Source organism: Globicephala melas, chromosome 5 (genome assembly GCF_963455315.2).
Source record: "Globicephala melas chromosome 5, mGloMel1.2, whole genome shotgun sequence".
NCBI classification, from domain to species: domain Eukaryota; kingdom Metazoa; phylum Chordata; class Mammalia; order Artiodactyla; family Delphinidae; genus Globicephala; species Globicephala melas.
Genome location: NC_083318.1, coordinates 20,035,523 through 20,107,611, shown reverse-complemented (window position 1 = coordinate 20,107,611; position 72,089 = coordinate 20,035,523). Strand labels below are relative to the sequence as shown.

General features: G+C 38.4%; 1 protein-coding gene across 1 annotated transcript; it reads right to left on the bottom strand.

Annotated features, from left to right (window-relative positions):
- Nucleotides 1–15,634: 15,634 nt before the first annotated feature.
- Nucleotides 15,635–39,263, bottom strand: QRFPR (pyroglutamylated RFamide peptide receptor). The gene is given in 3 exon segments (XM_060299453.1): nucleotides 15,635–15,880; nucleotides 19,698–19,822; nucleotides 38,927–39,263. Coding segments are annotated over 3 exon segments (708 nt in total).
- Between the last annotated feature and the right edge of the window lie 32,826 nt (nucleotides 39,264–72,089).

Here is a 72,089-nt window from a genome sequence, read left to right as displayed (position 1 = left end):
GTCTTTACTTCCTAATGACATGCTTTCTTCTTCCACTTCTAAACTTTCATCTAACTCCATTTTCCAAATTTGAAAATACATTTTTTATCTACCTCACTATCACCCACTTTTTAAATACCAGATTAATTTTTCCCCTAAACACTTCTGCCTCACCCTCCCTCCACTGCCTTGAATACGGAGTCAGGAGAATTGAGTTTTAACATCAGTTCTGCTGCTGCCTAGCAATGCGACAGCTTTGGATAACTTCCTAACCTTGTGTGGTCTCATTAGCCCAATCTGTCAAAGAAGGGGACCTGCATCACTGGTCTCTAGGCTCTTTTCTGGGTCTATGATCTCATGGTTTCATGAATTTTCCTAGAAAAGTCCCAGAAGCTTTGTTAATGTTTTTTCAGTCATTCTTTGAAGTCCCTAAGCACATTTTCCTCTCTTTCTTTGGGTAAAACTTGCAAACACAGAACCACATGGATCTCTATGACCCTTAATCTTTTGGGGATGTTGGTGCCCCAGAGCTAAAAAAGAGGAATGAGGGGTTTCCTAGATATTTTCAGACACACGGAAATATTCAGTACTGAAGTCTATGCTTTTTTTCACGGTCATACTTACTGCCATTCTCTCTGGCATTTTCTTTCTTTTTTTTTTTTAACATCTTTATTGGAGTATAATTGCTTTACAGTGGTGTGTTAGTTTCTGCTTTATAACAAAGTGAATCAGTTATACATATACATATGTCCCCACATCTCTTCCCTCTTGCATCTTCCTCCCACCCTCCCTATCCCACCCCTCCAGGCGGTCACAAAGTACCGAGCTGATCTCCCTGTGCTATGCAGCTGCTTCGCACTAGCTATCTATTTTACGTTTGGTAGTGTATATATGCCCATGCCACTCTCTTACTTCGTCCCAGCTTACCCTTCCCCCTCATGTTTTGTTTGCAAAAGAACACAACGATGTCGTGAAAGATATGGCCATGTATTGTATCGGAAAAAGCATTGCCATCATATTGATAATGATAATAATAAAGCTAAAATTGATTAAGTTTCCTGAGTGCAGGGCATCACACTAAGCACTTTATGTGTAGTACTTCAATTAATCCCACTGCAGCCCTGCATCAGATGTGCTAGAGGGACCTTGTAGGATCATATTTGTGGGAGGTCTCAATCTATCTACCAATGATACATTCTAATGATTTTTTCATGAATTTTCCAGTGATATACTTGAATGAGTCTCTGTTTCAGTGCTAGAAAATATTCTCATGAGTGTGGATTACTGTATGTGGAAATTATAAATTATTGGTATCAGTCAGAAGGTAGATAGATGGAGTGATAATAGGTAGGATATATTAAAGACTCTCTCTATAAACCCTGAAAGATAAAGAGGAAAGGTTGCTAATTAAAAATGTTGTGAATCTTAATCTGATGACTGAAATATCAATCAGAGGAAAACTGTGTATAGTGTTAAATGAGAATTATATGTCAAGGCAGGGAACCAGAGTTTAAGAAGGTGAGTGGGTATTACTGGAAACCATTGGAAAAATCCCCTACATGGGTCTGAGGCCCTCTTGGCACTACCGTGTCCAATTTTTCCTTCTAAAGTAACAAGTTGGTTTCAAAAGGCTATGACTTTATCTATTATTAAACGAGTTGTGCCAAAGGTATCCATATTATTTCAAGAGCAAAGCTAAACCACACCAACCTTCTTTTATTACATATAAGTTTTATATTTATATAATATATTTTTCCCTGTGTAGTCCAAATATGACAGAAAAAAATTGCTTGGCTATCACTGTGGGTTCACAACATGGCAAAGGTAATCAAGAGGGTTAGAAGACTACCATCTCCAACCATGTGTAAGAACAGATCCTTGGGACTTCCCTGGTGGTGCAGTGGTTGGGAATCTGCCTGCCAATGCAGGGGACATGAGTTCGAGCCCTGGTCTGGGAAGATCCCACATGCTGCGGAGCAACTAAGCCCGTGTGCCACAGCTACTGAGCCTGCGCTCTAGAGCCCATGAGCCACAACTACTGAGCCTGTGTGCCACAACCACTGAAGCCCGTGTGCCTAGAGGCCATGCTCTGCAGCAAGAGAAGCCACTACAATGAGAAGCCCACGTACCACAACTAGAGAAAGCCTGCGCGCAGCAACAAAAACCCAACCTAACCAAAAATAAATGAATGAATTAATTTTTTTAAAAAAAAGAACAGATCCCCAGTTATCCTCACAGTGGATTGGCCTCAGTCTGTATTAGGGTGAAGGACCCATCTAGGTTCACACCTACTGACAAGTGAGTGATGCCACCTGAGGGCCTAGAAATGTTAGCATCAAAAAAGAATCCTCTCCATTTGTATGGCATTACATACAAAGGAGTAATGTAGGAATAAAAGGAAAATGAAACCTTTTTTTTTTTAAAGATTTTTTTTGATGTGGACAATTTTAAAAATCTTTATTGAATTTGTTACAATATTGCTTCCGTTTTACGTTTTGGTTTTTTGGCTGCGAGGTGTGTGGGATCTTAGCTCCCCAACCAGGGATTGAACCTGCATCCCCTGCATTGGAAGGTGAAGTCTTAACCACTGGACCACCAGGGAAGTCCCAAGAATCAAACCTTTTAACGAACCCCTTGGTATCTTACATTTTCTAAAATATGGCAATTAAAAAGATCGACAGCCAATATAGCCCATAGGGTAGAGGCATCCTTAATTTTGACAGTCTCTAAAACCGTGGGGCAGCTCCACAGCCCAGACAGAAGGTAAGACCCATCCTAGCCTAAGAGTCTAACACCTGGGATACAAGGTAGATACTATAAGCTACCACTATTTGACAATCTGACTGCACCCAATTGCGAGGCTAAATGTTTTGTGCAACACTTCACAATGGAAGAGTCCAATTACAACTTTTATCCTGAAATCCCAAGAATTTTCTCTGTCATCTTCTTATTCATGGAGCTCAGAGATGGCCATAGACTCATTTCTCACCAAAGCATAAATGAGTATATATAGCCCTCTCCCTCCTCTATACCTTTGGTTCTCTGGGTTCAAATGGACACCGAAGGAATAGGAAGAGGATATAATCAAGTCACTTAGAAATGAAAAACCCCAGTCCATTTTTCTTTTAGGTTTTCACCTTGACTAAGTTCTAGGTACAAATCAAAATTAAGGAGGAATTCTAGGGAAATGTAATAAATACTGGTAGCTTAAAGTATCTACCTTGTATCCCAGGCGTTAGACTCGGGCTAGGATGGGTCCTACCTTCTGTCGGGGCTGTGGAACTGCCCCACTGTTTTACAGACTGCCAAAACTAAGGATGCCTCCACCCTATGGGCTATATTGGCTGTTGATCTTCAGTTGACTAAAGCTCTATTCAAATTCAATGTAAAAAAAGATTATCACTCCTATTTTAGTTATGAGAAATCTGAAGCTTATAATTAAATTAATTTGCTAATCCAGACTTTAACCAAGGGTCTGTATTTATTCTCAAGTGAGTCCTCCAAACCACCCAAATTTTTGGCTCTTTTAGGGTGTATTTATCGCTTCAGCCTTGATGGTGATTTTGGCACAGAGTAAACATGGCAAATCGCTCTTTCATGGCCTCATCTACAGAACCGGGATAACACTCCATGTACAAGCTAAAGGCTGGGATTTGGCAAGTCCTTTTCTTGAGCACAAAGGCTAATACCACGAAGGATACCTTTTCCAGTACTTAGCTCCTAGATGCTAATCATCTAAAAGGCTCATAATCGAAAGCAAATTTATATTAGTACATATAACCTAAAAGGGCTATAAAGAAAAAATAAATCTGGGGTTATCATCTCCCGGAAGTTGAAAAGAATACTTATAGAAGAGAGGGTGCCTGTATAGTGAAGGCATATTCCTTTATGAGTCATTCCTAATAGTAAAGGTTTCATAAAATATGATGGAAACAAAGAAAATGAATTGATTTTAAAATGTATGAGGCTGGTTTAAAATGGGTTCCAGTATTGCACTCTCTTGAATACTTTAGATTTATCTCCCTTTCCGCCCTAGAATTAAGATCGCCTCAGTGTTTGATTGAGGCCCTTCAAGTACAAAGCACATGTAACATATTCCTGTTTCCGAAGGAAATTCAGCTCATAGCTAAATAAGCGTTCTGGCATCAGCCTATAAATAAATAATATTGGTGTATCTCATATGGCTATGAAGTAGTTAAATAATAAAAAGTTATACTTGCAACAGAAGAAGTGGAGTTGATAAATTTGGGAAGAAAAGTATTCTATGTGAGCTATAATTTTTTGAGAGAAAATTAGAATCCTTTTCATGTTGGAACAAATCTAGAAGCTTTTCTTCCCTTTTTTGAAAGTACACAGTAAAATAAATACTCTTCTTGCCACTAGTAATAATAATGTCACAGAGGGAAATGTAGGCATGGATAAATGAAGCTACTCCTGACTAATAAGCTGCAGACAGCATTTGCAGGATATATTAAGCAAGAACAATCCTTAGATTCCAGCATTTCATCTTCCATGCAGTGGCCAGACACAGAAATACAGTGTCTTAAAACACTATTCTTAAGGTGTGACTTTTCGTCAACTTTCTAATACAAAGAACTTAGAATTCTCTGCAATTGGTATTGAAAGCTATGTTACAAAAAAAAGTTTTCTTCCAACACAGACCTCATAAGAAACGAACGGTATAGGAAGCCAAAGAGAACCCAAAATACTATAAAAACACAAAATAAAGTGGTGGATCCAAAAGAGACATGAGATAAAGTAGCCAGTAGACACAAGCTTTAAAATAATCCAGAGGTTGTAGTTAGCAGGTAAAACTTTAAGTAAATATGCTTAATAAGTTAAAAAACAGAATGTAGAGGGAAATATGAACAAAATGGATGAAAAGATGGAGGGTTACAATAGAGAATTAGAATCCATGAAAAACAATAAAAAAAATTCTAGAAATGCAAAATACAGAGCAGGCTGAACATAGAAGACAGTATTTATACTGTCAAAATGGGTCAATAGAAAATATTCAAGAAGCACAGACAGAAGAAAGAAGGAAGGAACAAAATAAAACATATAGGAGATATGAGACATGATTAAAATGCCTAACTGACATATAACTGGAGTCTCAAAAGGAGAGGAGAGAGATTGGGACAAAGGAACTACTTGAAGACATTTTGGCTGAAAGCTTTTCAAATCTGACGAAAAATTACCCACAGATTCAAGAAATTCAGTGGACTCCAAGCAAGATAAAGACAAAGAAAACTTCAGCTCTTATTATTTTAAAAAATAATAATGAGAAAATCTTTAAAACATAGGAAAAAACACACCACCATCAGAAAAATAACAGTAAGAAATACCACTGATCAAATCTAAATACTAGAAGGTTTTATTAAAGAACTGAAAACCTAAACAAAATAATGCCTTCTAACCCAGGATTCTACACAGAGTGAAAACATCCTTCAAAAAAATGAAGAAGAAACTTTTTCAGATAACCAAAACTGAGAGAATCGTTGCTAGTAGATCTACAATAGAAGAAATACTGAAGAACATTTTTGATGTCGAAGGATAATGGTCCCAGATAATGGAATAGATGTTCAAGTGTTTATGACTTGGGTAGAAGAAAAAATGTGACAGCAATAGCAAAAAATGATAGTAAGGGGATGAAAGGAGTTAAACTATTATAATCTCCATGTAGTATTTAGGAAATAGTAAAAGTAGCCTGCAGTCATGGTTGCATTTTGTAATTGCAGGGTAATCTCTAAAATAGTGTTACAAAAATGCATAGCAAAAAAAGCTAATAAAGAAGATAAAATTCAATAATAAAATGTAATTTATTAATGCAGAAAGTAGTATCCTTAGTCAGGAAAGAATGAAAGAATCATATGACTCTGACTTTTTTAAAATACAAGATTGAACTATTTGAACTAAGAGCTTCCGCTTTGGATGTTTTTATGTTATTTTAATACTGTTAGAAGCAACACTTACTTATTGCAGTGTTTATTTTCTGTCCCACTCCACATCAGTATGCACACAACCTGGGACTATTGTTCTCTTTCAGTCAGTTTAAATTATACACTCATGTGCATTTAGCTTCCACCACCTTCTCAATTCACTTGACACTTTATGTATTACCTAGTTTACAATACCAAGATGCATGAGATAAGTATGCGGCACCTCCAATAGCCAAAGAGACAAGCTTATAAAGAATCTGGCCAGCACAAAATTTACTATTTGTTTTACCAAAATTATATCCTATTCCTCTACTAGATATCTTCAGAAGGTGAGTATTATTCCTCTCTTAATATATTAGAAAGAACTTGAGGAAGTAATGTTGATCGAGGGACCATCGGAAAGCAGTAAAAGGATTTAAATTCCAGAGCTTTGAAATCCAAATCTCTACTTCTCACCCTAGCTCTTCCTTTTATTCATTTCCAAGTTTGTAAATGCAGAGGTTTTTAAATTGTATCCTAAATACTGGGAGTGTAGCCATGCTCTTTCTGGTTTCTAGCATCAATTTTCTTATTCCTTTTGTACAGGCCAAGACTTACCGAATTCTTGGAGGGATTTATAGAGCATTTATGAATATAGATTTTCAAGTCTTGTCTCAGAGCTAACTGCATCATAATCTTTGTGGGTGTGTTCAGTAATTTTTGTTTTGAGATACAGAAATCACTCTTTCAGGCTATGTTGTTTTTTAAAAAAAACACAAACAAGCAAATGTTTCTACCTACTGAAAATGTACTTGTGCTGTACAAACAATTTTCTTTGAAGCACATAGCAGATCATACTGTTGGAAAGACAATAGACTTCCGGCCCATAGAGTCATCACTGGGTGAATCTCTACTAAGCGTGTCTGTTTGATAGGCCCAGTTATCTATCTATCTGAGTATGTTATTAAGGTGACTGCATACTTTCACAAATATGTGACTCAAACTGATTTCTAAGTTACTGGGGTTTTCTAGGAATTACTATTCTTGTACCTATTTTCAAATTTGCTGGAGGATTTGAAGAGTTGAAAGGAATGCAGTTACATTGTCTGGCTTTCTGAATAGGTCAACGAGTCTCAGAATTTATCTTTATTTGGGCTTTATTGCTCACATTCATAATCGAATTTTTCTTCCAAAAATAAAGTTTGGAGGGAATAATTTATTCCATGAAGCAAAAGTCAGAAAGAGACACAATGTTTTGTTACTAAGGTGAGAAAGGTCATCTGGGGCTTCCCTGGTGGCGCAGTGGTTGAGAGTCTGCCTGCTCATGCAGGGGACGCGGGTTCGTGCCCTGGTCCGGGAAGATCCCACATGCCGCGGAACGGCTGGGCCCGTGAGCCATGGCCACTGAGCCGGCGCGTCCGGAGCCTGTGCTCCGCAACGGGAGAGGCCACAACAGTGAGAGGCCCGCGTACCGCAAAAAAAAAAAAAAAAAAAAAAAAGGAAAAGAAAGGTCATCTGGACAAGAGGAAGAAAGATGATGAGTTTTTATGAAAATGAAAAACATCTCCTTCACTGTCAAGTCTTCCTTTCTCAGGCAGCTGTCCTCGCCCACCTTCCCACAGGTGAAGATAGACTCTTGAGTAGGGTGGCATGTTTTTATACCAGCCCAGGTGAGACCTGAAAGGAGTGAAACAAGACATGAACTGGGCTGTCACGAGTATCCCACTGAACTGCACCGTGTCTCTTGCTAACAAATCCACTTGTGGATCGTGACCTCCAAGCTTGTTTTAACCTTTACTTCCCAGAGAGTAGAGGCAACTTGCCGACATCTAAGCACAGACCAAACCTGAAAATACTTAGCTCTGACCCAGCCATAAGCCAGAGTTCCAGGGGGATCCTTAAAATCATACAACTGACCTGGCGCTGTGAAGCAATGGCGCCATCTACAGAGAAATGTGTGAAAAAAACCCCACAGAGCTGGAAGTCTGATTTAGCGGGGAGGGAGAGGTATAATAATTTTTTTTTAAGTGTAACACTTTACAGTATATTTTATATGTGCATTTGGTAAGCTAATGTTACCATTACATTTAAAGGGCAGCTGTGTCTTTTTCATCATTGATAGTGTATTTTAAAATGTGAAAAAGAGGTGTACAAAAATAAAAGAGAAAAGATAATGAAGTTGGAATGAACACATCACAATCCATGTAGCACATGGATCATGATAAATGAAATGGGGTCCTGAAGCCAGCAGTGGTGTTGTTGGTCTCCTGAGTCCTCATCTTCCAGATTGTAGCAGAGGAAGCAGTTTCTAGTCAGGCCATTTATATCTTATGAGAGTAATCCCTGCAAATTCAGGCCACAGCCTCTTCCTCCAGCCTTTCCAAAATTGTTGGGAGTCACCCCAGAACTTCTAATTGACCTCTTTTTTACGTAAACTGATTAGAGTCTGTTTTGTTGCCTTCAACCTTACCCTAACTCTGTGTGACGACACACAGAGGTGACATAGGTTACTGATGGAGTGAGGCCCGGGTCAAGGGGGCCTCTGCTGCAGCTACCACAGAAAACCAAATGCTCCCATGGCCCAGAATCCCTGAAGAGGCAGCAGCACTTTCCTGCAAAGGCAGCACAAGCAGCAGAAGTAGGGCCTCCTCTTCGGTTTCATTTATGCTCTTAGATGATTATAAAGTGACAGGAAGGTAGATGAATAGGTGTGATAGATGTGTCTCCCACAGGCTGATGCGAGATCATGATGGGGCCTGACCTCAAAGGTGTGTGGGAAATGTAGTCTTTAGCTTCCAGACTACAGTGTGCAGTAAGGTCTATTCCCTGTCGGTGGGAATGCAGGCAGTGAGCCAGTCTTCAGTACTGGCCTCATGGGGTTTCAGCCTAAAACTTCTCTTTAGGCTTCACCAAACTCCTCTTTGTTCTCATTTCAGAGGCAGTTTTGTTTAGCAAGGGCAGCTGGTGATGTACCCTGTTTTCCAAGCTTCACTCATTCTTGCACCACAGTCAGGCCTTATACTTGTTTAATGTTTTTAAAAGTCTCTGAATATTTTAACTTAAGCATTTTCCTACGCAAGTATTCTGAGAAATCACGAGCTTGATGTACCCATTATATTTTTTCTAGGACCCATTAAGATAAACCACCAGATTCACCTTGTGTGGCACTGCTGAGCACCCTGGTGCATGGAAAGAGTGCAGACTCTGGAGCTAGGGCTTATCCTGCTCTACCTCTGTTAACCTCTCTAAGCTTTGGCCTCCACCTTCCCCGGAGGATCCAGTCAGAACACTTGTAAATGCTTGCCAGATCAGTCAGCCAGTGGCTCTGAAAATGATACTGTTAGGTATTTTCTAATTTTTCAAAGGCTCTAATATAGTCATTGATCTCTCCGGAAATGCAAAAAATCATCAAGTTTTGAGGTATTTAAATATATGCTATTTGACAGTTATTTTCTATACGATATCGTAGGATTTCACTCAGTAAGGAAACGTGGGGCGTAGTTTATAATAAAGCCAACATGGTGTCAGAATAAAACATGCTAAGGGCTTCTCTTGTGGTGAAGTGGTTAAGAATCCGCCTGCCAATGTAGGGGACACAGGTTCAAGTCCTGATCGGGGAAGATCCCACATGCCACGGAGCAACTAAGTCCATGCGCCACAGCTACTGAGCCTGTGCTGTAGGGCCTGTGAGCCACAACTACTGAAGCCCATGCACTACAACTACTGGAGCCCGTGCTCTGCAACAAAAGAAGCCACTGCAATGAGAAGTTCATGCACCACAATGAAGAGTAGCCCCCGTTCGCTGCAACTAGAGAAAGCCCACGCAGCAACGAAGACCCAACACAGCCAAAAATAAATAAACTAAAAACAAACAAACAAACAAAAAACACACTAAAATCACTTTCATTCATCTAGCTTCATGCTTACAGCTGTGTACATTTCTCTATGTACCTTGGACACCGAAAAGAGTTTATAATAAAAGGAGAGAACTGACAAGACATTTCATACTTGGACATAGGTGGATTAAGCTAGAGAAATGACATATTTTACTGAAAGAATGCACAACAAATGCAGAGTAGATATCTAGGTAGAATGAAGAGAACAAGAAAAAGATTTATACAATACTGTGTTCTGTGAATCTCCTTATGGAATATTATCTTCCAAATTCAAGAGTCTTTTATTTTGTACCATAACACAAACGGAAAATTACCCTTCATTCAAGGTTCTCAGTTGGCAGTTTTCCCCACTGATTTAAGTAAAGATTATAGTTTTTGATTATAGATTTTTCCCCTTGTCACATGATTTTTTTTCTTTCCTTTTGGCTTCATGTAAATATTTGCTTCTCTAACATTATATCATCATAGACACAGACATTTTAAATGTAGACATTCTTCTTTCAAATACCTGGAAAATATAAGTACTTTGCATCTCAGAAATATGTAATGATGATGTAGAGAGGGAATTGAAGTAAACTTTAACTCAAGGAAGAAAATATGCAAACATTAGCAGTTATGTATACAAGAGTTATGTGAAAAGGAGTACAATAGAAAGTCTCTAAAAATATATAAAAGCTGAAAGAAACAAAGGACACATTTAAAAAGGTACCACTGGAGACAGATCTTTCCATCTAAAGAGAAACTTACTCTTAAAGTTTGTTTACATTTCTAAGTGGCTCAAAGTGGTGACTAAATAAATTATAATGAAAACACTAAGAAACCTGAGTGTGTGCCAGCAGTATCGCCTTGAGAATGAATAAAGGTAGGGTGGGCAAAAACCTGGATCCTGCTGGTAAAGATAGTCACAGAGGCATTTGGCTTTTCTGTGGCAGCTCTTGCAGGGGTCCCACTGAGTTCCTCACTCTCCAGTGTTAAACATAGGACAACCATTTTCATGGAATGGATCATGGTGGAAGTGGTGTGCTCCTGGAGCCAGCAGTGGGGGTTGGCTTCCCAATTCCCTACCCATCAACGTTAGGTGCCAAATATCTGGCTTTAAAAAAAAAAGACTTATTTTGCTTAAACATACTAGGCTAGAGTCTATGTGTTCTGCATCTGGTAACTGAATCCCAACTGATACAGGATGACAGTGCAATAAATCAGATGATTAATAATAGAAAATGTGAGTAATTTTAAAAAAATTTTCTTGAGGAAGAATTGTGGTTCATTTCCAGAAAATTTAGAATAAAATCAACAACAATGTGCTTTTATGTTTTAGTGGATTCCTGCCTAGCACTGGGAAACTGAAGAAAATATAACTGTATTTAGTTCTAGAGGTGTATGTAGTAGGATAGACAGTGGAATATTACTGAGAATTTACAGAAATAAAAGGATCATAAGAGAATACCATAAAAAGGGTATGCCCCAACATTAGCTAACTTGGTCAGAATTGACAAATTCCTAGAAAGACGCAAATTACTGAAACTGATTTAAGAAGAAATAGAAAAACGGAATAGACCTAATATAAGTGAACAGATTGAATTAATAATCAAAGAAAAGTCCAGGCCCAGATGGCTTCATTGGTGAGTTCTACTAAACGTTTAAAGAGAAATTAACATATTTGCAAATGCTCCTCAAAACAAAACAAAACAAAAACATAAGAGGAGGCACAACTTCTCAACGCATTCATGAGGCCAGTATTACCCTGATACCAAAAGCAGACAAAGACATCACAAGAAAAGAAAATTACAGACCAATATCTCTTATGAATGCATATGCAAAAATCTTCAACAAAACACTAGCAAACTAAATTCAGCAGCATATAAGGCTTATTTAATTATGGTAAGTGAGATGTATTCCAGGAATGCAAGATTAATTCAGCACATGAAAATCATTCAATGTAAAACCTCATATTATTTGAATAAAGGACAAAAACCACATGAACATGTCAATAGATGTTACAGGAATAGAAGGGGACTTATCTAACCTGATAAAGGACATTAATGTAAAACCTACAATTAATATCATACTTTATGGTGAAATACTGAAAGCTTTCCCCCCAAATCAGGAACAAGACAAGCTGTCCATTCTTATTACTTCTGTTCAACATTGTTCTAGAGGTTCTAGCCAAGACAATTAGACAAGAAAAAGAAAAGTCATCTAGATGGGAAATGAAAAAGTAAAACTACTTCTATTTACAGAAAACACAATCTTATACATAAAACGTCCTAGGAATCCACAAAAAATATTTTGAGCTAATAATTCAACAAGATAGCAGGGTGCAAGATCAATATACAAAAATCAGTTGAATTTCTGTACAACAGCCATGATCAATTAGAAAAGAAATTTTTAAAAAATTTCATTTATAGTCACATCAAAAAGGATAAAATATTTAAGAATAAATTTTGTAAAAAAAGTACAAGAATAGTATGCTGAAAACTATAAAACAAAATAAATTAAGGAAGATATTAAATAAATAGAAAGGCATCCTGCGCTCATGAACCTGAAAGACTATTGTTAAGATGGCAATACTACCCAAGTTGATGTACATATTCAATGCACTCTTCATCAAAATTCCAATTACATTTTTTACAGACATTGACAAACAATCTAAAATTTATATGGAAATGTAAGGGACCCAGAATAGCCAAAATAATCTTGAAAAGAAAGAACAAAGTAGGAGTGTTCATGCTTTCAGATATCAAAACATATTACAAAGCTACATTAATCAAGATAGTGTGGTATGGGCATTAAAATTAACACATATATCAATGGAAGAAAATTGTGGGTCAAGAAGTAAATCTAAACATCCTGGTCAGTTGATTATTGGTCAATGTGCTTAATCCATTCAATGGGGAGAAGAATCATCTTTTCAATAAAAGGCACTGAGACAACTGTGCAATTCCTTGCACAATTCCTTGCACAATTTCTTCATGTGCAATCCATATGCAAATGAAGGAATTTGGACTCATACCTCAAAATGGATTGAAGATCTAAATGTAGGAGCTAAAACTCTAAAACTCTTGGAAAAAAACTTAGATGTAATTCTGTTACATTGGATTAGGTGATTTTTTTTTAATATTATCACATAAAACACAAAGTAACCCAAGAAAATACAGATAAATTTGACTTCATCAAATGAAAAAAGACTTTTGTCTATCAAAGGACTCTATCAAGAAAGAGAAAAGACAACCTCAAAATGAGTTGAAGATTTGTAAATCATAAATCTGTTAAGGAGCTATATCCAGAATATATAATGAATTACTTCAGCTCAAAAATAAGAAGATAAATAATCTAAGTAAAATATGGGCAAAAGATTTGAATAGACGTTTCTCTAAAGGAGATATACAAGTTGACAAAAAGCATATGAAAAGATGCACAATATCATTAGTCATCAGTGAAATGCAAATCAAAAGTACAAGGAAATACCACTTCATACTCACTAGGGTGTTTATGATAAAAAAAAAATTAGAAAGTAACATGTACTGGTGAAATTATAGAGAAATTACAACTCTTGAACATTGTTGGTGGGAGTGTAAAATGGTTCAGTTACTGTAGAAAATATCGATAGTTTGGCAGTTCTTCAAAAAGTTAAATGTAAAGTTACTTTATGACCCAGCAATTCCATCCTATGTATATATATCCAAGAGAATTGAAAATATATGTTCAAACAGAAACTTATATATGGATGTTCATAGCAGCATCATTCATAATAGAAAGAAACCCGAATGTCCATCAACAGATGAATTGAAAAACAAGATGTGGTATATCCAGTCAATGGAATATTGTTTATCCATAAAAAGGGATGAACTAACATGTGACAACATGATGATACTTATAAACATTATACTATGTGAAAGAAACCAGACACAAAGGCCACATATTGTACGGCTTCATTTTTATGAAATGTCCAGAAAAGGCAAACCTATAGAGACAGAATATAGATTAGAGGTTTCCAGAGGCTGGAAGAAGGTCACAGTGGAGAATGACTGCTAATAAGTACAGTATTTTTAACTCAGGGCCATGAAAATATTCTGAAATTAGTTTGTGGCAATAATTGCATAACTTTGTGAATATATTGGAAACTACTAAATTTCACACTTTGAAGTGGTAAATTTTATGGTATGTGAAATACATTGCAATAAAAAAAAAATCCAGGTCTCCTTTAAAAGCAAAGGCAAAACTTTTTGCTAAGCATTAAGAAAAATAGTTTTTCCTTACTGAAACGGAGTTTTCTCCATTAGTCCTGTAAAGGAGATTAATGTCTGCAAGAGATTTACACATTTTCAAGTTTACAACGAGTCATATTCATTATTTATTATCTCAGCATAGTAGTCCTTTCTTCTGAGGAAGTGAGAGCTAAATCTGCAGTATGTCCCAAGGTGCTGAACAGTCCAGCACCCTGTACGTCGAGAGGGAGGAGTTCTTTATATAAACACTAGAGGTCGCTGTACACTTGTAGAAATGATAAATTTCATCAAACCACTAGACTTCTAAGATTTTGGGGTTTTTTTTTCAAATTTTATTTATTTAATTTATTTATTTTTGGCTGTGTTGGCTCTTTGTTGCTGCGCGTGGTCTTTCTCTAGTTGCTGTGAGCCAGGCTACTCTTCGTTGAGGTGCTCAGGCTTTTCATTGCAGTGGCTTCTCTTGTTGTGGAGCACGGGCTCTAGGTGCACTGGCTTCAGTAGTTGTGGCTTGTGGGCTCTAGAGCACAGGCTCAGTAGTTGTGGCGCACGGGCCTAGCTGCTCCGCAGCATGTGGGACCTTCCCGGTCCAGGGCTCGAACCCGCGTCCCCCGCACTGGCAGGCGGATTCTTAACCACTGTGCCACCAGGGAAGCCCCTAAGATTTTGTTTTTAATGGCCATTCAGTGTAGATTATAAAATAAACCATATGGCCCATGAGTATCATAGCAGTAAATTGTGTTTTTAAATTTCTATTAATCAATATGATCAGAAAGTAAAGCTTTTAGGTAAAAATAAAAATATATCAATAATAATAATTTTAAATAAATAACATACTCTCATTTCCAAAGGATTTTCGTACATATCATCTCACTTTTTTTTTTTTTTTTTTTTTTTGCGGTACGCGAGCCTCTCACTGTTGTGGTCTCTCCTGTTGCGGAGCACAGGCTCCGGACGCGCAGGCCCAGCGGCCATGGCTCACGGGCCCAGCCGCTCCGCGGCATGTGGGATCCTCCCGGACCGGGGCACGAACCCGCGTCCCCTGCATCGGCAGGTGGACTCTCAACCACTGCGCCACTAGGGAAGCCCCTCATCTCACATTTTTTAGCATCATCCTTGGGTGGGAGGAAGTAAGGATGGATATTATCATGCTTCCTGGTACACATGAGGAAAGCAGGGGCCTTGGGAGTAAGGAGACTTATCCACATCACGTGGCTGGTGAGGAGTGGCAGAGAGAGGAGAGTGCCACAGCCATTCCTACTGCGTCATATTGACATGCAGAAGAAAATATAACGATTTTTAAAATTCCGAGTAACTATTTATAACAGTGACTTCCTCTTTGATTTGGGAGCTGGTAATCACCCTTTCTTCCTGCCATACGTAAAATCTCAAAAGTTTAAAATCAGTCCATGTGCTAAACGTGAATTACAAATGACACTTTGACCAAATTACCCAGGAATTCTGAGATCTCTGGCAATGGTCTCTTCCAGCACAACTAATTAAAATATATATATATATATATTTAATACAGCAGGTTCTTATTAGTTATCTATTTTATGCATATTTGTGTATATATATCAAACTAAAAATATTTTAAACAGAGGTGAATATTCCATTAAACAGACCTGGCAATTTTTGACATTTCTTTTCCATGAATAGTTTGAAGCACTGAGCCATCCCCCACTCTTTTCTTTATCCAAAGTTCATAGCCGATCTTACTGTACAGGATAAGCATCACCATAAGAGGCAGGAGGAAGAGGATGACAAGGATGAAGGTAGTATAGATTTTCTGGTGCCCAGGGCTGGTCCACTCTTCCAAGCAGCAGATGTGTTCTTTTTCATATAAGAAGTTACACTTAATCTTTAAAATAAACACAATTCAGTTAGAAGAGCCAGAGGCAGCATCAAAAGAACACAAAGCAGGGCTTCCCTGGTGGCGCAGTGGTTGAGAGTCCGCCTGCCGATGCAGGGGACACGGGTTCGTGCCCCGGTCTGGGAAGATCCCACATGCCACGGAGCGGCTGGGCCCGTGAGCCATGGCCGCTGAGCCTGCACGTCCGGAGCCTGTGCTCCACAACGGGAGAGGCCACAACAGTGAGAGGCCCGCATACCACAAAAAAAAAAAAAAAAGAAAGAAAAAAAGAACAAAAAGCAGCCAAATACTACTGTAATGCAGCATTTTTCAGATCCTTACATATTTACCGTGGGTACATATTTCAAGTGAGATACAATTTTGATTGTTCTTTTGTTGGGAGGTGTGGGGTTTTTTCCACTCCACTGCTTAAATTCTTAAGTTTCATATTTTCTTTTTTATTTTAAATGGAATTGAGGTCCATAGCCTGTTCACTTTTTTTTATCTTTCTCATCTTTTTACACGATAGTCGTTAAGTTTTTAGTTGGGTGAAAGAAAGAACACTACAATGACCAAAGTATGTATGAAAAGAATACTTTGTACTAGCATGCCAGCTAATTTACTGTTACATTATTTTGCTCCCTCAGTTGTTGAAGAGACCAATTCTGACATGGCATCAGACTTCTTCCAATTGAATTCGTACTGCAAGTCTGTATTTTGTTCCTGCTATTTCAGATTGCAATGATCAGGTTGCTTGCAAAGATTTCAGAGAGGCAAGTGGTAGCTTGTAGATTCTGAGATGAATGAGAAACTGGGATTCAAACTATTGCCAATGTATGAATATTCAGACCAAATTATAAGCCTTTGAGCTATATATTTTACAGAAAGGCAATTTCTAATTATTAATACTATTTCTAACAGACTGATCTCATGGGTTCAAAAAATTAATAATAACAGTATTAATACAGAAACTAACACAGCATTGTAAAGCAATTATACTCCAATAAAGATGTTTAAAAAATATTAATAGTAATAGAAAATGCTAATAAGGGACAAACCAAACATTTAAAGCATATTCGAAAGTCACATATCTGGATAATAGGAATTAAAGTTAGAGAATTTATGGAAACTGTTGTAGTTTGAGTCACTCTGGAGCTTTCCAGGTGAAGAATACTTAGGTCTTAAGATATATTTCTGCCTCCATTCCCAGAGGATTTTCACCAATCTTCAAAGTCAATTGAATGGGGGAAACAAGCTTTCTGGTATAGTTATCAAAAGTATGAAAATTCAAGTTCTGATCTAGGTGTTATTTTTCAAATACAACTAAGAATGAAAACACTTACTGAACAATAATTTCAAGATCCACGCTCTCTGAGAAGAGGATATTATGGTGAAACTCATTCTGACTCCATGTAGGCAGAGCCCACTGGGCCAACAACCACGGGGGCCACGTATTGACACATTCTAAAGCACAAGGCGAGACTGACAGTCTCTGAACAGGTGCACGTTCCCCTGGGGACAAGCAAAGACCTTCTGAGGGCACGCTCAGGTGGTTTCATGGGAACCAATCTCAGATCTTCTATTTCCAAACACATACTTCTCTAAAACTCCACTGCCAAAGAGAATGCCTGGGGTTGAAGTGTCATGCTGAGTTTACATTCTCAGTTCCTCTTTCATAATCACCCTTCCTTCAATTTTCACAAGTCATATCTCTCACCCAACCCCAATCTCACTATGGGCCCACCAAAGCAAGACGTGGTTCAAACCATTTGATGTCAGTGAAGCCACCTTGATCGAGGCACCATAAATCCATGACGGGGCTTTGTGCTTCTCCCTGTATTTCTATTCAGGGGAAAACTTGGCATTGGAAAAAAGGTGTTTTGACAGGTGATGACATGTTGTGAATTCCCATTTTCTGTACAGTGAAGGGGCAGAAGTAATGGGGCAACTTTAACCTAACCACCTCATTGCTTCCATTCCCTGAAAGTTAAATACATCACTCCGGAGAGAGAGCCAGTGAGAGCAAAGCAAAGAGAACATCAGTGGAAATGGTGAAGTTAGTGGTGCTTCATTTCATCCAACTGAGGGATTAAGGCTTTTTGTATGCTCGCACTCTCGCTAATAGGACTTAGGAATGAGAAGGTGGCCGTGGGAAAGCATGTTCATACGTTTATTTGATTTGCAAAATGAAATCGTACTTTTTCTTGACAGAAAGCAAATCTGATTTGGCTGATCTGTGACAGAGAGGACTGGCTTTGCCAATTAGATTTTATGCATTTTCTACAAATGAAATGATTTATATATTTAAAATATATAAATTTTATATATTTATATATAAAATTATTTATATATATGATAACATAATTTTATTTAAAAAATGGACACATCTCCTTGTGTTCTATGGGTCAGAAATGGACCCCACCTGGGAACTGGGTTGGGTCATTTATAAAAGGGCTTCATCGGTGTGGGTTCCCTGCTGGAGATAAGGGCAGCCTCAGAGAAAGGAGCTGGTCACGTCCAGTTGTGTGTGGAAGCTGGAAGGTCTTCACTAGCAGGTGGCTAAAGGGAGTAGCCGTTGGAAGCCTCAGGGTTGTTATTTGTGAGAAACCCATGAAGTAAAGAATCAGTCCTGGGAAATGGTCATATGCAGAATAAGGGGATAGTATCCCCTCTGCATACTGTAGGATTCTAGGCCTAAAAATGGCTCAAACTGGGGGAAGGGAGACGTTTTGAATTGATTGAGGGTATGGACTTATGTGATTGTGACACTGGACTAGACATTTTGATAAGGGAACTAACTCTATTCAGTGACCCGTCACTGTTCTTATGACTGAAAGTGACCAGAGGAATTTTATTCTCTGAATGACTGCAAGAGTTACAGGGCCCACTCAAGGCTTCATCCACCACATTTCATCAGAGGACTGGAAAGACTGCATTTTTGTAGGTGGCAAGGGATAGAATAAAACTGCCTTCTGCTCTTACCTGTGGAGTCCAGCTCATTCAATATACCAGTTGCATCAAACGTCAAGCCGCTTTTTAAATGTACCCTTGCCTGAGGGCTCATTTCATACCCTTGCCAGTGGATACTGAGTGCCCAGTAAAGTTTCACATTTGCTTATGTCAATTTAAAAGGTACAAAAGACACGTAGTTTAAAAAATTATCTTAGAGGGTATGTGAGCAACCCCCTAGTGTCCTTAATGACTACTGTCCACGCTAGATCTTCCAGGCAGGACGCATTCAAGTACACCCCAATGGAGAGACCGGGTCACCAAAAATGGTGCGGTGCTTCCTTCACTGTGAATCACCAGAAGCCTGGGCCCATCTGACAAAGATGTTGGGGAAGCAGAGAGGTTGGAACATCCTTTTACATGTTCCAGTTCAGATTTCAATTTGTCAGTGAATAGGCAGGCAGGTGAGAAACGGCTTACGAAGGAGACTCAACCAATAAGTAGATAAGAGGTTACAAATTTTTCATGTGTCTTAAAAATAAAAGAAAAGTCTAGAGCGAGCATTGAACTCTTAAAACATAACAAGACACTGAAGAACACTAGGAAAGGCATGTTCCGCTGGCAGGAAAATGTAGAATGTGTCCCTGGTACATTTTATTTTAAACATTAAAGTCTTAACGATGTAAGATCTGGATAAAGCAGAGGAAAAAATCTTAAAGCAAATTATTTTATTTCACTTGAGAAACCTCCAGTGAAATAACTGAGATCATACAAATTTGCTGTAACACTCTTGCAGGAAGGAAAATGATTATAATTAAGAGGGGAGGGAAGACATTTCAATAGTGTGATTGATTACCAATCCCAGCCCCGAATCTACCTCAAGTCGTTGCACATGCCACATGGGGGAGCCTATGATGACTGCCACCAGCAAGACCATATGTGCAAAAACGTTAAAATCATCAGAATACAACTCGGCAAAGCCAAATACATCTGTGCTTAATTCTCTAACCATAAAGACTCCTTATGTTCAATGCACCCCATCACCTGTGCCCTGGAGCAGTGCAATGGTTTCCTCATACATTCTCACCTCCACTCCTTCACTACCCTCAAAATTGCTGCTGGAATAGTCTTCCTGAAATACGTTTTAAATGTTAAAACGTGCCTAAAAGATAAAGCCCAAGTGCCTTAAAATGGTCCCCGAGGTTCTCTGCACTCTCACTTGCCTGTCTGTCTTTGACATTTCTGCCCGTGTTCTTCATGCCCGAGTCCTCTGCTGAGGAATTTACAGAGTTGCTTTCAGTTCCCATTTCCCAGAATACATTGTGCTGCTCCACGCCTGGATGCTGTCACCCTGGATTGGCACCCTATCCCCACTATCGAACTGTGGACCCATTTTCTAGGACTTGACTCAACAGTCATCTTCTTTTGGAAACCTTTGAAGGCCACCACCATTTTCAGATAGAACTGACCACTGTTGTCTCCATGTGCCCTCCAGAGCAGCACCTTTGTTGCCCTTACTGGTTTCTTCTCAACTTCCTCTGAGCAAAGACAATGCCATTTATTTTTTTGTGTTTGTTTCCCCAGATAAAATTCCCAGGGAAATTCCTGGCCCTCAGTAGCTGTGGATCAAGCACCTACTGCTTCTTTGTTGAATGGATGAATAACTTAAACATGATATAGAGAACCTTCTACAGCATCTTAAAATTGAAAGCACATTTATCTTAAGCATAATTATGGGAGCATTATTTTATTGTTTACAAAACAAACACTTGTAACATCAGAAACCAGCGTGCTCTTTCCAAATTTCCTGTCTTCCATGAGTTTGTTGAGAGGATTACTTTAATGATGCATCCCTGAGAAAGGAACAAAAGAGAATCTCAATGGATTAGGGAAAGGCCAGAACCAAGAGCCCCAACATGGATTTTGAAGAAAATTTCCCAGCTCAAGCACTGCTTGTTCTTTCTATTTTGAGTGGAGGCATTAAGAAAACACTGTATTAAAAAAGAACAGGGGGCTTCCCTGGTGGCGCAGTGGTTGAGAGTCCGCCTGCCGATGCAGGGGACACGGGTTCGTGCCCCGGTCTGGGAAGATCCCACATGCCGCGGAGCGGCTGGGCCCGTGAGCCATGGCCGCTGAGCCTGCGCGTCCGGAGCCTGTGCTCCGCAATGGGAGAGGCCACAGCAGTGAGAGGCCCGCGTACCGCAAAAAAAAAAAAAAAAAAAAAAAAAAAAAAAAGAACAGGGCTTCCCTGGTGGCGCAGTGGTTGAGAGTCCACCTGCCGATGCAGGGGACACGGGTTCATGCCCTGGTCCAGGAGGATCCCACATGCCGCGGAGCGGCTGGGCCCGTGAGCCATGGCCGCTGAGCCTGCGCGTCCGGAGCCTGTGCTCCGCAGCAGGAGAGGCCACAACAGTGAGAGGCCCGTGTACTGCAAAAAATAAATAAATAAAATAGAAATAAAAAGAACAAAATAATGCCATTTGCAGCAGCATGGATGGACCTAGAGATTGTCATACTGAGTGAAGTAAGTCAGAGGAAGACAAATATCGTATATCACTTATATGTGGTATCTAAAAAAAAGGGTACAAATGAACTTATCTACAAAACAGAAATAGAGTTACAGATGTAGAAAACAAACTTATGGTAACCACGGGGTAAGAGGGGGAGAGATATATACACTGGAATATTACTCAGCCATATAAAAGAACAAAATAATGCCATTTGTGGCAACATGGATGGACCTAGAGATTGTCATACTGAGTGAAGTAAGTCAGACAGAGAAAGACAAATATATGATATCGCTTATACACAGAATCTAAAAAAATGGTACAAATGGACCTATTTAACAGAAATAGAGTCACAGATGTAGAAAACAAACTTATGGTTACCACAGGGAAAGGTGGGGGGACAGATAAATTGGGAGATTGGTACTGACGTATACACGCTACTATATATAAAATAGATAACTAATAAGGACCTACTGTATAGCACAGGGAACTCTACTCAGTACTCTGTAATGACCTATATGGGAAAAGAATCTAAAAATAGTGGATATATGTATATGTATAACTGATTCACTTTGCTGTACAGCAGAAACTAACACAACATTGTAAATCAACTATATTCCAATAAAAATTAAAACAAAGAAAAGAAAACACTGTACTGCCATGGGTTTCAAGAAACTGAGACTCAATCCGAAATTGAGGTTTATGATAAAGATACACATGAACTGACACCACCTATAGAAAGTAATTATGAATCAATGATTCAAGATAGTACTACGGCTCACAAATCAATGTCTCTGTCTCTGTCCCTCTCTCTCTCTCCTTATTGCTATACACATCTATTCTCTTCTAGTCCAATCATTATTTTATTGTATTATCTCATATCCAATCATTTTTCCAATCTTTAGTAGAAATTCTGGAGGAATTGAGTCCAGTTGGCTTAGCTCATTGCCAGAAGGAACCTTAACTCCTGCAGAGTGGAGGGACAGGGAGAAGATTCTTACAGTTTCCAAGTGCCAAGAAGAAGACTCAATAGAGAGACTGCAAGAGGAAACTGACAGCAAAGAAGATGAGCCATTTTTCTCCAGAATTCTTGTTAGACTTAGGGAAGGAGATGGAAGCTGCCCAGCTGGCTCTGAGAGGAGGCATGTCCATTTGGGCTGCTATAACAATGTGCCGTGGATGGGGTGACTTATAAACAACAGAGATTTATTTCTCACGGTTCTGGGAGTTGGAAGCCCGAGATCAGAGTGCCAGCATGGTTTGGTGAGGACCCTCTTCCGGGTTGCAGACTTCTCACTGTATTCTCACTTGGCAGAAAGGGCGAGAGAGAGCTCTGTGGCATCTCTTTTACAAGAAGACAAATCCCATTCATGAAGGCTATACCCTCCTGACCTCTCATTTTTTCTTTCTCTTTATCAATTGAAAATTTTATGAGATAATTATAGATTCACATGCAGTTGTAAGAAATAATACAGAAAGATCCCTTGTATACTTTGCCCAGTTTCCCCCAATGGTAACATTTTGTAAAACTACAGTAAACTATCACAACCAAGATATTGACGTTAATACAATCCACTGATTTTATTCAGGTTTTCCAACTTTACCTGTACTCATCTCAGTGTGCGTGTGTTCTATAGATTTTATTAATAGGTTCAAGTACCTGCTATCACAGCCAAGATACTGAACACTTCCAACACCACAAAAGCCCCTCCTGTTGCCCTTTTATAACCACACTCATATGCCCCTCCCACCTCTGCCCCTCCCTGCCCCTAACCACTGGCAACCACTAGTCTGTTTTCCATTTCTAAAATTTTCTCATTTCAAAAATGGCATATAAATTGAGCAATATACTAAATAATCTTTTGGGATAGGCTCTTTTCTTTTTTTTAAATTAATTAATTAATTTATTTTTGGCTGCATTGTGTCTTCATTGCTGGGTGCGGGCTTTCTCTAGTTGCGGCGAGCAGGGGCTACTCTTCATGTGGTGCGCAGGCTTCTCATTACAGTGGCTTCCCTGGTGGTGCAGTGGTTAAGAATCTGCCTGCCATTGCAGGGGACACGGACTCCATCCCTGATCTGGGAAGATCCCACATGCCATGGAGCAACTAAGCCCATGCTCCACAACTACTGAGCCCATGTGCCACAACTACTGAAGCCCGTGCGCCTACAGCCTGGCTCTTTTCTTTTAGCAGAGTCCCCTGGACATGCATCCAAGTTGTTGCATTTATCAAGTTTGTTCCTTTGTATTGCTGACTAATACTCCACAGAATATATGTACCACAGTTTGGTTAATCATTCATCCACTGAAGACCATGTGGGGTATTCCAGTTTTTGACTATTACCGAAAAAGCAGTTATGAATATTCACATATAGGTTTGGGTGTGAACAAAACTTTTAATTTTTCTGGGATAAATACGCAAGAATGGAATCCCCTGGCTGCATGGTAATTGCATATTTAGTTTTATAAGAAATTGCGACATTATTTTCCAGAACGGCTGTGTCATTTGATATTCCTGCTGGCAATGTATAAGTGATCCAGTTTCTCCACATCCTTGCCAACATTGTGTTGTCACTATATTTTCTTTTAGCCATTCTGATAGATGTGTATTGATATCATGGTTTCAGTTTTCATTTTCCTGATTTCTAACAATGCTGAACATCTTTTCATGTGTTCGTTTCCCATCTGTATATCCTCTTTGATGAAATTTCTCTTCATGTGATTTGTCCATTTTCTAATTGGACTGTTTGTCTTTGCGCTGCTGAGTTTTGAGAGTTTATATATTCTATTGATAGATACTAGTTTTTTGTCAGATATATACTTTGTACATATTTTCTCCCTGTCCGTAGCTGGTCTTTTCATCTCTCTACATGGGCTTTAACAGAGCAAGTGTTTAATTTTGATGAGGTCCAAATTATCAATTTTTCCTTTTATGCATTGAGCTTTTGGTGTCAGTTAAGGACTCTAAGAATTCTGTGCTCAGCCCTGATAATTTTCTATGCTTTTTCCCCAAAGTTGCATAGCTTTACATTTACTTTTAAGTCTACAATCCAGTTTGAATAAATTTTTGTATAAAGGGTGAGATTTAAGTTTTTGTTTGTTTTGTTTGCTTATTTTCACCTATAAATGTCAATTGCTCCAGCACTATTTGTGGAACAGGCAATCCTTCCTCCATTGAATCACACCTTTGTCAAAAATCCTTTGAGCATATTGTGCAGATCTATTTCTAAATTCTCTATTCTGCTTCATTCATCTGTGTTTATCCCTCTGGCAATACCACACTGTTTTGATTACTTTATCTACATAGAAGCTTTGATATCAGGCAGAGGAATTCCTCCCACTTCTTCTTTGTCAAGATTATTTTAGCTATTTTAGGCCCTGTGCCTATTAAAAAGTTTTGAATAAGCTTGTCTATGTCTTCAAAAATCCTTGCTGGGATTTTGATAGGAATTACATTAAACCTATTGATCAATTTTGGGAGAACAGACATCTTTAATATATTGAGACTTCCAATCCATTAACACAGTGTCTCACCATTTCTTTATGTATTCTTTGATTTTCTTCATCTGCATTTTGTAATTTTCAGCGCACAGAACTGAAAACTATGTTTTGTTTACTGTATACCTAAGTATTTCACTTTCTTTGGAGTGATTATAAGTAGTATGGTATTTTTCATTTCATTTTCTGCACGTTACTTGTTAATATAAAAATACCACTGAGTTTTGTGTGTTGATCTTATATACTTTGACTTTGCTGAATTCACTTATTCTAGGAGATTTTGTAGATTCTTGGGATTTTCTATGTAGAAAATAATGTCTTCTGCAAATAGAGGTAGTTTTCTTTTTCCTTTCCAAACTTTATATCTTTTATTTCTTTTCTTTGCCTCCTTGCAGTGGCTTGAACTTCAAGCACTATGCTACATAAGAGTGGTGAGAGCAGACATCCATGCTCTGTTCCCAATTTGAGAAAAAAAGCACTGTCTTTCACCATTAAATATGATGTTAGCTGTAGGTTTTTGTACATGCTCTTTATAAAGCTGAGAAAGTTTCTCTCTATTACTAACTTACTGAGAACTTTTATCATGAATGGGTGTTGGATTTTGTCAAATGTTATTTGTGTGTCAATTGCTATGATATGAGTTTTCTTCTTTAGCTTGTTGCTCTGGTGGATTACATTGATTTTTTTTTTTTTTTTTTTTTGCGGTACGCGAGCCTCTCACTGTTGTGGCCTCTCCCGTTGCGGAGCACAGGCTCCAGACGCGCAGGCTCAGCGGCCATGGCTCACGGGCCCAGCCGCTCCACGGCATGTGGGATCTTCCGGGACTGGGACACGAACCCGTGTCCCCTGCATCGGCAGGCGGACTCTCAACCACTGCGCCACCAGGGAAGCCTTTACATTGATATCTGAATATGGAGCCAGACTTACATACCTAGGATAAATCCCACTTGATCATGTGTGTAATCCTTTTTATACATTGTTGGATTCCGTCTGCTAATACACTGAGAATTTTTATGTCTAAGTTTGCAGTTGAGAGACTGCAGTTGGTTTGCAGTTTTCTTTTTATTGTACTGTCTTTGTCTACTTTGTCAGAGTAAAAATGGCCTCATGAAGTGGTTTAGGAAGTGTTCCCTTCTCTTCTATTTTCTGGAAGAGTTTGTGTAAAAGTAGTGTTAATTCTTCTTTAAGTGTTTGGCAGCACTCTCCAGTGAAACCATCTGGCTAGGAGATGTTTTGGGGGGGGGCAGCTTTTCAGTTACAAATTTAATTTGTCTCTTCCTTTTAAAAATGTCTTTTTAATCAAAGAATTATGAGCAAATCATTCAGAATCGGAAGGGCTACGATAAAAAAAGAATGGGTCTCTGCCCACCCCCTCTCACCTGCTGTCCTACTCCCCGACATCTACTTGTGTTTAGTTCTTCTGCCAGGTACCATCACATTGCTAAACAGGTTGCTTTATATTCTTGATTTACTGATTTTAGATGGTCTATATTGACTTTCTTCTCGGATAGATAGGCTTTTAGTTCATTTTTATTACCTCCCACCTCTGCTTCTCCCCACATCTTTTAGTTTTCTTATAGTTATAACAATTTCTTCAATTGAAAAGCTTTAGAGAAGTGTGTTACTAAATTCTTGCACGTGGTTTCCTCTATCTTTGACTCATAAAGTAATATACTTAACACCCTTTTCCTTGGTCTATCAGCTTCCAACAGTTTATCTTGTCCCTCACTTTGTAAGATGATGATACCTCACCTCCTCATGTCACCTCCTTCCTCCTTTTCTTCCTCTCTTCTTCCTTCCAACTTCTTTCAGCTATACCTTTATATTTACTTTATCAAGACTGATAGCTTTGCATTCTGTTCCATTGCCATGTTAAGTCTTCTGTACTTGGCCTACATTTTAATTATAAAAGATTAAAACTATAAGCAGCATTTTCATTATTATGACTACTTAAACATTATAACTACAAAACCAATATACATGTTCAAAATACATTTCTCTTTCTCTGAATTTATAGTAATGATCCTTGTGAATTTACTCATTGCTCTAAAGTGTGCCATATTTTAATGTGCTTTGTATCCGGGCCATGACCTTTTGTAGAGTATTTTCATTTATTTAATTTTTCCTAGAGTTTTAATTTGCATTTCTTTTTTTTCCAGTTTGAAGAAGAAACAGGTACCTTCTTCAACACAGTATAGCAGTTTAGAGTATAAGCTCTGGAATAGACTGCCTGGGTTTGGATCTTGGGTTAACCACTAGTTAATAGTGTGACCTAGAGACAATTACCTTACTTCACTGTGTCTTGGGGTTTCTTATCTATAAAATGTAGATGATGAAACAATACTTGTCTCATAGGACTCTTGGAGGATTAAATGAAATCATAAATGCCATGTGTTTAGGACAGAGCCTGGCACTATGTGAAAGTGCAGTCATGAGTGTTAGCTACATTTATTGCTGCCGTAATCATCATCATCATCATTATTTTTACTATTACATCTCAACTTTTCACATAACATATACACAACTTGGAATCAATTCTAGTATTTGTTCTTTTAAGACTTTCTTCTGGAAGACTACTGACTTCTAAGTTTGATGACTGTGTTTATTTATTTATTTAAAGATTGTTCTATAGCCATGTTCTTGAAATTCATTTAGAATGGATTCCTTCTCCACTGTTCCTTTTATTTCATGGCTTCTTATTTCTTGTATTTCACCCTTGTTTTGCATGAATCTTTTTCAAGTAAGTTCTTCAAATTAATGAGTTTAAAGTAAGCTCCTTAAGTTCTTGCTTATCTGAAAGTGGCTATAATTTGACTTTAAATTCAACATTATCTTCCTTTGGAATCTTGAAGATCTTGCCTTGTTGACCTCTAGCATCCACTTTTGGTGCTAACACATCTATACCGTCCGACTGATTTTTGCTCTCTTATGAGTATCCTGGTTTACTATTTGGAAGCTTTTATTGATCTCTTTGTAATTGTACTTCTGAAATGTTATGGGGATATGAGTTGAAGCCTAGACCATTTTTTATTCTTTTGCTCTTTGTGTGCCTTTTGAATTTGGAGGCCTCTGACTCTCTTATCTCTGTGTTTTATCTCTGTGTTTTGTGCATTTTTTTGGTGGAACTCTTATTAATCAGATTTTGGAATTCCTGGCTGTATCCCTCATGTTTCTATCTTTTGTTTATACATATTTTTTGCTTTATAAATTCTCTTTGTCTTTTTTGGTCCACATTACAGAGATCTTCTTCTCTTTATCTTCTAGCTCTTATAATTTATATATAAGTTCAGCAATCATATTTTCACTTTTAAGAACTTTTTCTTATTCTCAAATGTTCCTTTTCAGAGATGCTTACTCTTGATTTATGAAGTCAATATCTTCTTAAATGAAGACATCTCCCACTTACCATTAGTAACTCATTCATGAAAATGAGACATTCTGTGTGAAAATGTGCACTAGTAGCCTATTCCCCGTTATTTAAAATGCCAAATCAAACTCCCAACAGAATTCCTGAAGTGTAACTAAAATATAGTTAAGTCATCATTTAGTATGTAAAATGTATAAAATATTGCTCCCAATTTCCAGAACAAGAATGGTTTTTATCAAATGGTTTGTGTGCATGTTGCTCTGTATGCAGCATTTTCATGGTGCATCATGAATAATTTTTTCCAACAAGGCATAGCAACCAGCACACAGAAATTAATAAATATGTTAGAAAATTTCAAATATAATTTGCAACAAAAACAGGACAATTACCTTGGATGACCTGATACCCATGAAGAAAGGAACAGACTGGAAACTTGAAGAAAGTTGAAAGGCGAGGAGGGCTGAAATGTAATCATTGTCACTGGCTGTGGAAAGTGATATCATGAGTAAGTTGGCTTGCAAAGGTGCAATTTCAGGCAAACTATAAAACTCAGAAACTTTCAGTTTTGTTTTTTTTTTAATCACTTTTGTGCTCAGGTAGGGACTCCTGAAAGAATCTTCAGGGGATGTAGTTGACTCTTTAGGATGAAACACTACAGAATAAAGCTTTACTTACTCTCCTGTAGTATGTTTATAGAAGTATTTGCATGGTGATATAAGAGATATCTGGCAGTAATATCTCCACCAAGTTCAAAGATAATGATTATCATTGTATCAGCAGAGCCCACAAATAATTTTCAGCAAGCAATGTCTAGTGGTTTAATTGAATACCTTCTGGTTATCACTGTGATTAACTTTTTCAGACTGATATCCTGAACAACTTTAGTACTTGCTAATTTCTCATCATGCATTTAAATAATTCTTCAACATCTTTTTCATTGACCTCTTTGCAAAGCTACTCTTCTTTTCAAGAGTAACAATTGCAAAGAATGGTTCAGTCGCAAAGAATGTGTAAAATGATGTGATGCTTCTCTTAGTGTCAGCAACATTCAGTACACACATCCCATTGTGAACACTAGGCATGCTTTTCAAAATATCTATTTGTGATTTTGATGTTCTACCAAATGTATTTGGAATATAGCAGGATAATTTTTATTTATAGATAAATCATTTGGTTTAAAATGTTTTCTTAAGTTTTGGGACATACATTTTTCTTATGTAAAATCATCTTAAAAAGTGTTGTATTGAATGATACATTTATTGTAGAAGTTTGAGACTAAAAACCAATAGGAATTCCACTATGAAAATATCAAATGAGGAGACATTCTTCAGAATATGTCCATAGATATGAAAATACCACTTAGAATTTTTTCTAAAGAAATCTATAAATCACCCATTTATGCTAGTTTCATTTATCTGTTTGTTTGTATTCCCTTTTATTCTGCAAACTTTCTTCAACTGCCTAACAATCCTTGATTGCCTTTACATATTTAAGAATGGGGCAACGTGAAAGACTTCTGGCTTCTCTGTGTACATGGGCTGGAGCTGTCCTCAGAAAGATTTTGATTTAGGATGAGTGGCCCTCCACAAGGGGCCATACAAATTGCGAGACCCTGAGGTTTTTCTTTGTGGAGCCAAGCTGATACTAACTGTAGTTCTGCTCAGAGTGCTTCCTTCAACTACTTTACAAGAAGAACCTTCTGGGTGCATATTTGTGTCAGAAAACAAGTTCACCAAAGTAAAATTATGTCTCTTCTGGTATTTCTCTTCCTATTTTCATTACTCTAATAGCTACAAATACCATTTTAGAAAAGTAACTGAATTGTTTTTTTTACTTTCCACTAATGGCAATAATTAGACTTTCAAATAATAGAGTAAAATAAGCCCAGGTTAAACATTAGGGTAATAAAGCAGAAACAAGGTGGTTTCATTGTGCTAAAACTCTTAAAATAACTCACTGTCAACTAATATAGGAGGGATTTTTCTTTCTTTTCTTTTTTTTTTTTGTATACAAGGAAAGAAATGGAGAAGGTCAGGTTAGCCATTAGGAAAAAATTCTTGAATGTGAAGGTTATCAGGCAACAAAATGCATTATAAAGTGTTCTTCCCCAGAAATGCTTAATAAAAATTTTTAACTATTCATGTAATTTATGTACTCAGTTGCTCACCAAACATAAAATAACCTCAAATTAGTGTAAACTAATGCCAAAAATAGCGGGATGGCTAAATAAAATATATGTCAATATAATGTAAATTATTAAATCATCTTTCAATGGACGTTTTAAAATGAAAACTAACTGAAACAAGCAGTAAACAAGTGATATATACATGTACACACACATACACTCAAACACTAAAGGGTTTCTATTTTGCTAAAAATATATTCAGGAGAAAACTAACTACTAAATGTTACTAATTTTAGTAACACACTAAAATTCTCATCATAATTACCTCTGGATTTGGAATACATAATTTTTATTTTCTTTGTATTTGTTTGTTCTATATATTAGTTAGATGTTTTGGACTGCAAATAAAAGAAAATTCAGCTCAACTGGCTGAAACAATAAGGGAAATGTACTATTTCATATAAAAGTGATTCCAGAGGTAGAGCAATAATGGGGCAGTAAATTCTACAGCTGAATGATTTCAGCATGGATTGGCATTCTCTCCTTTGGATTACTTCGTCCTCCTCAGCATGCTTTTGTTCTTAGGATTCGAAAGGAAAATATACGCTTTTCTCAGTCCCTTTATGAAAGTGAGGAAAACCTCAGACTCTATGGCCAAAATGGGCTGCATGCCCATTTTAAAACTCATCGACAAGGAGAATGAAATTTAAAATATTGACCTACATTAATGAAATCCAACTCCTAGAGCTAAGAAGTATCCTAACCTCCCCTGAAGAACATGCCCACCCAATACGTTAACACACCAGGTTTCTGTCTGGAAGGAATAACATCCAACAAGACCTAATTAAACAGAGTCATTCTATGTGTAAGAGGTGATTGTATTAGTTCTCTACTGCTGCTCTAACAAATTACTACAATCTTAGTGGTTCAAAAGAACACACATTTATATCTTATAGTTCTGGAAGTCAGGTGTTTAAAATGGGCCTGCAGAGCTGCATTCCTTCTGAAGGCTCTAGAGAAGAATCTGTTTCCTGGCCTTTTCCAGTTTCCAGAGACTGCCTGCCTTCCTTAGCTCAAGGCCCTGCGTCACTCTGACTTCTGGCACGGTTGCCACATCTCCATCTCTGCTCCTGACACTCCTGACTCCCTTTGTAAGTACGCTTGCGATTAATAGGGTCCAGCCAGATAATACAGGATGGTCTCCCCATCTCTAGATCCTTAACTTAGTCACATCAGCAAAATCTCTTTTGCCATGTAAAGCAACATAGTCAGAGGTTGTAAGGATTAGGTTATGGACATCTTTGAAGGACCACTGTTCTGTCTTATCACATAGGATTAACATGACAATATTGCACAGTGACTTATCATTAAAATGTCAATTATCTCCAAAACAGCAGATAAATTGAATACAATATCAATCAAAATTCCAGGGGGACAAACTTATTTTTAAATGCTTATGGAAAACTAAAGGTCCATACATAACTAAATCAACTCTGAAAGAGAAGGTCAAAGAAATGGGGGACTTTCCCAATGCAATATTTAGATATGCTAAAAAAGCCTTTGCAATAAACACTATAGCACTGGTGTGGACTTAGACAACTAATCAATGTTTCAAAATAGACAGAAAAGAAGATGGGAAATGGATTTATAATTGAAATGGCACCACAAATCAAGGGAGAAATTATAAGTTGTTTATAGGAAGTGTAAAAAAGACTAGCTCTCTACATGGAGAAAAATAAACCAATCTGCCTATCTTGTATCACATACAAAGGTAGACTCTAAATACATAAATTATCTGTTAAAAATAAAAGCATTAGATAAACACAGCAACATGGAAAGATGTTGGAAACAGCACTGAGCAAAGTAACAACGCATATTTATGCAACATATGTAAGAAGAATACAAACAAATTTAAAGGTACATATCAAACACATTATTGTAGCCACCTTTTCAGGGGGAGATGAATTATAGCAGGGAATGGGGATTTAAGGGAAAAAAAGAATATAAACATAATAAAACAAGAGAAGGTTATTGTCCAGAATGATAATAATATCATATTATTAACTCAACGCTATGAACCTGAGATCCCAAAAGAGAGCACAAAAGCAAGAATGAGAGAGAGTTGTAGGATGGAAGATGAAAGAGAGAGAAATCTACAAACGTTTTTTACAAGATGGAGAAGGTGAAATGGGAATTTTTGTTTGCTTGTTTCAAGCTATAACTAAAACTTTAGGCCAGTCATATCTGAAGATGGAAGCAGTAACCATCAGTTACAATTCTCAGCAGTTACTCCTAGGTGGATATTCAGACACCCTTCCCAACAACAGAAATGTGTACACTGGGAATTCCAAGACCTACCCCAGATTCCAAGCCCTAGAAAGCACTGGTTCTCAAACCTGGCTACATGTTGTAATAAGCTGAGGATCTTTAAAGGAAATTGATACCTAGATCTCACTCTGAGAGATTCTGAATTGTGGGGAGTGAGTGGGGCCTTAGGGTTTTAAAAAGTACCCAGGTAATTTTAATATGCAGCAAAGTTTGAGAACCACTGGGTGAGAGAATGGATTTGAGAGTGAGCCTTCTCTTCAGGGTCTACTTTCTAACATTGCTTCCAACTGTGGGGGCTTGGGGAGGGCTTAGGAGGATATCTTAGTCTATCACACTAATTTTTCATGCTATAGTCTGTCTTCTCATTCATTCATTTGTTCATTGGCTCACCTATGGATCATATACTACTGAAGGCTCTGACTATAGACCGAGACAAAACATAAACACTCCCAGCTGTTCTTCACGGAAGGAGAGCAGGAGTTAAACAATATCCCACAAATAAATGTATAATTACAAAGCAGTATTCCAAGAAATTCTGTTTGAATGCATACAAGGATAAAGTTTAAAAAAACAAAAGTAAAATGCTGGATTAAAGTTGGTTGAGAAAATGACAATATACATTAAAGCAATGGTGGTGAGTAATACCTAGAATGTTGATGATTGATTATCTTGTACATTACAAGGGATACAAGCAGTGGTGTGCTAATAAATGTTAACAACCAGCTCCCCAGGTTAAAAAAAAAGTTTCTGATCATTAATTATTTGCTAATTTCCCTGGTATAAATATGGTCACCATGGCCAATCCCAAACTACCAAAAGGATATCAATAAGTGTGGAGCCTGGAATAGATGTACACACAGTTGGTTATCATGAGTTGGTACAAATTAGCTCTAGCACACCATTGGATACCTAATTATGTTCAAAAAAATGATAGCTAAAAAGAATGCCAATCTATATATGTTTTATGACTTCTTTTATTTTTTGGTTTTGTTTTCTTCTTCTCTGTTCTTTCTCTCTGTGTATCTAAAACACTATTCCTGAACAGACTAGTTGTAAAAGAAAGTTTGTGTTTTAGATATGACTTCTTATGATAGTTAATTTTTTTCTTCTTTTTTCCAGTTGTATTGAGGTATAATTGACATACAACCTTGTATTAGTTTAAGGTATAAAATATGACTTGATACAAGTATATATTACAAAATGATTACCACAATAAATGTAGTTAACATCCCATCACCCCACATGGACCTACTGTATAGCACAGGGAACACTACTCAATACTCTGTGATAGCTAATTTTATGTGTCAACTTGTATTGATAATGGGGTGCCCAGATGTCTGGTTAAACATTACTTCTGGTTGTGTCTGTAAGGGTGTTTCCAGAGGAGATTAGTATTTGAATCCGTGAACTGAGTAAAGCAGATGGCCCTTCCCAGTGTGGGTGGGCATCACCTAATCTGTTGAGAGCCCAAATAGAACAAAAGGGTGGAGGAAGGTGGGAATTTGTTCTCTGCCTGACTGCTTTGAGCTGAGAAACTGATCTTCTTCAGTCCTTGAGGCCCCTAGTTTTCAGGCCTTCAGACTCAGACTGGAATCTACAACGTTGGTTCTTTGACTCTCAGGCTTTTGAACGACCACTGCCACCTGCTTTCTGGGGTCTCCAGTTTGCAGACAACAGATTGTGGGACTTCTCAGCCTCCATAATTGTGTAAGCCAATTCTTCACAGCACATCATACATATACACACATACTATTGGTTCTCTTTCCCGGGAGAACCCTGACTAATAACTATGTTTATCTTTCATCTCTTCCCCTGAGCTGCTCTCATTGACTTCTGTGGTTCTGCAGCATCATGAAAGTCTATCTCTGCTCTCCTCTGTTCTCTCTTTTCTTTTGTCCCTGTTTATGCCTTATACCTGCCAGAAGTGTCCTTTGTCCTGACTGAGCCACAATGATGATAATGTTCAAAGTTAAAAGACTAACTTCCAATCTAGAACACTTTTTACCATTTACTGTGTTATAATCAGCATTAACTTCATAAATTCATAAAATCTGCTTGGCAGCAACACCATAAAATATGTATTGTTATGACCTCCATCTGTAGAAAGAGATGAGAAATAAAGCAACTTACCCAAGGTTGTTCCTATATCCCATAAAATGATGGCTCCAGAGTCTATGCTCTCAGCCACTGTGAAAAACAGTCCCCAAACCACAGGTTTTCCATAATTAGTGTGGAGAAGAGGCCTTACAAAATAAGTAAGTATTTAGGGTATTCAATGGTTTGGAAGCATAAATCCTATTTCTTTTAAATTACGTTTCTACTTGCCAAATTAGTATAATTCTATTCTCTACCTGTCTCTATATTATGACTTGGAAGACAGCTGATTATCACTGTTTTCCTTCTTTTCTACATCTCATCTCTTTATCTTTCACATTTCCCTGCTTCCTTCCCACCCTGTTTTTCTGAACACCACTTTGCAAATCTTGTCGGGATAACATTTTTCTAAAATTTATTTGAGTAGTGGGTCTCCTACAATTTTGTAATCTCTACACTTAACACAGTTCGAGGATTAAAATATATTATTCTGAGAGACTACACCATATATTTTTCAAGAACAGCTCTGATTTTACTGCAATAATAAAAATAGTCAGAGGGCTAGGTGGCCCTAGGCAAAAATCATGTGTATAGCTGTTCTTCCACTCGCCATGACTTGCATCTTTTTGTATAATCTCATCTAAACAGTCTGCCTTTGTCACAGTCTCATCCACACCCACACATTCCAAGATGAATAAAAACTTCTGCTTTATTAGCAACCAACCACAGGTAAATCAATTTTTTAATTATCTGTGTTCCTTAAAATTGCATCATCAATTCCACCACTTTAGTAATCGAATTCAGAGAGTTGGCTGTAACAAAGTACTGCCACAGGGTAGCAATGGAACATAACCATGGCTGATGAATTCTGATGGGTTTAATTTGCTTATGGTCAACCATACTTGCTCTAACTTGACTCCCTTTATACTAGTGGTTTTAACCATGATCCACAATAGGAAATACCTTTACATTACACACACACACACACACACACACACACACACACACACACACACGTAATTTAAAGATATTTCTTATTGCATGTGGAGATACATATATGTATATACATATATATACACACACAACCAAACTTTTACTATGTAAATGCTCTCTGAAATTCTCTATTCTAATATATATCATTTTTTTAAAAATTGCTAATCCTGACTCACCCAATGACTCATGACTAATTAATAGGTTGCAACTCCTAGTTTGAAAAATTTGTTGCTTCAGATTAGTGATGCATCTGCTTCAGAATAAAATTCAAACTCCTTAACATAGCACTAGAAGGCTCTTCATGATTTCTCTTCTTTTCTCTCCAGCTTCATCTCTCACCACTTCCCCTTTGAATGCTAAACTCCAGGCATACAGAACTACTCACATTCTCCAGAAAAACTGCTGTCTTTCCTCAAAATCTTTACACGACATATATTGTGTACTATTCACCCTTGTATTTGAGTTCAGCATAACGACTAGCATATATTAGTCATTCAATAAATAGTTGAATCAGTAAAGGAATGAATAAATAAACAAATGAAAAATATTATATCAAAGTCTATGCAAAGAATGTACTTTGTCAATTACATCCCATAGATTTCACTCTGAAAATGCAGGTATAGGCTACAGAAAGGAGAAAAAACACCCAATAACCTAGAGATTTATTAAGGAAAATTGTAATTTCTGGAAACTGGAGTAAACAGCTTCATAATAGCTTATTTACTTTGAGGAAATGTTTACCCATTTAATTTGGTTCAGCTGGATTTTGGTCATCAACAAATCAGGCAGACAAGTAAAGTTGATTGTGTATTAAATTCCACACCCTCCTTGGTATAATTATGACTTGGAAAAATAAGCTCTAATGGGAAAAGTCCTCGTTATTGTAGTAACGGCCTCCATGGTATAACAATCAGAGAGAAATATTTAGCCTGTCTACTTGCTAACGAAAAGTGCTCAGTGGTGGCCTATTACCATTGGTCAAAATAACCTGTCCCCAAAGTGGAACACAGCAATGGTGTATTAGAGACCAATGAATCTCAAACTTCCTTGTGAATTTGGACCACATAGGGAATTTTGTTAAAATGCAGATTCTGATTCAATAGGTCTGGAATGGGGACTGAGACTGCATTTCTAACAAGGTTCCAGGTGATGCTCATGCCGTGGGCCCATGGCCTAGACTCTAAATAGAAAGAAAAGTACACAATTTATTGAAGACATTCTGTTTTGCTCCTAGAAATCATTATTTCCTAGCTCAAATATTTTTGTTACCAAGGTAACTGGGCCACAAGCAGGTCCTATGACCACTTGACCTAATGACTTGTGCTGGAGGAACTGTTTTAGCCAAGCAGCAGCCTCTCCTCCCTCCACAGAATTTCAAATTAAAAGGAACAAGTACTATTTGTCCCAGAATAAGATATCTTCTAGTTACCAGTGAAGCAGCCCTTTCTTATTTACCTCTTTACATCAGGAACTTCATTGCTGACAACATTCTACATTGCCACTACCTAGAATTGAAGCATGTTGAAAAGATGTATAAAAGCCATGCCAAAACCAAATAGCTCAGTATATTATTTTGGCGCTTATGCCTCTCACTTAAGAATTGTTTTTCTGTTAGATTTCCTTCAGGTTTTCAGTGGAAGATAATCACATCCCATTCTCATATAGTCAGCTTCCCATCTGTCAGTAACATCTGTAAGTCAAGAGTTTCTGACAATAATAGAAAAATGTGGGTGCTTTTTTCCCCCAGTTCTTCCTTTTTTAAACAAATTTTTTTTTTTGCTATATACCTTTTTCCAAGAAGAGAAAAAAAAGGGGGACATGTACAGAGTTACTTTAATTAAAGGGAACGCTCCTGTGCCTTTTTCTCAAAAAATAAGCCATGTGTACTGGTCAAAAGTTTTTCCATTAGTTCTGTGGCGTTAGTTGCACTGGGCATCTTTAAAATGCCCAAGTATAATGATTTCATCAGAGTGCATAAAAAAGTCAATAATCCATAAGTCAGTTTACGACTCTGCATTATGTGTCACTTTCAAGCTAATACTATGTACTCTAATGTTTAGTGTATTGGGGGAAATATATATATCATAGATGGGATGGGAATCAAAGATTTTAGCAACCTGATCCACTAACAATAAACCCGGTGCAAATTAATGAAAAAAAGTAATGCCAGGGACTTAAATTGAGGATCTCAAGTTGGTAATGGTAGGATGAAAGAAACACCCGCCATGAGAATAAAAGGAATTAGCTAAGGAAGGGGTGGAAATAGCAGAGTTTGAGAGCACAATGATTCATTTCTCTCACATTCTCCCTATATTTCCAATCACTTTCTATGAATTTTGAGATGGTCACAAGAGTACATCCACCCATGAAAACACAGGTACAATCAATGTTTCCTCGTCCCCAAGGCACTCCATAAGCACTGATGAGAATACAACCCACTACTATTTATGGGTTACAAAACACGCTCTCTAGTCATGTCTCTTTGGAAAGACTGCATCATTTGGAGAAGTGCAGTGTCTTATTTTTCCCCACACACTGCTCCCAACGATGGCTCCAAATGGTTCTCTGCCATTTCTGCTCCCATTCTAAGGAAGAGAAATTAATCTCTCTTCCTTTATCAGTCAAGAGGGCATATATTTTCTGTGTCCCTTCTCCAAGTGTGACTCTGTTCATGTATTTTTTAAAAAGAAGGACTAGATTTTTTTTCCTGCAATGCATTATATTTGTTTTAAAGTTTTAAGTCCATATATATACTTGCAGTACAAATACCTGTCTGGAAGCCCCACGGGCAACTGGGGAGTGAGGCTGGAGGTTAGAGGAATGAGGGGATGTTGGGGTTTTTATTATTTGAATTATTTTATCTTACTTTTATTTTAAAAATAGGAAAAAGTCTTGGTAATTATGGAAAAGGGAGCTGAACTAACTGGTGCCACTTCCCACCCCACTGCGGTGAGACTCTCCTAAGCATTTCCCTAACTTGTGTCTCTAAGCGACACGGAGAAAAATGCTGGAACGGAATCAAAAGGAGCAAAAACTTATCTCCAAGTGAGGGCAGGTGAGGAAATTCTAAGAAAGGGTACTGGATTCATTTGGTAAAGAGAAAAATGGAAGAAAGTCAGAAGAGTAGAGTGTGTGTTGTGGAGGGGGTCCCCTGGAAGGCTGGGGATTAGGGGAGAAGGAAAGCGCGCGGACTCACCCCCCAACCAGTTGTTGAAGATGTTCTCGAGCATAGTGACCAGGATGCAGAAGGAGATGGGCAGGTCGCTGAGCGCCAAGGAGCAGGTGAAGATGTTGGTGACGGTGCGCATGGCCTCGCTGAGGGTCACCACGTAGACCACCAGCGCGTTGCCAAAGAGCGCCAGGACGAAGATGAGCACGCCGGTGAGCACGAAGGCCAGCTTGGCGCGCCCAGGCAGCTGCGGGGTGTAGACCAGCGGCCGCAGCCCGTACAGCGCGATGAACTGCGCCCGTGTCGGGTTGTAGTCCCGCAGCAGCCGGGAGAACTGCTCCGGGGTGATGTTGAGCTACTGCATGCTGCGCTCGCCCCGCGTGCCATCCACCTCCCGGGGCTCGGACTCCCGCGCGGCGGGGCGCGGGCTACCGGGGGACCCGCGCGGCGGCCGCCTCCCTCCCCTGCAGGCCGGGACAGCCTCCGCTCTGGACTCGGGCGCACGAGAGGGCTCCCGCCAGCACCTCGGGAGGTTCTGGAGAAGGAAAGCAGTGCAGGGTTTTAACTCACAATCAACAGGCGAGAAGCCAAAGCGAGGGAGACGATCCCGTTGACCAAAAATGTTCGTAGTTCAAAGTCTTCTGCTCCTCTCTGAGGCCCGGCGCTGTGGCCGTCCGGAATGCCGGAGCGACAGTGCCCGTGCTTCTCACTCCCCAGCCTCTGGCCACGCGGTGAAGACACCGCACCGGCTCCGGGGGCGACGGAGGGTGGGTCTGGAGCTCGGCTGCGCGCCCCTCACTCCCGGCTTCAGCAGCGGGGACCCCGCCTCCGAACCCTCTGCGCAAGGGAAACTCCTCCCGGGCTCCCCAGTTTCTGCCACCGAGCGCCTTTCTCGTGCCTCAGATCACGCTTATGTGTAAAATTGAGTATTGGGGTTTTCCACAGTCTCACGATTTCTCCTCTTAAGAAATAATGTGGGCCACAGCTAGCCAAGGCAAAAGAAGATTTATTTTTAATTATTTTTCTGTATTAAAAATTAATTACAGCGCCTAGGAAATTACACAGATAGTACAGAGAGGTCCAGTGCACCCTTCGTCTGGTTTCTCCAGTTGATTACATCTTATTTAACTATGGTAGGATACAAAACCAGGAATTGGCTATGTGTGTGTGTAGGTCTGTGTCATTTTATACCAAGTGTAGATTCCTGTAACCGCCACCAAAATCAAGATAGAAAACTCTTCTATCACCACAAAGGCCTCAGTGCAGCTACCCCTTTACTGTCACACCCAGCCTGTCCTCCCACCTCTAACCCCTGCTGATAACTCATCTATTCTCCATCTCTATATTTTGAGAGATTGTATAAACAGAATCTTACAGTATATAACCTTTTTTTAAAACATCTTTATTGGAGTATAATTGCTTTACAATGTTGTGTTAGTTTCTGCTTTATAACAAAGTGAATCAGCTATATGTATACATATATCCCCATATCCCCTCCCTCTTGCGTCTCCCTCCCACCCTCCCTATCCCACCCCTTTAGGTGGTCACAAAGCACCACTGGGCTGATCTCCCTGTGCTATGCTGCTGCTTCCCACTAGCTGTCTATTTTACATTTGGTAGTGTATATATGTCCATGCTACTCTCTCGCTTTGTCCCAGCTTACCCTTCCCCCTCCCCGTGTCCTCAAATCCATTCTCTATGTCTCCATCTTTATTCCTGTCCTGCCCCTAGGTTCATCAGAACTTTTTTTTTTAGATTCCATATATATGTGTTAGCATACGGTATTTGTTTTTCTCTTTCTGACTTACTTCACTCTGTAGGACAGACTCTAGGTCCATCCACCTCACTACAAATAACTGAATTTCGTTTCCTTTTATGGCTGAGTAATATTCCATTGTATATATGTGCCACATCTTCTTTATCCATTCATCTGATGATGGACACTTAGGTTGCTTCCATGTCATAGCTATTGTAAATCGTGCTACAACGAACACTGTGGTACATGTATCTTTTTGAATTATGGTTTTCTGAGGGTATATGCCCAGTAGTGGGATAGTTGGCTCATATGGTAGTTCTACTTTTAGTTTTTTAAGGAACCTCCGTACTTCTCTCCATAGTGGCTGTATCAATTTACATTCGATACTAATTCTTTTTCTACTCAGCATTATGCTCTGCAGATTCATCCAAGTTGTTAGGTATATCCGTAGTTCCTTTTTATTGCTGAGGATATATCACGGTTTAACCAGTCACCCATAGTAAGATGTTTTGGTTGTTTCCAGTTTGGGGCTGTTACAAATAAAGCTGCTATGAAGAACCAGGTACAGATTTTTGTGTGGACATGTTTTCATTTCTTTGGGAAATGCCAAGAAGTTTGGTTGTTGAGTCTATGGTCTGTATATTTAGGTTTTTAAGAAATTGCCAAACTACTCTTCAGAGTGGTTGTTCCATTTTACGTTGCCATCAGCAATACATTGGAGATTCAGTTTCTCCACATCCTTGCCAGCATTTGGTAGTTTCATTACTTTTATTTTAGCTGTTTTAATAAGTGTGCAGTGCAGTGATATCTTATTGAGTCTTAATTTGCATTTCCCTAATAGCAGATGATGTTGAATATCTTCTCATGTGTTTATTTGCCATCCCAATATCTTCTTCAGTGAAATTTTTTTTTTTCAGTACGCGGAACTCTCTCTGTTATGTCCTCTCCCGCTGCGGAGCTCCGGACGCGCAGGCTCAGCGGCCATGGCTCACGGGCCCAGCCGCTCAGCGGCATGTGGGATCTTCCCGGACAGGGGCACAAACCCGTGTCCCCTGCATCAGCAGGCGGACTCTCAACCACTGCGCCACCAGGGAAGCCCTTCAGTGAAATTTTTAAAAATATAGTTTACCCACTTTCTAATTCAACTGTTTGGCCTAGCTGCTGTTGAGTTTTGAGGGTACTTTTTATACGCTAGATGCCAGTCGTTTGTCAAATAAGTGGTGTGTAAATATTTTTCTTCTGTCTGTACCTTGTTATTTAACCTCTTAACAGAGTCTCTCACAGATCAAAGTTTTTAATTTTGATGAAGTTCTATTAATTTTTTTATAGGTTATACTTTTGATTTTTTTATAGGTTATACTTTATATATATACCAGTCTAAGAACTCTTCACCAAATGTTGTGTCCCCAGATTTTTCTCCCATGTCTTTTTCTAAAAGTTCTATGGCTTTACATTTGACATTTTGAGCTCTCTATTTTGTACCATTGACCTAAGTGTTTCTTTGTCCTCCAATACCTCACAGGCTTGAATACTGCAGCTATGTAAGTCTTGAAACCAGGTAGAGTGATTTCTGCCACTTAATACTTTTTGTAAAATAAAATAATTTTGTAAAAATTATTTTAGATATTGTAGGGCCAGCGCCTATTCAAATAAATTTTAGTATATATTTGTGTATCTCTACAAAATGCCTTGCTGGGATTTTGATAGGAATTGAGACCTTTCCTATGTTGAGTCTTCCAGTCTGTGAATAGAGTAAGTCTCACTGTATAGTTAGATCTTCTTTGATTTCTTTCATCAGTGTTTTGCAGCTTTCAGCATATAGGTCCTGTATATATTTTGTTAGGTTTGCAGTTAAGTTTTTTTTTAAGCATTTGTGCATGGTATAGTATTTCTAATTTTCAGTTCCACATATTCATCGCTAGTACATTGAAATGTGATTATTTTGTATGTTGATCTTGAAACCTACAATGTTGCTGAATTCACTTATTAGTTTTGGGCAGTTTTTTGTTGTTGTTGATTTCTTGGGATTTTCTATGTAGACAATCATGTCACTTGAGAAGATAGGCAGTTTTATTTCTTCCTTTGTGACCTGTATGCATTATATATCCTTTTCTTGCCTTATTGCAATGACTAGAGCTTCCAGTAGTATGATAAGTGGCAGTAATGAGAATGGATATCATTGTCTTGCCACAAGTTGTAGGGAATTAGGTCCTGTTGGTTGATGGTGTGGTTGAGTTCTATTTCCTTGCTGATCTTTTCTCTACTTATTCTATTAATTGTTGAGAGAGGAACTCCAACTATAATTGTGGATTTGTCTATTTATCATTTCAACTTTATTAATGTTTGTCCCACATATATTGTAGCTCTATTTCTTAATGAATGCACATTTAGGACTGATATGTCTTCTTGATGCATTAACTCCTTTATCATTATACAATGTCCCTTTCTGTACCAGGTAGTTTTCTTTGCTCTGAAGTTGATTTTATGCTATAATAATATAACCACTCCTGCTTTCTTTTGATTAATGTTTGTATGATATTTCTTTGTCCATCCTTGTACTTTAAACCTATCTATATCATTACATTTAAGTTGCGGTTGTTATAGAAATAAATCTTTGGGTCAATTAAAAAAATCCACTCTCCAGTCTCTTTTAATTTGTATATTTAGACCATTTATATTAAATGCAATTGTTGCTATGTTAGGATTCAAGTCAACCATTCTATTTATTTATTTGTTTTCTGTTTGTTCTTAGTTTCTCTAATTTGTTTTTCCTGCCTGTGGGTTATATAAACATCTTTTAGCATCTCATTTAGATTTAACTGTAGTGGTTTTGACTGTATCTCTTTACGTACCCATTTTCTATGACTGCTGTATGTAAGTCACACTGCTTATGGTATTTTGTTATGGCAGCCCAAGTAGACTAAGATACCTACATTTTTCTAATTTTACCCCAACTCTTTCCTTAGTTTGACATGAACCCTGTAGCCATTGTTCTCTATCACTAACTTTCATGATAATAAAAAGCTGAGAAACATAAAAAACTCACAATATAAATATTCAGAAATACACCTGCTAACCTACATCTGGTATTGGAAATGAAGTAGTTATCTAAATCTAATGTTGGCATCTACCCACATGTTACTGCAAACATCTAGGAATGTTTTTATGGTAATTTTTAAAAACAATGCAACAGTGTTGTGCTATTATATTTTAAAGAATCTGACATTCCAAAAAAGCAATGATAAATGAAGTTCAACATTGTAACTATTGATGGAAGCCTAAGAAAGGAAGATGTCCTAATGGTTGCAGCCCACTGAAACCTCCTTGTAGAATTGATAGCCCACATCTGTGAGCCTGATTCTCTGGACTGTGGGTTGTAGATTTGGGTCACAGAGGATAGCCCTCAAATAGTGCAGAAGTCACAGAAATTGAAGGCCTGCCCCACCTCTCCCTGGGCCTTGGTACTGGGACCAAAGAAGGCTAGTAGTACAGCTGCACACCAATCCAGAGAAGAAATCTCAGGATCTGTTAGAAGCTGGAGTGAGTCTGGTGTCACCATATTCAATCGCCTGTGCTATGTGGACCCATGTTACTGTGGATAGCGGTGGTGCTGACCTGGATGCCTCAGCCCTAGGTCTACTCAGCAGTCTTCAAACAGATAAAGAGTATTAGAAATCAGGGAGGTGTGAGAAGGAAAGATTAGCTCTCAGTGGCTTCCTGAGATATATTCAAAACCCTGTGGAGCTAGAGTAGGAGAATGTTAATTGAAATAATACATGATTCATGTTAGGGTTGGACTAGAGCTAAATACGAAAAAAGATGAAATTCATCTTCAAAGTTTCAAATTCTGTGTTTGTTATTCTCCCTACTGATACCGTACAAGTACTCATTTCCACCACTTATTCACACCTCTTCGACCATTACTCCCCCATCCTCCCAACCCACTCCATCTCACCCATCTACTGCCAATCCCCACCCAAGTGAAAATATTCCTATGAAGACAGCCCAAGTCTGATCTCACAAGGCACTCCTGACCTTCTCCTCACCCCAACCCTGAAAACCCTTAGTGATCCAGTTCTTCAGATCTCTGCTTACTGCTAGAAAACTGAAAAATTAAATGAACAGTTATCTCTCTATCCAATACCTTTTTTGGATGGCAGTAGCAAACCATGCACTATGTTCATAATTGTGATGAAGAAACAGACACATCCCCCGCCTTTAAGAGGTAACTTCTGATGGACAAAGCACCATGGCATGCACACAATGGCATAAAACATAGCTCGGACTTTAGGCAGTTCATACTCTAGTTTAGGGGGTCTGCGAACTACAGCCTGGACCAAAGATGGCCCAGTAATTGTTTTTGTACTGCCCATGAACAAAGAATGGTTTTTACATTTTCAAATGGCTGAAAATAATCTTAAAGAGAACATATTTCATGACACATGGACATTGTATGAAATTCAAATTTCAGTGACTATAAAAACAGAAAAATTTGTTCAGAACACAACCATGCTCATTGGTTTACATATTGTCTATGGCTGCTTTCATACTACAATGACAGAGTTGAATATTTGCAACGGAGACTGTTTGGACCTCAAAGCAGAAAATATTTACTATCTGACCCTTTGCAGAAAATGTTTGCCAACCTCTCATCTTCTTGGAGAGGCAAGATGGACACATGTATTCATAGCCCAGAGCAAGGTGATATGTGCCACATCCACACACAAAAAAGACATGTTCCAAAAAATGTGAGCAAATCCACAAATGCTGCATAGAGAAAGTAGAGTGTGACCCAAGCCTAGAAGGAAGGGTAGAGATGAAAGAAAGGCCACCTATTTCACACTGAGGGAACAGCCTCCCTAAAGACGCTGAGGTGGAAATGATTATGCTAGAGATAGGGGAAGCTGGAAAAGGTAAGGCAGGGAAGGTAGGATTGGCTTCTGATATTTGTTGCCAATAAAAATGACTGGAAGAGGACTTCTCTGGCTGTCCAGTGGTGAAGACTCCACACTTCCAATGCAGGGGGCATGGGTTCAACCCCTGGTTGGTGAACTAAGATCCCACATGCCCCATGGCATGGCCAAAAAAAAAAAAAAAAAAACTGACTAGAAGACAGTAGTGAAAGAGGGTTCCTTTTCCAAAAGAAACAAGCTGACCAAGTGAAGGAGAAGCAATGAAGAACTTCTACTCCTGAAGGTAGAAACATGGGAGAAATTATTTCAATAAAGGTAAAAGAAAAGGCAAAAGCAATTATACTCCAATAAAGCTGTTAAAATAAATAAATAAATAAAAATTAAAAAAAATAAAAGAAAAGGCAAAGATACTTTATGGGAATGTTCTAGAGTTTATCTTGCCAGTCAGAGGGTGTAATAATCAAGTCTTTCCCAGAAAAGATTACAAAATTGTCCGAGATGGGGCATTAACTAGACACTGACTGAAAGTATAAGTAGTCTAAAAACATAGTATATGGTGAATGTTTTCTTCACTTTGCTGAGAATCTTGTCACTCAGAAGGAAGAAGTAGATTCCATATATACATAGGGGCAGGACAGGAATAAAGACGCTGACATAGAGAATGGACTTGAGGACATGGGGAGGGGCAAGGGGAAGCTGGGATGAAGTGAGAGAGTTGCACTGACATATATACACCACCAAATGTAAAATAGCTAGTGGGAAGCAGCCACATTGCACAGGGAGATCAGCTCGGTGCTTTGTGACCACCTAGAGGGGTAGGATAGGGAGGGTGGGAGGGAGATGCAAGAGGGAGGGGATATGGGGATATATGTATACATATAGCTGATTCACTTTGTTATACAGCAGAAACTAACACAACATTGTAAAGCAAGTATACTCCAATAAAGATGTTAAAAAAAAAAAAAGAAGTATCTGGTAGAACTGGTGTTTTGTTTTTAACTCTGACCAATGTGGAAAGAGTTGATGGTATGACAGGAGTGACAGAAAGTTTGGGATGATTTTTGCTGTCAACTCTGAGTGTGAGTTGAGGTAGAACATATATATACACACACACACACACACACACACAAAAAACAGACACAAAAACTTCTAAGAAGAGAATAAACTAACGTTTGTGATCATGGTAAAAAAGAAAACGAAAGAAACAGAGACAGAGAGCCAGAGAGAGAGAGAAAGGCTTTTTTTCTGTTTGAGAGCAAGAAGTTGAACAAATAAGAGCTAATTTGGGTACAAAATCATATAATTTGGGTACAAGATCATATAAGAGCTAATTTGGGTACAAGATCATATAATTTTATATATTGGATATTTTATATCCATATTAATTACCATAAAAGAGGATTAGCAAGAACTTATATTTTAAAAATTGCACTTAATGATCCCACAAAAAATTGTAAAAATAAACAATTTAGCAAAGTTGCAGGATACAAACACAACCCACAAAACCAGTTGTGTTATGTTTTTATACACTAACAATGAACAGTCTGAAAAGGAAATTAAGAAAAACCTCACATATATGGTCAAACAATTTTCAATATGGGTGCCAAGACCATTCAATGGGGAAAGGACAGTCTTTTCAACAAATGGTATTGGGGAAACTGGATATCACATGCAAAAAACAATGGACCTTACTTAGATACAAAAATTAACTCAAAATGAATCGAAGACTGAAACATCAGAGCTAAAACTAAACAACTCTTAGAAGAAAACATAGAGAAAAAGCTACAGAACATTGGATTTGGCAATAATTTCTTGGATTTGACATGAAAAGCACAGGCAACAAAAGTAAAAATAGATAAACTGAGCTACATTAAAATTTAAAACTTCTGAGCATCAAAGGATATAATCAACAGAGTGAAAGCAGCCTATAGAATGGGAGAAAATATTTGCAAGTCATATTTCTGGTAAGTGGTTAATATCCAGAATATATTAAAAACTCCTACAACTCAACAACAACAAAAAAGCGACCTGATGAAAAAATAGGCAAAATACTTGAATAAACATTTCTACAAAGAAGACATACAAATGGCCAACAAGTACATGAAAAGATGCTCAACATCACTAATCACTAGGGGAATGCAACTGAAAATCACAGTGAGATGCCAGCTCACACCCATGAGGATGTCTACTATTTAAAAAACAAAAACAAGATAACAAGTGTTGGTGAGAATGCAAATAAATTGGAACCCTTGTGCACTGTTGGTAGGAATGTAAAATTCCAGTCACAAAAGGACAAATACTGTATGGTTTCTCTTATCTGAGGTACCTAGAGTAGGCAAATTCATTGAGACAGAAAGTAGAAAGGTGGTTGCCAGGAGTTAGGGGTAGGAGGGGATGGAGAGCTGTTGGGATATACAGCATTTCAGTTTTGCAAGCTGTGAAGAGTTCTGGAGATTGGTTGCACAACAATGTGGATGCACTTAACACTACTAAACTGCACACCTCACAATGGTTAAGATAGTAAATGTTATGCTACGTGTATTTGAACACATTTTTTTTTTTTTTTTGTGGTACACGGGCCTCTCACTGTTGTGGCCTCTCCCGTTGCGGAGCACAGGCTCCGGACGTGCAGGCTCAGCGGCCATGGCTCACGGGCCCAGCCGCTCCGTGGCATGTGGGATCTTCCTGGACCAGGGCATGAACCCATGTCCCCTGCATCAGCAGGCTGACTCCCAACAACTACGCCACCAGGGAAGCCCCCTGAACACAGTTTTTAATAAAAGGAGAAATGCATTAATAATATCATTTGAACTATACTTTACCTGCATTATTTTATTTTCACAACAACCATATGAGCAGGTGCTTTTATTATTTTCATTTTATAAATGAAAAAGGGAGGCATAGAGAATATTACGAAACTCAAGTTCACACAGCTAAAAACTGTTAGGCTGTTTCTCAAAATTCCAGTGAGTCAGGCTTTTAAGCCGATGCTGTCTTTACTACTCAGCAAAAAGCTATAAACTTACCAGGACAAAACAAAAAAATGGTGAGGCAGGGGCTTGAGGCATGAAGTTGGTAATGAAGGAAGCCAAGCAGGTATTTATACTAGTGAACCTAGATTACAGGAACTACAGCAACTGAGTGGAATATTTAGATACGAGCTTCCTGACCAGAAGGGAGTCAGGGCCAGGAGAAAAATATAAAGTACTGCAATTCTCATTACTCAAAAAAGAAAGGACGCATGCTGGTATGTCAGAAGAGACCAAGCTCTTTCTGGCTCTGAACTCTTGGGGGCGGTGGCGGGGGGTAGTAATTTACCACATCAGCCTTTATAGAAGAAACATTGAAGTACATAATGGATGGTGTCTTCAGTACTGGTGGACATTCTGCATGTAGCCATAGCAAACGATGCCAGCTGATGGCATAATTCAAGTCATAGTTCTATAAAATGATGTGTATGGAAAACCAAAATAATAAAATGCAGGTATGGTGCTTTCTGGTGATTTGATTCCATAGGAAAAAGCTTAGGGAATGTATTACTATTCATGTCTCATAAACTACCAGCCCTGAATATCAATTCTATTTGTCAGGCTTTGGACAGGAGCTGTATAGGAAATGGCTCTAAATTGAGATAAATGAGGTAATCTCTGCTGTTGATTGAAAAGAGATCCAATTGCTCTAGACACAGCATATCCACGTTAGTGGATTTGCTAGGAAAGTTAAGGGGCTCAGCTGCGTTGTCCTACTGTTCAAGTGGACCCCTCCGATTCTGCACGGAAGTTGGCAACAGATTGTATAGCCGGAAAGCAAGAGGATGACTAACTTAACCATTAAGGGTTAAGGGGCCGAAGAACCACTGCTGAGAATCTTTAGAAAATCAGAAAACCAAGAAAAACAGTGTAGACTAGACATGGGTAAATTCTCCATTTCTCCAAGAAAGAAAATGGGGATTTTTAAACCATAAGTTTGAGGCCAGCTCCAGTAAAACTCTAGAGTAACTTAATAAAAGGAGGGAGATTATAAGCACAGGTTTTTATTAAGAAAAAGTTTTGTCAAAGTACTACATTATTTTAAGTGTTGCTAGACTAATGGTAAAACACTGTAGTCAGGGGATAGATACCCTGTTCATGAATGAATCCCAGCTCTGTCACTCACAAACTGCAGAACCCAGATGACTTTTTGTTTTGTTTTTTGGCTGCATTGGGTCTTCACTGCTACGTGGGCTTTCTCTAGTTGTGGCGAGCGGGGGCTACTCTTCATTGCGGTGCGCGGGCTTCTCACTGCTGTGGCTTCTCCTGTTACGGAGCACGGGCTCTAGGCACGCAGGCTTCAGTAGTTGTGGCATGTGGGCTCAGTAGTTGTGGCTTGTGGGCTCGAGCGCAGGCTCAGTAGTTGTGGTGCATGGGCTTAGTTTCTCTGCGGCATGTGGGATCTTCCCAGACCAGGGATCAAACCCATGTCCCCTGCATCGGTAGGCGGATTCTTATCCACTGCGTCACCGAGGAAGTTCCAGATGACTTTTTTTTTAACCTGTCTAGGCCTCAGTTTCCTTGATTATAACCTGGGGATTGTAATACCTACTTAACAGTTCTATTGTGAGCAGTAAGCAAAATAATTCATGTAAATTGTTTAGCATGGTGCCTAACAAAAAGTGGTTGATAAACATTAGTTATTGTGATTTTCTAGTGTGAAAATGAAAAAGCAAGCATAGGTTTAAAATAATGAGTTTAACACTCAAAACCCTCGGGAAATGCTTTCATTTTTATTAAAATGCTTTACTTTTTTTGTGATACGCAGGCCTCTCACTGTTGTGGCCTCTCCTGTTGCGGAGCACAGGCTCCGGACGCGCAGGCTCAGCGGCCATGGCTCACGGGCCCAGCCGCTCCGCGGCATGTGGGATCCTCCCGGACCACGGCACGAACCCGTGTCCCCTGCATCGGCAGGCAGACTCTCCACCACTGCACCACCAGGGAAGCTTTTCTTTGTGCCTCTATATAGGGTAACTTTCTCTATTTCACAGTCTCCTAAGATTCATTTTTTTCAAACACAAATGTCATTAAAGGCTTTGACTAACAATAGAACACAAGGAAGATATTGTAGCTGAGTGTTAGAAAGGTCTTAGGGTCCTTCTAGGGGGCTTTTACATTTAAGTTTTAACCTCCCTAATGTTTAGCTGACTTGTCTACAAGTTACCTTTTAATAAGACTAAGATTTTACACAATATATTGCTGAAGGAATAAGGTACGATTCAATTTAATATATGCAATAATGTGTGGTCATAGTAAATGGAGAGATGATAAAGGTTAGCGGTGGTGGTATAAGTACAGATGCTTTTTAGTTACTTTGTTTTGATTAGAAGTATTTTCCATTTTTTCCTACAATGAGTGTATATATAAAAACAGGGGAAATATTTTGAATTTTAAGATGTAGAGTGATCAGGAATGTCAAAATCTAAAATTTTTATAATAGGATGAGAACATGCTTGGAATGTATTTGTTTAAATTTTCTAGCCAGTTGAGTTTAGTGGATAGAAATCATAGCGTCCAGCCTTAGGAAAAATTTGTAAACACATTTCAGAATGTCCTTTATTTATTCATCAAGCACACATTCTCCCCAAGATATGCCACATGCTGTGTTATATATTAGGAGTAAAATGATAGGTTAGATAGAGCATAATTCTGGGTGGCAGAGCCTCTTGCCCTTCCTAGAAAAGAGCAAAGCCTAAATTTTCCTAAGTCAGAAGTTCTCAGGTTTGCAGGCACATTAAAATCATCTGAGGAGCCTTTAACATCACCAATGCCCAGGTCCCACCTGAAGAGACTCTAGTTTAATTTAAAAGTGACTCAGGTGACTCTAATATGAAGCCACAGCCTGAAGAATGGGTATTGAAACCGACCGTTGAGGGATATGAGGAGGGGCGTGCAGGGATAGAGGGAAGAAAGAGACCGGGTAGAGGCTGGTCAGTGATGGCAGAAGTGGATGAGGGATGCGGAGGACATGGGAAAGAATGATGCCCAGTGATACCCTAAGAAACTTCTGTGCACCTGCTTACAGGTATGCCCTGTGTAAATGTGTTTTTTAAATGTTTTACTAAAAAGGACCTGGCCCCTTTAATAAAGGAAAGATCTGTGCCAGCCATCCTGAGACAGGTGGGGCAAACTGCTAGAAGCCTGTGACATAGCTCAGTAAAAACAAAATTCCATGTGCGTATAAAGAATTTATCATAAACCCCAGCTCCAGTGGAGCGAAGGCTGTCAAACCTCAGCTCAAATGGCACTTGCAGTGGGTCAGACTAGAAAAAACCAATAATCAGAAACACATCAAAACCGCAGGCGCAGAGAAGGTCACTGGGACAAGTCTCAGCAGTTATTGACAATAAAGCAAAGAACATACAGGGAGATTGACAAACGGATTTCAAGAGGCCTGGCAACAGTCCTAAGGCCATGAAATCAGACTGTGGATATCAGCAAGATACAGCAGCAGGCGGCCGGCTTAGGCTGGGCAGATACTTGGAGCTTGAACTACAGACCCCAGAGGGATGAAAGGGAATAAGAAAGGGTGATTATCTCAGGTCGGGGCCTGCATCAGAGGCTGCAAGGTGAAGGTGAGCGTGGGCAAGAGAAAAACAGAGACACATTCTTAAAACTAAGATATAAAGAAGGATATGACCACAGAAGTCAACAGCCTATTTGAGAGTGGACTAAAAGTCAGACTACATCAACGGCTATGTATGGCCAACTTAAGCTGACGTGGCGCCTTTCATGAAGGAAGAGTTCAGGGCCCCCAGCCAGGCTCAGCTGGCAGCAGCTACAGTTAAGTGGCTCCAGCTGCAGGACCTCTTATGCGCAAGCCCCGCCGGTTATCGCGAGGCAGACTGGAAATAGATCCAAGGAGAAGGGGGCAATCAGAGGGCCCCCTTCCTAAGGCCTAAGGCTGGAAGAGCCCCTCTCTCCCTCCCACTGCACATCAGAGAAAGGTGAGTTCTCCCTGGATCTTGCGGGCCCCTGAGCTATGTTTTTCTGTGCTGAACTTGGCTGTCAGAAACGCTGAAAGGGGGTAAACAAGGAATGTTGGGAAGGCAGTTAGCGTGGGGTAAGAATGCCTGCAACACAGGAGAGGGCTACCAGGGAGGACTTTACACGTTCTGTAATGATGCGGCTGCAGGCAAGAGCAAAAGAGGTGTGTTTGTTCATTTGGGGAGGGGAGAATCACTTTTTTAAGAGAATGAAGGGAAGACAATTACATTGAGATTTTCATAGCACATTGTTAACAAAGGGTTTTAAGCTTAAGTTCCTGGTACATAGTATATGGCTTAATTTCAGTTGTATAACATTGGAAAAGAGGTTCGTCTGAATGCAGAACAATTAAAAATAGAATTAGATTAAGCAGTTACAAATAGGAGCTGGCATTTAGGAAGTTTTGCATTATTATCAACGTATTACTTCATACAAAGCACTTAAAAGTGCCTCTGAGTGCCTGCTGCCACCGCTGCTGCAGCTACTCTATTTAAAAGCATAAACATTTAATAGGCAGAATAATGGTTATGAGCCAAACTGATGGCACAAAAATCATGTTCCATCAACGAGAATGACTTTGGATAAGTCACTTAATTTCTGTCCCTTATTTCCATCAGCTGTAACATGGAGATAACAATAGTACCATAGGGTCATAGGGAAAATTAGGTGAGTTTATAGTCATAAAATGCTTACAGCAGTGCCTGGTACGTAGCAGGTACAATATCACAAGTGTTTTCAATTATTATGAGTCTAATTAAATAATATAAAAAATGTTAAATCTCCCTGTAAATCAGTAGTTCCCAAACTTAGCTAAATGTTGGAATCTCCTGGAGCACTTTAAGATGTATGACACCTGGATCCCACCCCGAGTTATTATATAATGGAAGCTCCCTAGATGATTGTAACGGATAATTACGTTTGAGAATCATTAATGTAAATAATGACTCCCTTGCTTTAAGTAATGAGTTTCATTTAATTAAATAGGTCATTTTATAATAAATGAGTCTAATGACAGCTAACCAAACTGCAGATATAAAACCAACTGAAAAGAATCAGCTTTGTGACCCAATTTGGGAGGTACTTGCACTGAGTTCATAATACTTGTTTTATGTATTACATAATTCTAGTACTATGAGAAACGCCGTAAACACTGTGAAAAACAATAAATAATTGCCAAATCAATGGAGAAAGGGATCATTTGAGCAGGTGCTTTATCAAGGGAGCCGCAAGGGGAAAAAGGCCTCTGTCCTCAGGATGGTGTATGAACTCATGCAAAGACTATACTCAGAAGCTTTTATTATTCCTGTGGATTTGTTTATGATGAGGGTAACACAGAATTGCTGATGTTCCCAGGATAGTGTAGCCCACATGCTACTGGTTTAAACAGGGATTTTCCCCCAGGGCCACTTCTGGGGCACTAGTACAAAAATGGTAACTGATGCTACATTTTCCAGGAAATGCCAGAGTATCATAGAATGAGAAATCAGTTTTTATTTCAGAGTCTGAGTAGCAGATAGTTCTTTGGGCCGAAGGGAGGTTAAAGTGTGTGTCGCCTGTTAGAAAGGCAGAATCCGGTGATTGCAGAAAGACCACAGCCACAAGATCACTGCAGACCCGGGGGTATTCAGATTAGAGAGTTTGGGAGCTGTAAAATTCCTGAGGTTGGTAAGCAAGGCAGGCAGCCAGAATTTTGTGCAGTGTTTTGGAAGGAAACAACATTTTCTGAAGAAATTAATTGCATGCTGCTTAAAGACTAAATTTGGAACAATAAACAAAGGCATAGAAGTTCTCTGATTTGTATCAGGAACTCTGAACTGCATAGGATGTAAGGGAAGAGTCCTTTAGCTGCACTGGTCAAAGGCAATGGATAGTTTTTGAGTGAAGACACAGAGACCATCCACACCTACCATATACCCTTCTTATATAGCCCATGTATGCTTAAATGTGTATAATTCCCATCACAGGATAAATTTACAGTCAGTCTCAGCAAGTCCATATGAGAGGTAGCACGGCAAAGCACAGCACAACACGACTGATTCAGACTTCCCAGGTTTGAATCCTGGCTCTGCCATGTACTCACAGGGGAAGCTTGGGCAGTTTTTTCATCTGTAAAATAGAGTCCATAAAAGTACCTTCTCTCAAAAAGCTGTTATGTAGATTAAAAGAATTCATATTTGTAGACCACCTAGAAGAGTGCCTTCACACTGCTATAGAAATGCTTCTGAAATAAGTAAAGCTTCATCAAATCTCAAATTAGAAATTCCCTTCTGACTTTATTATGTGTAGTCATGTTCCTGGATCAGGTGTCTATCTGATAATCAAAGTCCCAACTCTGGCATACAGATGTACAGAAAATAAGATAAGCCATACTTCTTTTGGAAACGTGTTTTGCTGGGATTATCTCTAACTGAATGAGCACTGTGTTATAACACCCACTTAGAGGGTATCAGGATGACAGACAGGATGCAATTTAAGAATCTGAGGGCATCATTTGTCTATTACTCTCATATCAGGAAATAGGATGTAAATAAACTTCCTTGGATGTCAAGAATACCCAACAGCACATGAGATTCAACCATTCATCCTCAAAACTCTGCCCAGTGTTTGTATTTGTTTGGCTGGTTGGTTGGTTTGCTAGTTTGTTTGTTTGGTTTTTATGTTTATTATTCAGCTTTTTTACAGTCTGGAGAAGAGACATGAAATTGCAGAAGCCTATGCTCGGATATTCTGGGGTTGGCAATGCTCAGGGCAGAGACAGCTCTTTCAATTATGGGTCTCGGTCAGTGCTGGCCACAAGGAAAAATGAATGGCCACACAGTCCTAACGGGCCAGTATTTCTTTTTTTTAGTTTTATTTGCATTTATTTTTTTGTGGCATTTATTCCCAGGCCATAAGTTTTTTGTTTCTTCGGTTTCTTCTGGGTTATGTTTTTCTTCTGTGCAACCCCCTTTTCTGGTTTAGGAACAATCTGTTCTTTTTCAGTAAGGATCATCTCACTGTGGCAGGGAGAGCTCGTGTATGGGTTGATCTGACCACGAGCTCTGTAAGTCCTGTGCTGCATCTCGGGGATTCTGTTCACCTGGGTACGCTCCGCTCAATGACCAGAGAATCTACATCTAAGCCCTTAAGTTCAGCATTACTCTCTGCATCTTTGAGCATGTGCAGTAAAAATTCAGGAATTTTTTGGGGTCACCGACCCTGCATCCAGCCCCACTGTTTGGCCTGCGCACACCTACCAACTCGACCACTGTGACAAAGGAATGGCACACACTGCTTCTGTAAAGTGACATCCTTCAGATACTTGGTAGCTTTTCTGCTCTGCATACCCTTAATGGCCTGGGCAGTTTCACGAGTGTTCTTAAAGTGAACATGAAGATTTGAACCTCTTGACTTACATGATATTGTGGGGTTTTCTGGGTCAAGTGAATAGCAAACCATTTTTAGAGGTCATCTCAGGCCACTTACCAGAAAAGCAGGGGCTAGTATTTCTATATCACATAGAAGCTGAAGCCCAAATTCACTGTATCTGCAGCATGGACTCAAAGAAGCTATCCAGTGACACTCTGCCCCCAAAGTGCTCTGGCTATCTGGTTACAAGCTCTATCTTTGACGGGCCAGTGACTCTCTCAGCTGGACTCTCTCAGCAAAACACTGTTGACCCTCAGCCAGTTTCTACATGGCATCATCATGGTAAAAGGATGACTCTAAGGAGCTCCTCTGGCTGTACCTGCCCAGAGCGGGAAAAAAGGAATGTATGCCAGCACCGTGCATCCTGAGTGGCATAAACAGCTGACACCCTCCCACTTGGGATTTTAAGTTTTTATCCTTTTTAATGTGTGCAAGTGTCATAAGACTTTGACACCCCTCCCAGGATTTCTCGGGATCTTTCCCGAAGAGCATTTGGCCTAGAACCCTATTGCTACAGACTGTACCTCCTCTCTCTTCCCCTGCTGTTCTCTTTACAGCTAGACTTGCAAAGTAGATTTGTGTTAAAACACTTAAAAATGAAGATCATATATATATATATATATATTTTTTTTTTTTTTTTCTTTTTTTGCGGTACGCGGGTCTCACTCTTGTGGCCTCTCCCGTTGCGGAGCACAGGCTCCGGACGCGCAGGCTCAGCGGCCACGGCTCACAGGCCCAGCCGCTCCGCGGCATGTGGGATCCTCCCGGACTGGGGCACGAACCCGTGTTCCCTGCGTCGGCAGGAGGACTCTCAACCACTGCGCCACCAGGGAAGCCCGGAGATCATATTAATACAGCTCAAAATTTACCTTATTTTGTTCAAAAAAAAAAAAAAAGCACAGAGTGAATTGTCGAGTTTGAGCTATGAATGAAGCTTTGGGTAGATTTCAAGGCAATAATGCCAATCGATCTACTGAGTTTATCACAAAGTGGACTGAAAGTTTGAGGAATCTGGCTGTGCTACTTAGATTGCCTAACCCATACCATTAAATATTATCTTCTAGACCCCAAATTTCCCTTTTAGATCATTATCCATTGTCTGTTTTCTTGCCTGTGGTAAGTACTGGGCTCCTGCACCACTGGAAGTACAGCAGAAACATGCAACACAATCTGTTTTCTATTATGCTCCTAACCCTGTTTCTAAGTTCCAAGCAAACTCTCATCATCCTAAATTTACACACTCCTCTTCTTCCTTAGAGAATGGTATGCATTTCTATTACTAAAATAATATAGTGGAAAAATATTTGCAATAGAACTTGTTTTTTCCTCATTTTTAATTTTTATACAATTTTTAAAGGTTTCACTCCATTTATAGTTATTACAAAATATTGACCGTATTCCCCATGTTGTACAATACATCCTTGTAGCCTATCTTATTCCCAATAGTTTAAAATTCCCATTCCTCCACTCCTATTTTGCCCACCCCGTTCTCCCCAAGGGTAACCACTAGTTTGTTCTCTATATCTGTGAGTCTGCTTCTTTTTTGCTATATTCACTAGTTTGTTGTATTTTTTAGATTCCACATATAAGTGATATCATACAGTAGTTGTCTTTTCTGTTTGACTTATTTCACTTAGCATAATACCCTCCAAATTCATCCATTTTGCTGCAAATGGCAAAATTTCATTCTTTTTAAAGGATGAATAGTATTCCGTTGTGTGTGTGTGATATATATCACATCCTCTTTATCCTTTCATCTGTTGATGGACACTTAGGCTGCTTCCACATTTTAACAATTTGTAAATAATGCTGCTATGAACATTGGGGTGCATATATATTTTTGAATTAGTGTTTTTATTTTTTTGGACATATATACACAGGAGTAGAATTGCTGGGTCATATGGTAGTTTTATTTTTGGTTTGTTTTTTTTTTTTTGACACCTTTATTGGAGTATAATTGCTTTACATGGTTGTGTTAGTTTCTGCTGTATAACAAAGTGAAGTAGCTATATGTATACATATATCCCCATATCCCCTCCCACTTGCATCTCCCTCCCACCCTCCCTATCCCACCACTCTAAGTGGTCACAAAGCACTGAGATGACCTCTCTATGATATGTGGCTTCTTCCCAATAACTATGTATTTTACATTTGGTAGTGTATATATGTCAATGCCACTCTCTCACTTCTTCCCAGCTTCCCCTTCCCCATGTCCTCAAGTCCATTCTCTAAGTCTGCATCTTTATTCCTGTCCTGCCCCTAGGTTCTTCAGAACTTTTTTTTTTTTTATTCCGTATATATGTGTTAGCATATGGTATTTTTTTTTTCTCTTTCTGACTTCACTCTGTATGACAGACTCTAGGTCCATCCACCTCACTACAAATAACTCAATTTCATTTCCTTTTATGGCTGAGTAATATTCCATTGTATATATGTGCCACATCTTCTTTATCCATTCATCTGTAGATGGACACTTAAGTTGCTTCCATATCCCAGCTATTGTAAATAGTGCTTCAATGAACATTGTGGTACATGACTCTTTTTTAATTATAGTTTTCTCAGCGTATATGCCCAGCAGTGGGATTGTGGGGTCATATGGTAGTTCTATTTTTAGCTTTTTAAGGAACATCCATACTGTTCTCCATAGTGGCTGTATCAAGTTACATTCCCACCAACAGTGCAAGAGGGTTCCCTTTTCTCCACACCCTCTCCAGCATTTATTGTTTGTAGATTTTTTGATGATGGCCATTCTGAGCAGTGTGAGGTGATACCTCATTGCAGTTTTGACTTGCATTTCTCTAATAATTAGTGATGTTGAGCATCCTTTCATGTGTTTGTTGGCAATCTGTATATCTTCTTTGGAGAAATGTCTATTTAGATCTTCTGCCCACTTTTGGATTGGGTTGTTTGTTTTTTGATATTGAGCTGCATGAGCTGCTTGTAAAGTTTAGAGATTAATCCTTTGTCAGTTGCTTCTTTTGCAAATATTTTCTCCCATTCTGAGGGTTATCTTTTAGTCTGGTTTATGGTTTCCTTTGCTGTGCAAAAGCTTTTAAGTTCCATTAGGTCCCATTTGTTTATTTTTGTTTTTATTTCCATTTCTCTAGGAGTTGGGTCAAAAAAGATCCTGCTGTGAGTTTTGTCAAAGAGTGTCCTTCTATGTTTTCCTGTAAGAGTTTTTATAGTATCCAGTCTTACATTTAGGTCTCTAATCCATTTTGAGTTTATTTTTGTGTATGGTGTTAGGGAGTGTTCTAATTTCATTCTTTTACATGTAGCTGTCCAGTTTTCCCAGCACCACTTATTGAAGAGGCTGTCTTTTCTTCACTGTATATTCTTGCCTCCTTTATCAAAGATAAAGTGACCATATGTGCATCGGTTTATCTTTGGGCTTTCTATCCTGTTCCATTGATCTACATTTCTGTTTTTGTGCCAGTACCATACTGTCTTGATTACTATAGCTTTGTAGTATAGTCTGAAGTCAGGGAGTCTGATTCCTCCAGCTCCATTTTTCTTTCTCAATATTGTGTTGGCTATTCGGGGTCTTTTGTGTTTCCATACAAATTGTGAAATTTTTTGTTATAGTTCTGTGAAAATTGTCATTGGTAGTTTGATAGGAATTGCATTGAATCTCTAGATTGCTTTGGGTAGTATAGTCATTTTCACAATATTGATTCCTCCAATCCAAGAACATGGTATATTTCTCCATCTGTTTGTATCATCTTTAATTTCTTTCATCAGTGTCATAGTTTTCTGTATACAGGTCTTTTGTCTCCTAAGGTAGGTCTATTCCTAGGTATTTTATTCTTTTTGTTGCAGTGGTAAATGGGAGTGTATCCTTAATTTCTCGTTCACATATTTCATCATTAGTGTATAGGAATGCATGAGATTTCTGTACATTAATTTTGTGTCCTGCTACTTTACCAAATTCATTGATTAGCCCTAGTAGTTTTCTGGTAGCATCTTTAGGATTCTCCATGTATAGTGTCATGTCATCTGCAAACAGTGACAATTTTACTTCTTCTTTTCTGATTCAGATTCATTTTACTTCTTTTTCTTCTCTGATTGCTGTGGCTAAAACTTCCAAAACTATGTTAAATAATTGTGGTGAGAGTGGACAACCTTGTCTTGTTCCTGATCTTAGTGGAAATGGTTTCTGTTTTTCACCATAGAGAACGATGTTAGCTGTGGGTTTGTCATATTTGTCATTATTATGCTGAGGTAAGTTCCCTCTATGCCTACTTCTGAAGAGTTTTTATCATAAATTGGTGTTGAATTCTGTCGAAAGCTTTTTCTGCATCTATTGAGACTATCATATGTTTTTTATTCTTCAATTTGTTAATATGGTGTATCGCATTGGTTGATTTGCATATACTGAAGAATCCTTGAATTCCTGGGGTAAACCCCACTTGATCATGGTGTATGATCCTTTTAATGTGCTGCTGGATTCTGTTCGCTTCTATTTTTTTGAGGATTTTCACAACTGTGTTCATTAGTGATATTGGCCTATAGTTTTCTTTTTGTGACATCTTTGTCTGGTTTTGGTATCAGGATGATGGTGGCCTCATAGAATGAGTTTGGGAGTGTTCCTCCCTCTGCTATATTTTGGAAGAGTTTGAGAAGGATAGGTGTTAGCTCTTCTCTAAATGTTTGATACAATTTGCCTCTGAAGCCATCTGGTCCTTTGTTTTTGTTTGTTGCAAGATTTTTAATCACAATTTCAATTTCAGTGCTTGTGATTTGTCTGTTTATATTTTCTGTTTCTTCCTGGTTCAGTCTTGGGAGGTTGTGCTTTTCTAAGAATTAGTCTATTTCTCCCTGGTTGTCCATTTTATTGGCATATAGTGGCTTGTAGTAACCTTTCATGATCCTTTGTATTTCTGCAGTGTCAGTTTTTACTTCTACTTTTTTATTTATAATTCTGTTGATTTGAGTCTTCTCCATTTTTCTCTTGATGAGTCTGGCTAATGGTTTATCAATTTTGTTTATCTTCTCAAAGAACCAGCTTTTAGTTTTATTCATCTTTGTTATCATTTTCTTCATTTCTTTTTCATTTATTTCTGATCTGATCTTTATGACTTCTTTCCTTCTGTTAACTTTGTGGGTTTTTTGTTCTTTCTCTAATTGCTTTAGGTGCAAGGTTAGGTTGTTTACGTGAGACTTTTCTTGTTTCTTGAGGTAGGATTGTATTGCTATAAACTTCCCTCTTAGAACTGCTTCTGCTGCATCCAGTAGGTTTCGGGCCGTTGTGTTTTCATTGTCATTTGTTTCTAGTTGTTTTTTGATTTCCTATTTGATTTCTTCAGTGATCTCTTGGTTATTTAGTAGTGTATTGTTTAGCCTCCATGTGTTTGTATTTTTTACAGTTTTTTTCCTGTAATTGATATCTAGTCTCATAGCATTGTGGTCAGAAATGGTACTTGATATGATTTTAATTTTCTTAAATTTACCAAGGCTTGATTTGTGACCCAAGATATGATCGAGTCTGGAGAATGTTAATGAGCACTTGAGAAGAAAACGTATTCTCTTTTTGGATGGAATGTCCTATAAATATCAATTAAGTCCATCTTGTTTAATGTGTCATTTAAAGCTTGTGTTTCCTTATTTATTTTCATTTTGAATGGTCAGTCCATTGGTGGAAGTGGGGTGTTAAAGTCCCCTACTATGATTGTGTTACTGTCGATTTCCGCTTTTATGGCTGTTAGCATTTGCTTTATGTATTGAGGTGCTCCTCTGTTGGGTGCATAAATATTTACAATTGTTATACCTTCTTCTTGGATTGATCCCTTGATCATTATGTAGTGTCTTCCTGTGTCTCTTGTAACAGTATTTTAAAGTCTATTTTGTCTGATATGAGAATTGCTACTCCAGCTTTCTTTTGATTTCCATTTGCATGGACTATCTTTCTCCATCCCCTCGCTTTCAGTCTGTATGTGTCCCTAGATCTGAATTGGTCTCTTGTAGACAGCATATACACTGGTCTTGTTTTTGTATCTATTCAGCCAGTCTGTGTCTTTTGGTTGGAGCATTTAATCCATTTACATTTAAGATAATTATCAATATATCTGTCCCTATTACCATTTTCTTAATTGTTTTGGGTTTGTTATTTTATGTCTTTTCCTTCTCTCATGTTTCCTGCCTAGAGAAGTTCCTTTAGCATTTGTTGTAAAGCTCGTTTGGTGGTGCTGAATTCTCTTAGCTTTTGGTTTTAATTTCTCTGTCGAATCTGAATGAGACTCTTGCTGGGTAGAATAATCCTGGTTGTAGGTTTTTCCCTTTCATCACTTTAAATATGTCCTGCCACACCCTTGTGGTTTGCAGAGTTTCTGCTGAAAGATCAGCCATTAACCTTATGGGGATTCCCTTGTATGTTATTTTTTGCTTTTCCCTTGCTGCTTTTAATGTTTTTTCTTTGTATTTAACTTTTGATAGTTTGATTAATATGCATCTTGGCTTTTTCTCCTTGAATTTATCCTGCATAGGACTCTCTGTGCTTCCTGGACTTGATTGACAATTTCCTTTCCCATATTAGGGAAGTTTTCAACTATAATCTCTTCAGATATTTTCTCAGTCACTTTCTTTTTCTCTTATTCTTCTGGGACCCCTGTAATTCGAATGTTGGTATGTTTAATGTTGTCCCAGGCATCTCTGAAACTGTCCTCAATTCTTTTCATTTTTTTTTCTTTATTCTGCTCTGCAGTAGTTTTTTCCATTCTTTTATCTTCCAAGTCACTTATCTGTTCTTCTGCCTCAGTTATTCTGCTATTGATTCCTTCTAGAGAATTTTTAATTTCATTTATTGTGTTGTTCATCATTGTTTGTTTGCTTTTTAGTTCTTCTAGGTAGCTTTTAAACATTTCTTGTATTTTCTTCATTCTGTTTCCAAGATTTTGGGTCATCTTTATTATCATTACTCTGAATTCTTATTCAGGTAGACTGCCTATTTCCTCTTCATTTGTTTAGTCTGGTAGGTTTTTCTTGCTCCTTCATCTGCTGCATATTTCTCTGTCTTCCCATTTTGCTTAACTTACTGTGTTTGGGGTCTCCTTTTCGCAGGCTGCAGGTTCATAGTTCCTGTTGTTTTTGGTGTCTGCTCCCAGTGGGTAAAGTTGGTTCAGTGGGTTGTGTATGCTTCCTGGTGCGGGGGACTGGTGCCTGTGTTCTGGTGGGTGGGGCTGGACCTTTTCTTTCTGCTGGGCAGATCCGTGTCTGGTGGTGTGTTTTGGGGTGTCTGTGAACTTCTTGTGATTTTAGGCAGCCTCTCTGCTAATAGGTGTCGTTGTGTTCTTGTCTTGCTAGTTGTTTTTCATGGGGTGTCCAGCACTGGAGCTTGCTGGTCATTGAGTGGAGTTGGGTCTTAGCGTCGAGACGGAGATCTCTGGGAGAACTCTCGCTGATTGATATTACGTTGGGCCTGGAGATCTCTCGTGGTCCAGTGTCCTGAACTCGGCTCTCCCACCTCTGAGGCTCAGGCCTGACACCCAGCCAGAGCACCAAGATCCTGTCACCCACACAGTGCAGTGGACTGGTTCTCAGAGATAGAAATATTCAATGGAAGATACTTGATCCAGAGAGCTTTTGGGAGAGGGACATGCAGCTCGTTCAGTCCACCAAGGACTTCCTGCCAATCAACAAGGCCCACTTCAGCAAGTGCAAGTTCGAGCCACTCAGGGAAGTTTAGACAGGGTGTGATCTCCTCAGCCCAGTATTCCAAGAGCTTCCTGTACCTGCCTGCTGGGGAGAATTTCCAGAACATCTTCGATGAGCTGCTGGATCTTGTGCACCTGGACTTTGGTGGCTTCAAGCAGCCTCCCCACATCACCACCAGGAAGAACAAGAAAAGTGCATGGCAGTCCAGCAGCCAGCAGGTGGCCTAGACTTCAGGACCCACTGGTGGGCAGGTGTGCTCCAGCAGCAAAGTCAGCAGCCACCAGGTGCTGCATGCAGCCACTCCCAGGAGTCTCAAGTAGTGCTCCCCACTTTGGGCAGGGGCTGCCACACCTGTGAGTCTCCATCCTCCTTCCTCCTTCCTCCTTCTCCTGGGCTGCCAGGCAGCTGGGTGAGGCCCTGGGGAGGCCTCCCACTCAGGCTTCTCACCACTGGCCACCTGGGTGTCTTGTGTTTTTTTGTTATTGAGTTGTATGAGCTGTCTGTATGATTGGGAAATTAACCCCTTGTCAGTTGCATCATTTGCAGATATTTTCTCCCAGTCTGTAGGTTGTCTTTTCATTTTGTTTGTGGCTTCCCTTGCTGTACAAAAGCTTGTAAGTTTGATGAGGTCCCATTTGTTTATTATTATTTTTTATTTCTATAGCCTTGCGAGACTTAAGAAAACATTGGTATGATTTATATGAGAGAATGTTTTGACTATGTTCTCTTCTAGGAGTTTTATGGTGTCATATCTTATATTTAAGTCTTTAAGCCATTTTGAGTTTATTTTTTTGTATGGTGTGATGGTGTGTTGTAAATTCATTGATTTACATGTGTCTTTCCAACTTTCCTAGCACTACTTGCTGAAGAGACTGTCTTTCCTCCATTGTATATTGTTGCCTCCTTTGTCAAAGATTAATTGACCATAGATGCATGGGTTTATTTCTAAGCTTTCTATTCTGTTCCATTGATCCATATCTCTCTTTTTGTGCCAATACCATGCTATTTTGATTACTGTAGCTTTGTAGTATTGTTTGAAGTCTGGGAGGGTTATGCCTCCTGCTTCATTCTATTTCTCAGGATTATTTTGGCAATTCTGAGTCTTTTATGTTTCCACATAAATTTTAGAATTTTTGTTCTATTTCTGTGAAAAATGTCATGGGTAACTTGATAGGGATTGCATTAAATCTGTAGATTACTTTGAGTGGTATGGCCATTTTGACAATATTATTTCTTCCAATCCAAGAGCACGGATGTCTTTCCATTTCTATGAATCATCTTCAGTTTCCTTTATTGATGTTTTGTAGTTCTCAGCATATAAGTCTTTTACCTCCTTGGTCAGGATTATTCCTAAGTGTTTTACTTTTTTGCATGTGGTTTTTAAAGGGATTATTTTTTTTACATTCCCTTTCTGGTATTTTATTGTTAGTATAAAGAAATGCAACTGATGTCTGTATGTTAATCTTGTATCCTGCTACCTTGCTGAATTCACTTATCAGTTCTAATAGTTTTTGTGTTGAGTCTTTAGAGTTTTCTATATATAGTATCATGTCATCTGCATATAATGACAATTTTACTTCTTCCCTTCCAATTTGGATACCTTTTATTTCTTGTCTGATGACTGTGACTAGGGCTTCCAATTCCATATTGAATAGAAGTGGTGAGAGTGGGCATCCTTCTCTTGTTCCAGATTTTAGCAGGAAGGCTTTCAGCTTTTCACCTTTGAGTATTATATTGGCTTCTCATAAATAACTTATATTATATTGAGTTATGTTCCCTCTCTATCCAATTTGGTAATAGTTTTTAGCATGAAAGATGTTGAATTTTAGCAAATGCTTTTTCTGCATCTATTGAGATGATCATGTGGATTTTGTCTCTTCTTTTGTTGTTATGGTGCATCACATTGATTGATTTGCATATGTTGAACCATCCTCATGACCCTGGGATGAATCTAACTTGGTTGTGGTGTATGATCTTTTTATGTATTGTCGGATTCAGTTTGCTAATATTTTGTTGAGAACTTTTACATCTATATTCATCAAAGATATTGGCCTATAATTACTTTTTTGGTAGTATCTTTGTCTGGTTTTGGTATCAGGGTCTTGGTGGCTTCAAAGAATGTCTTTGAGAGTGTTCCCCTCCTCTTCAATCATTTGGAAGAGTTTGAGAAGGATCGGTATAAATTCTTCTTTGTTTGGTAGAATTTCCTGTGAAGCCATTGGGTTCTGTACTTTTGTTTGTAGAGGTTTTTTTAAATTACAGATTCTATTTCACTTCAGGTCATTGGTCTGTTCATATCTATTTCTTTTTTTTTTTTTATAAATTTACTTATTTTTATTTTTGGCTGTGTTGGGTCTTCATTGCTGCACACGGGCTTTCTCTAGTTGCAGCGAGTGGGGGCTACTCTTCATTGTGATGCATGGGCTTCCCATTGCAGTGGCTTCTCTTGTTGTGGAGCACAGGCTCTAGATGTACAGGCTTCAGTAGTTGCGGCTCGCAGGCTCTAGATCACAGGCTCAGCAGTTGTGGTGCACAGGCTTAGTTGCTCCACGGCATGTGGGATCTTCCTGGACCAGGGCTCGAACCCGTGTCCCCTGCATTGGCAGGCAGATTCTTAACCACTGTGCCACCAGGGAAGCCCTCTATTTCTTCTTGATTCAGTTTTGGTGGGCTCTATGTTTCTAGAAACTTGTTCATCTTTTCCAGGTTGTCAAATTTGTTGACATATAGCTGTTCATAGTATTCTCTTATGGATTTTTAGTATTTCTGCAGTATCAGTTATTATTTCTCATTTTTCATTTCTTATTTTGTTTATTTGGGTCCTCTCTCTTTTCTTCCTGGTGAGGCTGGCCAGAGGTTTGTCAATCTTGTTTAATCTTTCAAAGAACCAGTTCTTGATTATATTGATTTTTACTATTTTTAATCTCTATCTTATTTATTTACTCTCTGATCTTTATTATCCTTCCTTCTGCTGACTTTAGGTTTTGTTTGTTCTTCTTTTTCTAATTATTTAGGTTGTAGTTTAGGTTGTTTATTTGAGATTTTTCTTGTTTTTTGAGGAAGGCCTGTATTACTATGAACTTCCTTCTAAGAACTTCTTTTGCTGCATCTCTATATTTTGTATGGTTGTGTTTACATTGTCATTTGTCTCAAGGTATTTTTAAATTTCCTCTGATTTCTTTGCTGATGCATTGGTTTTTCAGTAATCCCTTTTTCCTTATTTCTTTTTCTGTGGTTGATTTCTAGTTTCATGCCTTTGTGGTCAGAAAAGATGCTTGAAATAATTTCTATATTCTTAAATTTGTTGAGGCTTGTTCTGTGCCCTAGTTATGTGGTCAATCCTAGAGAATGTTTCATATGCACTTGAAAAGAATGTGTACTCTGGTTTTTTTGGATGTAATGTCCTGAAAATATCAATTAAACCTAACTACCTATTATGTCATCTAGGATCCCTATTACCTTACTGATTTTCTGTCTAAAAGATCTGTCCATTGATATGAGTGAGGTGTTAATGTATTCTAGTATTTTTTTATTCCCATCCATTTCTCCCTTTATGTCTGTTAGTATTTGTTTTATGCATTTGGGTGCTCCTATATTGGGTGCATATATATTGGTAATTGTAATATCCTCTTCTTGTATTGATTCTTTTATCATTATATAGTGTCCTTCTTTATGTTTCTTTATGGACATTGTTTTAAAGTCCATTTTGTCTGATGTGAGTACTGTGACCCCCTCTTTCTTTTCATTTCCATTTGCATGAAATACCTTTTTCCATCCACTCACTTTCAGTCTATGTGTGTTCTTTGCCCTAAAGTGGGTCTCTTGTAGGCAGCATATTGTAGGCTTTTTTTTTTTAATCCAATCTGCCACTCTATGCCTTTGGATTGAAGCATTTAGCCCATTATCATTTAATGTAATTATTGATACATATGTGTGTATTACCATTTTAAACCTTTTTTCCACTTGATATTTTATTTTTCTTGTTTTTTTCTTTTTGTTTTTCCTTTCGTGGTTTGATGATTTTCTTTTTTTATGCCCTTGTTCTCTTCTTTTTGGTTTTTGTGAATCTATTGTATGTTCCTGATTTGCAGTTACCCTGTTTTTGAAGTATGTTAACCCCTTCCTGTATCTATTTGCTTTAGACTGATAGTCATATGTGTTCAAACACATTCTAAAAAAAAGAATCTACATTTTCTTACTTTTTCCCCCAAATTTTATGATTTTGATGACCTCTTTTACATCTTCATGTTTATCCTTTTCCTATTCATTGTGGTTATCATTACTTTCACAAAAATTTTTTTTGATTTAAAAAAAATCTCTATATGGGCTTATTTAAGTGATTTACTTTCCAATTGTGATTTTCTCTTTCCTATGGATTCTTTTTTATTTAGGGAAGACCTTTCAATATTTCTTTTAGGATAGGTTTATTATTGCTGTATTCTTTTAGTTTTTGCTTGCTTCCTGAGAAATCCTTTATCTCTCCTTCTATTCTAAATGATAATGATGCTGGGTAGAGAATTCTAGGTTGCAGATTTTTCCCTTTCAGGACTTTGAATATATCTTGCCACTCCCTTCTGCCTGCAATATTTCTGTAGAGAAATTATGTGATAGCCTTATGGGGGTTTCCTTGTAATTAACTTTTTGTTTTTTCTCTTGCTGCCTTTAGAATCCTCTCTAACTTCTGTCATTTAAATTATAATATGTCTTGGTGTAGGTCTGTTTGGGTTCATCATGATTGGGACCCTCTATGTTTTCTGTTTCCTTCTGTAGGTTTGGGAGGTTTTCAGCCATAATTTCTTCAAATACATTTTCAATCTCCTTTTCTCTCTCTTCTCCTTTGGGAATCCCTATTATGCATAGATTGGCACATGTTATATTACCCCATATGTCTCTTATATTGCTTTAATTTTTTTTCATTTGTCTTTCTGTCTGCTGTTCTGATTGGGTGCTTACCATTATTCTATCTTACAGATTATTATTTGTTCTTCTGCATTATCCAATATGCTATTTATTGCCTTTAGCTCTGCTTTTGTCTTGGCAAAAGAGTTTCCTAATTTTTCTTAGTTTCTAATTCCTTTTTACAGTAATCTGCATTTGCTTTTTTTAATTTTTAAAATTTTTTATTTTTTAAGGCCTAAAAATTTAATTTTTGCACTTTCTAGTGGAAAATTTACAGAAAAAGAAATACTTATCAATTCAGCTAGAAGTCCTGTTATTTAGAAGATATCCAAAAATATTAAAAGTGGTTTAGTGTAAAATCTTCAAAAATATTTCAAAACTACAAAAAATTTCAACAAACCCATAAGCCCATATTTTCTATACTGTTTTCTTGTTGGTTTTTAATTTTTATTTTATATTGGAGTATAGTTGATGAACAATGTTGTGTTAGTTTCAGGTGTACAACAAAGTGATCCAGTTATACATATACATATATCCATTCTTTTTCAAGTTCTTTTCCCATTTAGGTTATTACACATTATACTGCAGAGTTCCCTGTGCTATACATTAGGTCCTAGATGGTTATATATTTCAAATATAGCAGTGTGTACATGTCAATCCCAAACTCTCATTCAAACACTCCCTCTCCACTCTTCCCCCCTGGTAATCATAAGTTTGTACTCTAAGTCTGTTTCTGTTTTATGTAAGTTCATTTGTATCATTTTTTTTAGATTCTGCATCTAAGAAATATGATATGATATTTGTTTTTCTCTATCTGACTTACTTCACTTAGTATGACAATCTCTAGGTCTATCCATGTCGCTGCAAATGGCATTATTTCATTCTTTTTAAAGGCTGAGTAATATTCCATTGTATATATGTACCACATCTTCTTTATTCATTCATCTGTCAGTGGACATTTAGATTACTTCCACATCTTGGCTCTTGTAAACAGAGCTGCAATGAACAATGGGGTGCATGTATCCTTTGAAACTATGTTTTTCTCTGGATGTATGCCCAGGAGTGGGATTGCAGGATCATATGGTAGCTCTGTTTTTAGTTTTTTAGGAAACTTCATGCTATTCTCCATAGTTGCTGTACCAGTTTGCATTCCCACCAACAGTGTAGGAGGGTGCCCTTTTTTCCACACCCTCTCCAGCATTTATTATTTGTAGTTTTTATGATGGTCATTCTGACTGGTGTGAGATTATACCTCATTGAAGTTTTGATTTGCATTTCTCTAATAATTAGTGGTGTAGAGCATCTTTTCGTGTGCTTTTGGCCATCTGTATGTCTTCTTTGAAGAAACATCTATTTAGATCTACTGCCCCCCCCTTTTTTTTTTTTTTTTGCGGTACGCAGGCCCCTCACTGCTGCAGCCTCTCCCATTGCAGAACACAGGCTCCGGATGCGCAGGCCCAGTGGCCATGACTCACGAGCCCAGCCACTCTGCAGCATGTGGGACCCTCCTGGACCGGGGCACAAACCTGTGTTCCCCGCATCGGCAGGCGGACTCTCAACCACTGCGCCACCAGGGAAGCCCTGCCCATTTTATTGATTTTTTTTTTTGATATTGAGCTACATGAACAATTTGTATATTTTGGAGATTAATCCCTTGTCAGTCACACAGTTTGTACATATTTTCTCCCATTCTGTGGGTTGTCTTTTTGGTTTTTTTATGGTTTCCTTTGCTGTGCAAAAGCTTTTAAGTTTAATTAAGTCCCATTTGTTTATCTTTGTTTTTATTTTCATTTCTCCAGGAGGTGGATCCAAAAGGATATTGTTGCAATTTACATCAAAGAGTGTTCTGCATATGTTTTCCTTTAAGAGTTTTATAGTATTGGGTCTTACACTTAGGTCTTTAATCCATTTTGAGTTTATTTTTGTGTATGGTGTTAGAGTATGTTCTAATTTCATTCTTTCACATTTAGCTGTCCCATTTTCCCAGCACCATTTATTGAAGAGACTGTCTTTTCTCCATTGTACATTCTTGCCTTCTTTGTCGTACATTAAGTGACCATAGGTGTGTTGGCTTATATTTGGGCTTTCTAGCCTGTTCCATTGATCTATATTTCTGTTTTTGTGCCAGTACCATATGGTTTTGATAACTGTAGCTCTGTAGTATAGTTGGAAGTCAGGGAGCCTGATTCCTCCAACTATTTTTTGTTTTTTCTCAAGATTGCTTTGGATATTCAGGGTCTTTTGTGTCTCCATACAAATTTTAAGATTTTTTGTTCTGATTCTGTAGAAATGCCATTGGTGTTTTGATAGGGATTGCATTGACTCTGTAGATTGCCTTGGGGAATATAGTCATTTTGACAATATTGATTCTTCCAATCCAAGAACACGGTATAGCTTTCCATCTTTTTGTGTCACCTTCCACTTGTTTCATCAGTGTTTTAACGTTTTTGGAGTAGAGGTCTTTTGCCTCCTTAGGTAGGTTTATTCCTAGGTATTCTTTTTGATGTGGTGTTAAATGGGGTTGTTCCTTTAATTTCTCTTTCTGATCTTTCCTTGTTAGTGTATGGAAAAGCAACAGATTTCTGTGCATTTATTTTGTATCCTGCAAATTTACCAAATTTATTGATGGACTCTAGTAGTTTTCTGGTAGAAATGTTAGGATTTTATGTATAGTATCATATAATCTGCAAATAGGGACAGTTTTACCACTTCATTTCCAATTTGATTTCCCTAATTTCTTTTTCTTCTCTGACTGCCCTGGCTAAGGCTTCCAAAAGTATGTTGAATAAGAGGGGTGACAATAAACATCCTTGCCTTGTTCCTGATCATAGAGGGAATGTTTTAAGCTTTTCACCATTGAGAATGATGTTAGCTGTGGGTTTGTCCTATACAGACTTTATTACATTGAGGTAAGTTCTCTCTATGCCCACTTCCTGGAGAGGTTTTATCGTAAATGGGTGTTGAATTTTTTCAAAAGTTTTTCTGCATTTATTGAGATGATCATATGTTTTTTATTTTTCAATTTGTTAATATGGTGTATCACACTGATTGATTTGTGGATATTGAAAAATCCTTGCATCTCTGGGGTAAACTCCACTTGATCATGGTGTGTTATCCTTTTAATGTATTTTTGGACTCTGTTTGCTAGTATTTTATTGGGGATTTTTGCGTACATATTCATCAGTGGTATTGGCCTGTAATTTTCTTTTTGTGTGGTATCTTTATCTGGTTTTGGTATCAGGCTGATGGTGGCCTCATAGAATTAGTTTGGGAGTGTTCCTTTCTCATCAATTTTTTGGAAGAGTTTCAGAAGGATAGATGTTAACTCTTCACTAAATATTTGATAGAGTTTGCCTGTGAAGCCATCTGGTCCTGGACTTTTGTTTGTTGGAAGTTTTTAAGTCACAGTTTCAAATTCACTACTTGTGATTGGCCTGTTAATATTTTCTCTTTCTTTCTGGTTCAATCTTAGGAGATCGTACCTTTCTAAGAATTTGCCCATTTTTTCTAGGTTGTCCATTTTATTGGCATAGAGTTGCTTGTAGTAG